Source organism: Pipistrellus kuhlii, unplaced genomic scaffold (genome assembly GCF_014108245.1).
Source record: "Pipistrellus kuhlii isolate mPipKuh1 unplaced genomic scaffold, mPipKuh1.p scaffold_m20_p_15, whole genome shotgun sequence".
Taxonomy (NCBI): domain Eukaryota; kingdom Metazoa; phylum Chordata; class Mammalia; order Chiroptera; family Vespertilionidae; genus Pipistrellus; species Pipistrellus kuhlii.
Window position 1 is genome coordinate 12,183,878 of NW_023425460.1, and position 57,971 is coordinate 12,241,848.

At 40.4% G+C, this 57,971-nt stretch overlaps 2 protein-coding genes across 6 annotated transcripts; both read left to right on the top strand.

Moving 5' to 3' along the window:
• Nucleotides 1-881: 881 nt before the first annotated feature.
• SLC25A16 (solute carrier family 25 member 16) lies at nt 882-21,800 on the top strand. 5 transcript variants are annotated; one of them, XM_036438324.2, is made up of 10 exons: nt 904-1,163; nt 5,834-5,926; nt 8,516-8,649; nt 10,184-10,247; nt 12,333-12,454; nt 13,493-13,559; nt 16,102-16,264; nt 19,304-19,372; nt 19,759-19,764; nt 20,226-21,800. In XM_036438324.2, exons 1-10 carry the CDS (start codon nt 1,034-1,036, stop codon nt 20,371-20,373), a joined length of 996 nt encoding a protein of 331 aa, XP_036294217.1. In that variant the 5' UTR covers nt 904-1,033; the 3' UTR covers nt 20,374-21,800. The 5 variants fall into 5 exon arrangements, with proteins under 5 accessions (XP_036294214.1, XP_036294217.1, XP_045437762.1 ...); XM_036438321.2 differs by lacking the exon at nt 19,759-19,764 and having other exon boundaries at nt 882-1,163; nt 20,248-21,800; XM_036438322.2 differs by lacking the exons at nt 5,834-5,926; nt 19,759-19,764 and having other exon boundaries at nt 906-1,163; nt 20,248-21,800.
• A 352-nt stretch (nt 21,801-22,152) lies between these two features.
• On the top strand, nt 22,153-57,082 carry DNA2 (DNA replication helicase/nuclease 2). The gene is made up of 21 exons (XM_036438328.2): nt 22,153-22,314; nt 23,860-24,030; nt 25,157-25,340; nt 27,908-28,053; nt 29,535-29,666; nt 30,634-30,853; nt 31,999-32,116; nt 33,707-33,872; nt 36,172-36,366; nt 36,953-37,183; nt 39,242-39,358; nt 39,436-39,545; nt 40,237-40,346; nt 41,341-41,565; nt 44,739-44,932; nt 45,018-45,107; nt 45,187-45,391; nt 49,191-49,280; nt 52,343-52,525; nt 54,572-54,718; nt 56,584-57,082. Exons 1-21 carry the CDS (start codon nt 22,241-22,243, stop codon nt 56,650-56,652), a joined length of 3,177 nt encoding a protein of 1,058 aa, XP_036294221.1. The 5' UTR covers nt 22,153-22,240; the 3' UTR covers nt 56,653-57,082.
• The last annotated feature ends 889 nt before the right edge of the window (nt 57,083-57,971 follow it).

Genomic DNA, 57,971 nt, shown 5'->3' on the forward strand with positions numbered 1-57,971 from the left:
GGACCCCCTCAGTCCGCAGACCAATGCTCCACCACTGAGCCAAACCGGTTTTGGCTGTTTTAATATATTTTTATTGATTTCAGAGAGGAAGTGAGAGGGAGAGAGATAGAAATAGCAATGATGAGAATCATCCATTGGCTGCCTCCTGCACGCCCCCTACTGGGGATCAGCCTGCAACTCCTGGCATGTGCCCTTGGTTGGAATCGAACCTGGGACCCTTCAGTCCGCAGGCTGATGCTCTATCCACTGAGCCAAACCAACTAGGGCTAGGAATGAATTTTGACCAGAGTGGAACCAATGAGATACTCAAGGTAAGAGAATTGTGCTCAAAGGGGTGGTTTAAAAACCCCACAGTGGGCCAGGGAGTAGAAGCTGGGGTTTTCTAAGAGTTTAGGGCAGAGATTGGTGGGGAGTAGCGCCCCGTGGAATTTGAGAGCTGAGATTCAGAAAGGCCTGACAAGGCATAAGCATTGGTGAAATGTGTAGGGCTCCGACGAAAGAATACGCTGCCTTAGCATTATTTCTTTGCAAGAGGTGGTGGGGGTGGAGTGAATGCTTCGTGGGGGTTAGACGGGGCAGAAAGCGAGGGTTACTGAGCTCTGCGAAGGCGGGGCTGACTTGGCGGGAGATGGCGCGATTGCAGAGGTTCCTAGAAAGAGTCCGGAAGCAAAGGCTGGCGCTGGACGGAGTCCATCGTAGGGAAGTCAGTAGACAGCCCGCTGGGCGGGTATAGGTCAAGGGTTCATATAAGTCAAAAGTACGGGTGGGGCAAAGTTGTCCGTTCCCGCCTCGCTTCTCGCCTTGCGCCAGAATAGAGGGGGAAAGCTACCAGTCGGGGCAACTCCACTTCCGGCCTAGGTCCCGCCCCCCACCGCGCCCGTTACGTCATCAGCCAGCGTCCGCCGGCGCCGCGGGGTGTTGATCTGCCCCGCCCTCGCGGCTGTCGGAGCCCAGTTAGTGCCGGCAATGGCTGTGGCTCTGGCCCTTGGATTGTAAATTGGCGACTACAGCTTCCGACGTGGCCCCGGTCCCGATGGCGGCGGCGGCGGCGGCGGCGGCCCTGCCTGCGGCCGACCCGCCTCCCGCGATCCCGCAGGCGGCCGGAGCCGCAGGGCCCACCGCCCGCCGGGACTTCTACTGGCTGCGCTCCTTCCTGGCCGGAGGTGGGTGTTCGTGGGGGAACCGGCCACCTCCGCGCGGGGAAGCAGGGGCAGCCGGGGGCTCGCGGCCGCCGTGACATTCTTGGACAATGGCTGCTGCAGTCAGTGCCCTAACAGATGCTGTCACCCTTTCCTAATAATCCCTTGACTCGTGGCAGCAGGGTCCTGGGGAGGAAGGGTCTGGCGCTGTCGTGGAGCGGCTGTCGTGCTCACACTGCTGGGGGGACGTGGAAGAGCAGACCCGGGCACCCGTTCTTGCGGGCGGGGTGGCACGGAAAAGAGGGGGAGTCTCTTACAAGGACCCCGGGATTCCAGGGACACATGCAGGGCACTGCTTTCTTGTAGAAAGACCAATAGGTGGCTGAGAGTAGAGGTGAATTTTACTGTTTAGCTTAAAAGAAAACAATAGCTCTTAAAACGTGGTTTTGGAATCTATGCAAAACAGTCTACAACCAAAACAGGTTCCAGTGATGCTGGTAAACTCTGCCGCTGCTACTTGGCAGGTAGCCGGTGCAGCCCTGCTGTAGGGCCAGAAGGTTCGTATTGTCTCTGAGAAATGCCTTCTGCCTTCCCATAAAGAGGTGCTTCAGTCCTTACCCTTTCTTAACTGATTGTTTGGGCTGTCATCGCATACTTGTTAAGGCTAAGAATTAAAAAAAAAAAATCAAATTATGATGACTTATAGGAAGATAAGATCTGTCTTCTGCAGTAATTTTTTTTCTTTTTTAAAAAACTATGTTTTATTGACTTTTTACAGAGAGGAAGGGAGAGGGAGAGGGAGTTAGAAACATCGATGAGAGAGAAACATCAACCAGCTGCCTCCTGCACACCCCCTCCTGGGCATGTGCCCGCAACCAAGGTACATGCTCTTGACCGGAATCGAACCTGAGACTCTTCAGTCCGCAGGCCGATGCTCTATCCACTGAGCCAAACCGGTCAGGGCTGCTGCAGTAATTTTAAGAATTTATTCTGCTGTTGGAAAGGACATTCACTTATTTATAAAAGGAACATTTGAGTGCCTGCTCCATGCTCATTGTACACCAGGGAGCAAAACAAAATCCTGGAGTTTACATTGGTTGAGGAGAAAGACAATAAGCAAAACGAAAAAATAAGTTCTATAGTATGTTAGCATGTGATGAATGCAATGGGAAGAAGTGAAAAGGAGAATGGAGCAAGGAAGTGGAGAGGTGCATCTGTGTACATAAAACCCTAATATGCAAATAGACCCAACCGTGGAACAACCACCGAACAACTAGTCACTATGACTTGTGCTGACCACCAGGGGGCACGTGGACAGAACATGGCAGGTGTTGGCAGCTGTGGCAGAGCATGGAGCATGGCATCAGCCTCGGTGGGATGGTGGAGCGCCAGACAAAGGCGGTGCACTGGTTTGTCTGGCGCCAGGTGATTGGGGGCGCCAGACAAAGGTGGTGCACTGGTTGTTGTCATCAGGGTGAGCCTCTGGTGGCTACTGAAAATTCTTTATATATATATATATATATATATGTATAAAATTGATTTTTTACAAAGAGGAAGGGAGAGGGATGGAGAGTTAGAAACATGGATGAGAGGGAAACATCAATCAGCCGCATCCTGCACCCCGCCTCCCCCCACTGGAGATGTGCCCGCAACCAAGTACATGCCCCTGACCGGAACCCGAACCTGGGACCCTTCAGTCCACAAGCCGATGCTCTATCCACTGACCCAAACCGGTTAGGGCTGAAAATTCTTTGCTTGCGTGTCTGGCGCTGAACCTGCTGTTGGCACTGAAGCTGCTTGCACCTGCTGCTGGCGCTGGAGCCACTGCTGGCACCTGCTGCCAGCGCCTGGCGCCAGTCCAGATCACTCGGCACCTCAGCCGGTGCAAGCGGTGGCTGCCGGTCCCGATCACCCCTCAGGGCTTCTCCACTTTCCCCTGCTTCTAAGGGCAACCAGGGCTGGCAGCCACCGCTTGCACCTGCAGCTGGCACTGGAGCTGCTGCTCTGCTGCTCGCACTGCTGGGCCGGCCCCAATCACTGCGCTGTCAGCGGGTGCGAGCCGGGCCAGCGCCATCAGCGAGTAGGAGTGGAGGCGGCAGAAGTGGGGCTGATGGCAGAGAGGGCACCAGGGGCTGTAGGCAGAAGGGGCTGGGTGGGGGTGTGGAGGATGGGCCGAGACCCACCTCTGTGCCCACTGCAGCCTCGTAGCCCACAATTCTTTTCAAGGGACACGAATTTGTGCACTGGGCCCTTGGAATTAAATAAGCTAGTCGAAATAAGTCTCCTTTGGAGGGTGACACGTGAGCAGACTTGAAGTGAGAGAGTTTAGCTAGTTGATGGCTAAGGAGGAGCATGTTGGGAGGAGAGAAAGTATTATTTAGATAAATAAATAAGTCCATATTATAGACTAATTTGCAATTGTAACAATTATAAAAGTATTAATTGACTATGAACAATGTTCATAATCTATTAGTTGAATGTGGAAATATTACAACATATTAGAATCATATTGCGTTTTATACAAATAAACGTGCTTAGACAAAAGGCCAGAAGGACAGCCCTAACTGGTTTGGCTCAGTGGATAGAGCGTTGGCCCGTGGACTGAAGGGTCCCGGGTTCGATTCTGGTCAAGGTGCACATCCCCAGTTGGGGAGTGTGCAGGAGGCACTTTGGTTGCAGGCACATCCGCAGCTGGGGGTGTGTGCAGGAGGCAGCTGATTGATGTTTCTCTCACATTGATGTTTCTAACTCTCTCTTTCCCTTCCTCTCTGTAATTCAGATGATGGATAGTGGCTTGGATCAGGTCAGTAACAGGAGAGGTGGTGAAAAATTGTGATAATCTGGATATAAATAGAACAAATAGGATTGTCTAACAGATTAGAAATGGGATAAGGAAGATAAGTCAAGAGTGACTTTTTTGGTTAGAGCAGCTGAAAGGTTGTGTTCATTGGCTGAAACGGAAGACTGGCTGGAGCAACTTTCATGATGGTTGTAGCAGGGAGATGAGGAGTTCAGTTTTAGACATGTTACGTTTTGTGATTTGATTAGACTCTGAAATAGAATCATGGTATGTGTAGGTGAGGATAGCTGCCAGGACTCTCTGTATAAATATATATGTTTTTAATATACTTTTATTGATTTCATAGAGGAAGAGAAAGGGAGAGAGAACTAGAAACATTAAAAATGAGAGGAAATAATTGATCCGTTGCCTCCTATACGCCCCCTCCCACAACCCAGGCATGTGCCCTTGATCAGAGTTAAACCCAGGACCCAATAGGTTTATCGGGATGTAACCCATTGTAAATCAGGAATCCTATGCACACGTAAGGTGTCTTAGTTCATTTGGGCTGCTCTAACAGTAATCTGGGAGGCTTGTAAACAACATTTATTTCTCATGGCTCTAGACTAGAGGCTGGGCAGTTCTAGATCATGGAGCCAGCGGATGGACATTCTGGTGAAGACTAGACAGCACCTTTCTTGCTGTGTTTTCACAAGGTGGAAGGGGCCAGGGGCGTCTGGGGCCTCATTTATAAGGGCACTGATCCCATGGTTAGTGCCCTAATAATGGTTGAATCATATTATGTGTTGTTGTTTTTTTTTTTATAAGTAATGTTTATTTATTTTATTTATTTAATTTTTTTAAATTTAACTTTGTATGTATTTTTTAAATATATATTTTATTGATTTTTTACAGAGAGGAGGAGAGAGGGATAGAGAGCTAGAAACGTCGATGAGAGAGAAACATCGACCAGCTGCCTCTTGCACACCCCTATCAGTCCGCAGACCGATGCTCTACCACTGAGCCAAACCGGTTTCGGCTCATATTATGTTTTATAAACATGTAGAACCCTTAGGTTTTAGGACCCATTCACCTCCTAAAACCCCACCTCTGAATGCCATCACATTGGGAATTAGTTTTCAACATATGAATTGGGGTTGGGGAGGCAGCACAAACAACATAGAAAAAGGTCTTTATACATTATCGCCTTAGAAGCTTTCCAAGCTAGTAGGGCTGTCCTGTATGCATGTTACTATCATCCAAATGACTGCACAGTGGCATATTGTAGGGGCCTAAATACATAATTGCTGAATGTATGAACGAATGATTGAACTTTATGGTAAAAGTTGTTTGTTTCAATGCAAAAGTTATACAAAAGAAGAGGAGGTTGCTTCAAATAGAGCCTTACAGTTGAGTAAATACCTTCAAGTGTCTCTATAACGACATGTAGCAAGATTCCCAGTGTTCTTCAGTTATTAGGAGACAGATTTACACCTTTTAAACTTAATTTTATTTATTTATTTAAATATATTTTTACTGGAATCAGAGAGGAAGAAAGAGGGAGATAGAAACATCAATGATGAGAGAGAATCACTGATCAGCTGCCTCCTGCTCGCCCCTTACTGGGGACTGAGCCCGAAACCCAGGCATGTGCTCTTGACTGGAATCGAACCTGGGACCCTTCAGTCTGCAGGCTGAGGCTCTATCCACTGAGCCAAACTGGCTAGGGCCAAACTTAGTTTTAAGTATATCATGTTTGTTTGGTAAGTTACAGAGAACAAGGGCTAATCATCTGCTAATCATCACTTCTACTGGGCAGTGGAAGATCAGAGGGTGTCTGTGGGCTGAACAAATAATGATTTCCATCTGGAAAGGAATGGTATGCAATTTCTCCTAACCTCTTACATTTTTTTAGGTATTGCAGGATGCTGTGCTAAAACAACAGTTGCTCCTTTGGATCGAGTAAAAGTTTTATTACAAGCTCACAATCGTCATTACAAACATTTAGGTGAGTTAATAGATGCTAAAGAAAAAGATGAATGAAAACATCCATCTGCACGCTTGGTTCCGTTTGTGAATTACAGTAGAAGATCCAAAAGGGAATTAAAGTTTGGTGCAATTAGTATATATGGGTAAATGTACATTATAAAAAAATATGAAGCCCCTAGTTGTTCTTTACAAACACAAAAATCCATTTAATTAACATGGACAGTAATAATATATCATTGCCCAGGCCAGTTTAGCTCAGTGGATAGAGCGTAGACCTGCAGACTGAAGGGTCCTGGATTCGATTCCGGTCAAGGGCATGTACCTTGGTTGCGGGCATATCCCCAGTTGTGGGGGGTGCAGGAGGCAGCTGATTGATGTTTCTCACTCATCGATGTTTCTGACTCTCTATCCTTCTCCCTTCCTCTCTATAAAAAATCAATAAAATGTATTTTTTTAAAAAGGCTAAAAGAATAAACATTAACATTAGTGGTTAATATTAAGTGGTGAGATTAGAGTAAATTTTTTTCTCTAAGCCTGTGATTTTCAAACTTTTTCATCTCATGGCACACATAAGCTAATTACTAAAATTCTGTGGCACACCAAAAAAAAAAAAAAAATTAAAAAGAATAATTTGCTGATCTGATGAAAATAGTATAATTTTGACCCATTCACACTGGACAGTTATTGTTGTGTTGGTTGTTGTAATTTAAAAAAAAATGTTTTTGTTAACTTAAGAGAGAAAGGAAGGGAGAAGAAGAGAGAAACATAGATTGGCTGCCTCCTACACGCCCCGCTACTGGGGATTGAACCTGCAACCCCAGCATGTGCCTTAACCAGGAAGTGAGCTGGCAATCTCCTGGTGCATGGGGCAACATTCTAAACCACTCTGACTTGACATTTTTTATTTGACAATTTAAGGCAGAAGAGGACAGTGCCCTGACTAAATAGTTAGGTATTAACTCAGACCACTCCATTGCTTTACAGTTTCATGCTTCAACTGATAGGAATGATGTATGCTCTGCTGTGCAGCATCCTATATAATAAAAGCCCAATATGCAAATCAATAGATTGGTGGAACAACCAGAATGACTGGTGTCTGTGACGACCACTGACCACCAGGGGGCAGACGCTCAGTGCAGGAGCTGCTGCCAGCCGCAGGCCCCAGGCCAGCCAAGGCGGGTGCTAGCAGGGCCCCCCCCAATTGCCCCAGCGGTCGCCCTACAGATTGGCCCTGATCGCTGGGCAGGCCTAGGGACCCTATCTGTGCACAAATTTTGTGCACTGGGCCTCTAGTGAGTGTATAACAGAGTAGATAAGAATCAATTATTATTTTTTGAAGATGCCACATACTTTAAAAAAATATATATATTTTATTGATTTTGTACAGAGAGGAAGGGAGAGAGATAGAGAGCTAGAAACATCGATGAGAGAGTCATCAATCAGCTGCCTCTTGCACACCCCACACCGGGGATATGCCCGCAACCAAGACACATGCCCTTGACCGGAATCGAACCCGGGACCTTTCAGTCCCCAAGCCGACGCTCTATCCATTGAGCCAAACCGGTTTCGGCTGAAGATGCCACATACTTTAAAAAATATATATATATTTCATTGATTTTTTACAGAGAGGAAGGGAGAGAAATAGAGAGTTAGAAATATGGATGAGAGAGAGACATTGACCAGCTGCCTCCTGCACACTCCCCACTGGGGATGTGCCTGCAACCAATGTACATGCCCTTGACTGGAATTGAACCTGGGACCTTTCAGTCCGCAGATCAACACTCTATCCAATGAGCCAAACTGGTTTTGGCGGGCTATCAGTATTCTTAATTAAAGTGTTCTAATGAAAATTTGCCCCCAAATTTAAATTGCTTTAATAGTTTATTTGTTTCTCTTATTTAGGAGTACTTTTAAAAATATATATTTTTTATTGATTTCAGAGAGGAAGGAAGAGGGATAGACAGGTAGAAACATCAGTGATGAGAGAGAATCATTGATTGGCTGTCACCCGTATGCCCCCTACTGGGGATCGAGCCCACAACCCGGGCATGTGCCCCTGACTGGAATCGAACCTGGGACCTTTCAGTCCACAGGCTGATGCTCTGTCCACTGAGCCAATCCAACGAGGGCTATTTAGCAGTAATCTCATGTAGACAAACCACACATGTATCTGGGCAGTCTGGGGAACTTTTTTCATCCTTCCAGATAGAGTTCATCCTCTGCACTGTGTGTATAGACCTTGAATGTATTTCTGCTGTTGATATTCTTTAGATTGCTATGGTTGAATATAATATGTGATAATTATAAATATGATTTGTAGCTGTTTTTGCTATTATGTGTTTTATATTTCTACATGCAGTATATTTATGTAATTTGAGCAAGTGAGGTATTTTAAGTAGTATTAACTTAAATACTACTTAGTATTTTAAGTAGTATTAACTTAAATACTACTTAAAATATAGAAATTACTATTCTATATAGAAATTACTATTCATATAATTCATCAAACAAAATTATATTATAAATGATGGCATGAGTGATCTATCTTTGTTTGTCATGAAAATTTGAATTTAGTTTTCTGTTTTAATATTTTTTCCCCTAAAAATAGGAGTATTTTCTACATTGCGTGCTGTTCCCCAAAAGGAGGGATACCTTGGATTGTATAAAGGGAATGGTGCAATGATGATTCGAATCTTCCCCTATGGTGCAATCCAGTTTATGGCATTTGAGCGCTACAAAACGGTGAAGTTTTGTTTTCTTTTGTTTCCTTAAATATCATGCTTTTGTTTTGGCCTATAAAGTTTCTGTGGAAGAATGGCTAAATTAATGCCTTTTTGAAGGAATAAGACTGTGATAGTTTAAAATTTGCAATATAACTTGGTTGTAAAGTTATCTATTCTAGAATGGTTAGTCATTTTTGAGAAAATTGTCTATATTCACACTTATGAAGAGCTTAAGAATCCTTCAAGTAATGTGCTTTTTGTGTCTCAGCTATAGGAGAGGAACATTGTGGCTTTAAAAAAATTTTTTTTACTGATTTTTTACAGAGAGGAAGGGAGAGAAGTATAGAGAGTTAGAAACATTGATCAGCTGCCTCCTGCACACCCCCCACTGGGGATGTGCCCGCAACCAAGGTACATGCCCCTGACCGGAATCGAACCCGGGACCCTTGAGTACGCAGACTGACGCTCTTTCCACTGAGCCAAACCAGTTTTGGCAACATTGTGGCTTTTGATTTTCTTATTAAAATGGCAAAATCATACTTTAAAAGTTTGTTTATAAATAATGATTTAAAAATATATATATATATTTTATTGATTTTACACAGAAAGGAATTGAGAGGGACAGAAAGTCAGAAACGTCGATGAGAGAGAAACACCAACCAGCTGCCTCTTACACCACCCCCACTGGGGATGTGCCCGCAACCAAGGTACATGCCCTTGACCGGAATCGAACCAGGGACCCTTCAGTCCGCAGGCCGACGCTCTATCCACTGAGCCAAACCGGTCCCGGCTATAAAAAATGATTTAATAAGTTAACAGCTTTTCCTGTCTTACTCATTGATCAAGTTTTTTTTTTTCTAGCTGACTGAAAGTTTATCTTCTCAAATATTCAAACTTCTTAACACAGAAGGGGGTTAAGTATGTTAAATTTCACAGTGTATCTTTTTTTAAATGACTCCATTAAATAAATTTATTTATTTATTTATTAGATAGAGAGGGAGAGAGAGAAACATCGATGGGTTGCTTGCCATAAGCATCCTTCCAGGAATGGAATGCACAACCTGGAATCAAACTTGCCACCTTTTGGTGTGTGGGATATGCTCCAACAACGAGCCACACCTGCCAGGGCTCACAGTGTATCTTAAAGTGAAAAGTAACCATTAGGAGTGGGACAACGTTCTAAGCTAGTCTGTCAGATAGAATGGCTGCCTCAGTAATTAAGACTGCATTATCTGTGGAAGCATTTTATTCCTACTGCTCCCGTTCACACTTTATTTGTGGCCATCAATGTGTAGTACACTCAGAAATTCTAAGGTAGATGCTCTGTAAAAGTACAAAGTTAGAGCAGAGGCTACAGAGGAAATATCTGACCTCTTTATGATGTGATAGAACACTGTCCAGCTTCCTGTAAGAGTGCTCATTTCACTCCCATTTAACACTGATTTTCTTTTTACTAGTTCTGTAACTCCTTTGAAGTAAGTCCTCATTATTAAACAGTGAAATGGGTAGCATTTTAGAAATGTCTAATTTAATTTGATGTGTTTGGTTTCTAGTTCATTACTACAAAGCTGGGAATTTCTGGCCATGTGCACAGATTAATGGCTGGATCCATGGCAGGTAAGAGGAGTGGGTATGCTTTATTTCTAACAAATTTAATTTGGTTTAGCTGATATGTGTGACATTGATTAAGTAGCATACATTTGTTAGCTTTCTATATTCAATTATGTAAGAAATCATTGATATTTCTACTCAAAACGAGCATTTTATATTAGAAGATGGTAAGGAATTGTCTAAACTTACAACAAAGGAAAAAACATACAGACTCTGACAATATCCTTCTGAAAATGTTTTTATTTTATTTTTCTTTTTAAAATATATTTTATTGCTTTTTTTACAGAGAGGAAGGGAGAGGGATAGAGAGTTAAAAACATCTATTAGAGAAACACCCATCAGCTGCCTCCTGCATACCTCCTACTAGGGATGTGCCCACAACCAAGGTACATGCCCTTGACCAGAATCGAACCTGGGAACCTTCAGTCCACAGGCCAATGCTCTATCTATTGAGCCAAACCGGTTAGGGCTTGTTTTGTTTTTCTAAAAAAAATTTAAAATTATAATGACTGTAGCAAGACCTACTCCTACATAATGAAAATAGTTTCACTCCCTAGAAGCAATCAGTATTAATAATTTCTTATGTATGCTTTTTTCCTAACCCTACTCTATGGGATAAGAACTTTTCTTTTAGTTATCTCAAGACTCTTTCTATATCAGTACATATATCTTATTACTTTTTTTAAGTATTGTGTTATATCCTTTTTTTTTTGAGAGGTCAAATTTCTTTCCTTTTATTTTTAGAACTGTGTTATATTCTAAGGAAATGTACTGTGATTTACTTAATCAATCCCCTATTGATTGACATTTGGGATATTTTCAGTTTCTGTTGTTACAAACAACACATTGTACTTGTGTGACTATATCTGTAGAATAAATTTTCAGAAGGGAAGTTGCTTTATCAGAGGATATGTATGCTTAAATTTTGATAGACATTGGCAAACTGCTCTCCATAATGCTTTCAATGGCCTTTTACATACCAAAACTGGGTTAAAAAAAAATTTTAATACATGGAAATTAATTATGAATAAGTTTGATCAGCATTTCAAACTTTAGTGACCATTTTTTATTTTTCTTAGTTGTTTCTATTCTTTAAATATTCATTTTTATAAGTTTTAGAATTAGGACATTTGTTTTCTTTTCTTTGAAATATTGCTAATATTTTATTTCCCAGTTTTAGATTTGTCTTTTGACCTTAACTTGTGTCTTAGAAAAGTTAATCTAAAAGTTGTTTTTAACCCCCTCATATAGAAGTTTTACATAACCAAATGTATTAGTCTTTTTCTCTGTGGCTTTAACATTTTGTGTTGTGCTTATAAATGCCTTTCCTTTTCTTTTTTTAAAAATATTTTTTATTGATTTCAGAAAGGAAGGAGAGGGAGAGAGACATAGAAAACATCAATGATGAGAGAGAATCACTGACCGGCTGCCTCCTGCACACCCCCTACTAGGGAGCCAGCCCACTTCCCCAGGCATGTGCCCTTGACCAGAACTGAACTCAAGACTCTTCAGTCCACAGGCCGACACTCTGTCCACTGAGCCGAACCGCCAGGGCAATGCCTTTCCCTTCCTAAGAGCAACAGCTATTTGCCAGGTGGCCAGCTGGTGTAGAAATATTTGAATATTTTATATTGGCATGAGTAATATTAGCCAACATGTATCGCTCAGTTGCTATGTGCTGTTCACAGACCTGAGCCTGTGACATGTCATCTTGCCCACTGGTATGGAGATAGTCAGTTTTTCCTTCTGCTATCTTACGATGAAATAGACAAGTAATAGAATTTACAAACTACTCGTGACCCATTTACGATGTACTATTTTAGGGCTAACAGTATATCTTTACAATGGGAAGAGCTTGAAAAGATTTTACAAACTGACCCTTTACTTAGTACAAAGTTGTTTTCAGCTGATGACATTATGATAAAATTGTATCAATATCACCTTTGATTTTATTGCTGTAATTTGAGAACACAACAAATGATAGGAAAGATGTGTATATCTTTCATGACTGACATATATGATGTGATGTAATGATAGGAGAGAGACAAGTGTCAAAATTTTATTCTACATTTAAGTTTCTGTTCTTTTCAGGCATGACAGCAGTTATCTGTACTTACCCTCTCGACATGGTTAGAGTTCGCCTAGCATTCCAGGTGAAAGGGGAACACACTTACACAGGAATTATTCATGCATTCAAAACAATTTATGCAAAGGTATATATTTACTTTCCTCATCTATGCCATGTCTTTTTACAATATATTTAGGAAAATACTTTGAATATGATCTAGATAATTATTCTGTTATTTATAAATAATTGATAATAATAATAATATTAGTGAAAACACATCTGTGTTTCAAGATGGGTCCCAGAATAATATTTTTGTTATGATGTATGCTTTTTCCCCCTACTAATCCTCACCTGAGGATTTTTTTTTTCTTTTTAATATATTTTTATTGATTTCAGAGAAGAAGAGAGAAGGAGGGATAGAAACATCCATGATGAGCCCTAACCAGTTTGGCTCAGTGGATAGAGCGTAGGCCTGCGGACTGAAGGGTCCCAGGTTTGATTCCCGTCAAGGGCATGTACCTTGGTTGCAGGCATATCCCCAATAGGGGGTGTGCAAGAGGCAGCTGATCGATGTTTCTCATCAATGTTTCTAACTCTCTATCCCTCTCCCTTCCTCTCTGTAAAAAAAATCAATGAAATGTATATAAAAAAAGAAAAGAAAAGAAAAGAAAAGAAACACCCATGATGAGAGAGAATCACTAATCGGCCGCCTCCAGCAAAACTCCCACTATGGATGGAGCCCACAACCCAGGCATGTACCATTGACCGGAATCAAACCCGGGACCCTTCAATCGCGGGCTGATGCTCTGTCCACTAAGCCAAAATCAAATCTGGGACCCTTCAGTCTGAGGGCCTGCACTCTATCCATTGAGCAAAACTGGCTAGGGTGATGTATGCTTTGTAAAAAATTTTTACTTACTGATTTTTTTTTTTTTAGAGGGAAAGAGGGAGAGAGGGTGAAAGAGAAAGCGAAACATTGATTTGTTGTTTCTTATTTATGCATTCATTGATCGCTTCTTGTATGTGTCCTGACTGGTGATCAAAGCCACAACCTTAGAGTATCAGGATGATGCTTTCATCAACGGAGCTATTAGGCCAGAAATGTAATGTATGTTTTTGTTCTTTGATGTGTATCATAATGAAAGAAATGTAATCTTACTTCTGTTGTTTCTTCATTCAAAAGGAAGGCGGTTTCCTTGGATTTTACAGAGGCCTGATGCCTACTATATTAGGAATGGCTCCATATGCAGGTATGTTTCAAATTTAGCAGAATCTTGGTTTTTATTTTCTTCTAAGAATTATTTTTTAAGTTTAGCATTTTATATTTAAGCCAGTAATCTGTCAGGATTATTTTTTTTTCCTTCTTAAGAGTAACCATTTGACCAGCACCACTTACTAAGTAGTCCCTCCTTTCCCCAGTGATCTTCAGTGCTACCTCTTAAAACAATAATAGCGTGCAGTTTCATAAATCTTTATAGGACAAGTCCCAGGACTATATCCCCCCCTCCCCCAAGGAATGTAAGAACTGTAGATATTTTGTTATTTCACACACTTTGAAATCAGTTTTTGAAGTTGCAAAGCACTCTTATTGGGATTTTGAATGAAATTTCATACAGTTTTTGGACATTTTTGCTAGATACAGTCATAGACACCTTATAAGCTTTGTCTTTTAGAAAATTACATTTTAAGTTTATTGCTTGATTTAATTTTTACATGATCTTATAACTTGCCATTATCCTACTTGCTGAGATGGCTCCTGCCATTGGTCCTATAGAAGAAGGAATCACTGAGTCTGAAACTCAGAGATTAAGGTCAAGTGATAAGCTTATTATTAAAGACCATGAAATATAGGAGAAGGCAAATAAATTTGTATATTTATAAAGAGTAGGGAAACTTTGGCTGGTGGGGCTCAGTTGGTTGGGCATTGTCCTGTGTCCTGGTCAGGGCATATGCTGGGTTCAGGGCTCAATCCCAAACAGGGGGCAGTGCAGGAGGCAGCTGATCTATATCTCATTCCTCATAGATGTTTCTCTCTCTCCCTCTCCCTTTCTCTCTTTCTAAAAATCTATTTTTTAAAAATCTTTAAATAAATAACTTAAGGAAGGTTAAAAAAAAAAAAAGAGTAAGGGGGTAAGGGTTTAAAAAATAAGCAAACAGCCGAGACCGGTTTGGCTCAGTGGATAGAGTGTTGGCCTGCGGACTGGAAGGTCCCAGGTTCGATTCCAGTCAAGGGCATGTACCTTGGTTGTGGGTACATCCCCGGTGGGGGGTGTGCAGGAGGCAGCTGATCGATGGTTCTCTCTCATCGATGTTTCTAACTTTCTATCCCTCTCTCTTCCTCTCTGTGAAAAATCAATAAAATATTAGGAAAAAAAATAAGCAAACAAGGTAAGAAAGGAGTTTTAAAAAGAAAAAGAAAAGCGACACATAGAAATCAAATAGCAAGGTATAGAAACAAGTCTAAATATATCAACAATCACAATAACGATTAAGTAGACTGACAAAATATTTTACAGACTGGATTAAATAAAATATCCAGCTACAAATGATTACAAAAGAAATACCTAAAACATAAAGACACGAAAAAGTAGAAAATAAAAAAGGAGAAAAAAATATATACCAGGCAAACATTAACTTGGATATGGCCAAAAAATAATTGTGAGATAGGTAGCAATTTGAACAATGATTAGATGCTACTCAGAATTTATTTTAAAGTTTCAAATGTTATAAGGTCATGCTTTTTTTTAAAAAAAGAATAAATGTATATATTGAGGTATTATCCTTGACAGAATTTTTGTAAATGCTTATTTGTTCTTAAGCATCAAGTATCTCTTGAAATATGTTTTTAAAATTTAGTAGATACCAAAATGTCTTGATCAATACTTAGGTGATAGGAATGCTTTAACTCTATTATTGATTTTTTTAATGTACAACTTTAATAGGTCTATTATAAAATTGTGTAAATTTTCAGCAACATCAACTTCATATTATCAATAACTTAATTCAATATTTATCAGATTTCATGTGCCTTGGGAGGCAATATGAACATTTGTCTCATGGTCACAACTCTTTCTTGACAAAATTAGATGCCAAGTTAAAATAAAAATGCTTTGTCACTTCTGAATTTTTTGCCTCTATTTTACGTTATCATCATTATTGTTATTATAAATAGAAGTTGTCATATTTACTTGTAATTATTAATTTTTTTAAGAAATATATTTAAAAAATATATATTTTATTGATTTTTCACAGAGAGGCAGGGAGAGAGATAGAGAACTAGAAATGTCTAGGAGAGAGAAACATCGACCAGCTGCCTCTTGCACACCCCCTACCGGGGATGTGCCCGCAACCAATGTACATGCCCCTGACTGTACATGCCCCTGACCGGAATCGAACCTGGGACCTTTCAGTCTGCAGACCGACGCTGTACCACTGAGCCAAACCGTCGACTACTTGTAATTATTTATCATGGATATAATATTTATTCATATAAAACCTTGGAAAAGAGTTCAATCACATTTCTATATAACGTGGCATTTAATCACCTTTGCCCTTATTCAGTGAACTGAAGTATATATTAGTGTGTGAAAATCAATGCTATAATTTTTTATAGGTGGTAATTTTGTTGTCTGTAGATTACTTACTTGTTTTTTTTAATCTTAGAGTAAGCCCAATATCAGGCAACAGGAAATGCATAGCTTCCTGAGTTAATTGGTTATTTTGTAAGAATGGTGTCTTTTCACAGCTCATGTTCTGTTAAGCATCGTGGTGAATTTATATTTTGTTTTTCAGGTGTTTCATTTTTTACTTTTGGTACCTTAAAGAGTGTTGGGCTTTCCCATGCTCCTACCCTTCTTGGCAGACCTTCATCAGACAATCCTAATGTCTTAGTTTTGAAAACTCACATAAACTTACTTTGTGGTGGTGTTGCTGGAGCAATAGCACAGACAATATCGTAAGTTTCTTCATCAACTTAATTCAGTCAAATTACAGTTTCCCAATCTTGATTTTTAGCATTGGTTAATCATTTTTTCTAACAGATTATTAAAACACATGATTCCCTTGCAAAAGATGTCTTAATTTAATACATTTCTTTTCAGACATGCCTGCACTTTTAGCATATTATAAATAATTTAGTGCCAATTGACCAAATTAGTTTTAACCCACCCAATTTCCTGTCGATTCATTTATAAGAAAGAAAGGTAGAAAAAAAAACCAGAGTATAGTCTTCATCCATATTTTCTCATGAATTCACCTAAATGAAGTTCTGGATTTTGAGCCATTTATGTGTTTGTGTGTGTAAGGCACAATTTCTCTTGCACTAAAATCTCGAAGGCCTGCTTTGTCAGTCTGTGTATGAGGCTTTGGAAGGTTCCCTGAAGGAAAAACACAGTTAGTGCCTCAGGAAGCGTATACTGTTATTGAGACAGTAGCAATACAATGGAGTTACTTGTTAATTTAAGTGCTAGTGGAAACATAAAGATATTATAAAGTACTTGGAAAGGTGGCTTCAAAGAATTTCTCTAGACCAGGAGTGATTGGGTAGATGAGATAAAAGAGGCTGGAATACTGAGAATTAGAAACTTTTTAGGAATAGGAAGAAGAAAAGCTGTCTGTGACTGAGGAGTATCCTGTAAAACAGGAAGTAGTAATATCAGACTCAAAACAGAGGATCCAATGGAAAAAGAAAAGTTAGACAAGTACTGAAAAGTAAGATGTTTATCAGATTTTGCAGTTGTTAACTTTTGTGAAAGCAAATCTGGTGAACTTGTGTGTGAGAACAGATCACACTAGATTGAAGGTGGAGAAGAAGACAGGTGTGTGGTTTACTTTTGGAAACCTTGCTGTGGGATCTTGTTCATGTGCAGAGATATGATCACCTCTGGCTGTTATTCTCTTCTTGCCTTTTTTCTATATTACTCACTTCCAACTTAGAGCCTTAAAATCTGTCTTCTCTTTCCCACTTCTCTTCTTAAACTACGTTCTATACCATTAATTCTTCACAGATTCAGTGGCTCCTTCTCAGGTCTTTTACTCTCCTTTCAGTTGTTCTAGTTCCTTGGTTGTTTTTAGCAGGGCCCTCTCTTGTCAGTCATGCTCCTTACCCTTCCCTTTCCCTTTTGCTGCTCACGTCCTCCTCTTCCTACCTATTGGTGTTGACCTTTGCTCTCCCCTTAAATATCTAGAATTAGCTTATCTGTCCTTATGGTTTCAATGGTCACTTCTCTACAGATAACCAGTTCTGTTTAAGCCTCCATTATTGACTCACTATTACTTCTCTGGCAAGCTCTTGGATATTTCTACTTGGACTTCTGCAGCCAGTGCCAACTCTGTAATTCAGGTATTCCTTTCTTTCCTCTTTGTATTGATTAACATTGACCTTATAGTCCTAGTAATACCTTGAGATCATTTTTCACATTACCTTGAAATAATTTTTTACATTTTACATATCTGTGTAGTCGTTAAGTCTTATCATTTTTCACTTCAGAACTTTGCCTACAGTGCTATTTTCTTTCTTCCCCAATGTTATTTCCCTAGTTCTGATCCTTGTACCTGTCCCCTTACATTCTCTCCTTTATACTAATCAGTTTCTTCTGCCCACTTCTTTTCCTGCTTGGAAACAGAATCATTCAGGTTGAGGTTTTGGTCCCTTTACCCTTATGAAGTTTTTTCCTCTCCCCAAACCTCATTAAAAAATCATTCCTGGAGATGCTGTTGAAGTACATAGGGAGTTTCACCTATTGGTACTCTTATTTCTTGAACTGCTTGGTTGGTGCATGTTTTTGTTGCGTTTTTTTTTTTTTAAACCTATTTCATAATAAATTTAAATGTATATAAAAGTATATGATTATTTTTCATCACATATCACTATGTATCTATTAGGTACCATGAAGAAGTTTGAGTAGGAAAGTAGAAAGCAGCTTTGTAACACTGGAAAGACTCAGTTTGTCAGAATTTTCTTACCTTAATGATAGGATAACAGTACGTATGTCATGCAGTTGTTGTGAAGATGAAATTGTCTAGCACAGGTCCTAATATAAGTAGTCAATATTAGCAAAATAAAAGTAATTAAAAAAATCTCCTGGAATCCTACTCTGAAAAGAGATTACTTTTGTATATTTCATTTCAAGCAATCTTTACATAGAATTTTCTCTGTCCTCTAAATGTAATTCACTATATTGTTAATTTTAGTCCTTAAAAGAAATTTTTTTGGTTGATCTATTGCACATGTGTCAAACACAAGGCCCTCGGGCCAAATCCCTCCCGCCAGGCCTTGCAATGTGGCCCGCACCGCGCTGTCATCACTGCACTCCGCTGCGTTTCCATCACAATGACAGTTTATGACTGTTCAGTAAACCATTCGGCCCGTGATTTAGGCTGGATTTTAGATTTTGGCCCCTTCTCTGATTGAGTTCGACACCCCTAAAATTCTATTGTATACAGGGGATGTGGTGACTGTTCTTAGAGTAAGGTTCTCAACTGGGTGATTGTGACTCCAGTGAACATTTATTAATGTCCGGAGACATTTGTGGTTGTCACAATGGGGCGAGTGCTCCTGGCATCTGGTGCGAAGAAGCCTGGGATGCACCCAAACATCCTACAGTGCACAGGCAGCCCTTCCCGGGAGGCATCCCCCCAATGCCAACAGTGCCACAGCTGAGAAGCCCCGTCCCAGGTTACAAACGTGAAAAGCACCCTGTTCGTTTCTGCAGGAAGTGGCATTTCTTTTGGACTTAAGGAATGAATAAAACTTGATATTGTGATGGGAGAGGAGAACCATCTAACCTGAGGGAACCGCATAAGCAAAGGCCAAGAGACCTCTGTATTGTTGATTTATTTTATTTATGTGCCTGTATCCCGACTCCCAAATTAGACAAAACAATAGGAGGATAGGAGCACATTATTTCTTAGCATATATAGGGCTTTGTATTCAATAATTGTTGAGCAGGAAACTAAAAACCATTTTTAAGTCTTGCTTTTTTTATCCTTTCAGCTATCCGTTTGATGTAACTCGTAGGCGAATGCAATTAGGAACTGTTCTTCCAGAATTTGAAAAGTGCCTGTAAGTTCTCCATTTGTTACTGTTTCTTTTCTTTAGGAAATGTAATGTTTAAAGTAAGTAGTGAGATAGTACTGCGTCTCACCGGTAGTCTAGAACTCCCAGTTTGTCTCCCATAGTTTAACTTGATTACCTTGTAAAATTTAAAAATATACATATATATTTTTATTGATTTCCGAGAGGAAGGGAGAGGGAGAGAGAGACAGAAATATTAATGACCAGAGAGAATCATTGATGTTATGTAATTTCAATTTTTCTGGTAGCCACATTAAAACTTGTATAAAAATAAACATGAAATTAAAAATATTTCTATTTAATCTAAAATAAAACTTCAGTTTATATCCCTTTTAAAAATATGCTTTTATTGATTTTTAGAGAGAGAGAGAAAGGGGGCAGGAGAGAGAAAAACATTTATATAGGAGTGAGATATAGATCCACTGCCTCTGGTGGGGATTGAGACCCCAACCCAGGCTTGCACCCTGACTAGGAATTGAACCAGTAACCCCATGTTTCTGTCTCTTCTCTCCCTTCCTCTATGACATCAATAAAAATATATTTTAAAATATATATTTATGAAATTAAAAAGACTACATCAGTATTTCAGATATTATTATAGAATAGTGTTGCCAGTAAATGTCATTAGCACAGACAAACAAAATATATCTAATTAATGAGCCTAGCAATTCTTTGCATAGTGCTTGTATGAGTTTGGGATTAATTGCAGCTTTATTGTGAATTTTTAGCTTGTTTTAGCACTTGTGTTCCAAAACCTATTAAAGATGTCATTTTGGCTTCTTTTTAAAATGCTATTATGGATCTTAAAATCGTCCCTTCATGAGTGGGCTAAAGGTGTCATCTTTTTAACCACTGTCTTTCAGTACCATGCGGGAGACGATGAAGTATGTCTATGGAAACCATGGCATTCGGAGAGGATTGTACCGTGGCTTATCTCTGAATTACATTCGCTGCATTCCCTCTCAAGCAGTGGCTTTCACAACATATGAACTCATGAAACAGTTCCTTCACCTCAACTGAAGAAAAAATCGTGATTTCCTCTCCTTAGTAAATCCTCAGAGGGAGAAATAAAATGTTACTTTAATTGGGGGGAGAACATTACTTGAAGGGGGACACTTACCCTCTCACAGGAACCACTGGTGTTTTAGTACTTGATTTTTTTATCATTACAAATCAAAAGTGCTTACTGTACCTTTTGATGCCAAAAGTTACCCTACAGAACATTGAAAACATTTCCTAAACTGATGCTGGCTAATCAGTTAGGATATTTGAAAGTGTTATTTGTAAGTAGAACTCACTTAAAACGGGACTCAAGAGGTTGTCATTAGTTTTATGCTGTTCCAAGCTTTCCATTGTAATCATGATTTTCAAAGACTCTAACATTGCTTATTATTATCACAACAAACAGGCTTTGCAGCAGAATATGAAAACTGAACTTTTAAGCTTAGAAGCCGGCATGGAAATATTATTCTTACTATTTCTCTTCTTACAATTCTCCACTGGATAAAAGGACAAATATTTTTCTCTTCACTTTTTCAAAAAGCAAACGTTGTATTTAAAAAGTAGCCATGTAGAGACTCAACAAGTGAAGAATTTTTCAGACATTGCTGAAATATTATTACCAGATACTATGACTGATTTAAATATTTTAAAAGTCAACATATTTCCCAAAGGTAGTAACAGTAAATACTGACTATCTGCTCTCTAAACAGATTATCATTATAGATTTGTTTGGTTAGATGATTCAGTGTATACTAGGACATTTATTTCGGTACACTATGAAATATCCATTAATATAGTTGTGAATGTCAAAGACTGTTTCTAAAATATTGTCATGATACATCAACTTGTTCTTCCATGTAAATAGTTTTAGTGTAATATAAACTTACGTAGAAATGTAAAAATCATTTGAATTGCTATTTTTTATGTTAAAATGGTTTAAAATGTAAGAATTCCATTTATTGTATGTAAAACACTTTTTATGTTTTATTATAAACATGACAGAAATGAGAGGGGAACAGTTACAGTGTTGTCCTCAGACATAGTGATTTGTAGAATTGATGTGATTTTAAAGACATTAGAAAACTAAGTTGAAAGTGTTATTTCTGCTTTAATTCTTACTTTTGCATTAAAGGTTTCTTGTCTGTCACACTTTGGTAAAATTTGGATGAACTGGTTTCATTTTCAAAGTGTATTTTAAAATAAATATGTATCTTTATATGATTTATAAGTGTACATGCAGGTATAAATACATGTGTTCCTAAAACCATTTTGTATATTTTCATTTCTGAATTACACTGTAGCTAAATATTGTTATCAAATCTCAAGATAATTTAAATATATATAAAATAAGTATTTCAGCGATGTTATCAATAAAAAGGATTGCAGGTATTTTTAAAATAAAAAATTGCATTGTTTTGTGTGTTTTTTTGCATTGAGAGGGAGGAAGGGAGACAGAAAAACATTGATGTGAGAGACACATGGATTGGCTGTCACACACACACACCCCGCCAGGGGATGAAACCCTCAACAGGGCATATGCCCTCACTGGGCATTGAACCCAGGACCTTCCCGTGCACCGGGAACAGGTTGGCTGGTCTAGACAGAAGGCGGGAGCACATATTATATTATAGTTTGGGCAGGATTTGTGCAGCCTCTGTTTTCCCCAACCGAAGGCCAGAGAACAAAGCTCCTTTCCCCCGGGGCCCTGGCCCAGGTGCGGTGCAGCGGGTGGGAGCGCCCGCTGGGGGCGCTGCAGGCGAGCGGCGCGTGCGCGGCGCTGGGCGGCGGGGCGCCCTCCTCTGCCTGCGGGTCCCCCGGTGGTGCCCGGCGGCCGTTTGCGGGGTCCGCGCCGGAATGGAGCCGCTGGAGGACCTGGAGCTGCTGATGGAGGAGACGTTCGCGGAGGAGGCCGAGCCGCCCGCGGAGCTGTGAGCGGGCCGGGGCGGGGCGGCCGGGGCGGCGGGAGATTTGAACGGGAGGCGCGGGAGGCGGCCCTCGCCGCGGCGTGTCCGGCGCGGGGGCCGCTGCCCGGGCCTCTGGGGCCCGCCGGCCGGAGCCTGGAGGCCTCCCCTGGGCCAGCGGCTCCTTCTCGCCCCCGGGTCACGTCATTCCCGGGTTGGGAGAGCCCCAGCCGCTCACAGGTCTTAGAAGGGAGCTGCGAGCTGCTTTTCTCCGTGTTTGCGTGGAGAGCTCCGCACCCGCCTCTCGGCTTATAGGGTCGGGGGTGGGGGGATGACCCACAGCCATGGGTTTGCACAGTTTGCACAAGTGGTGGAGTGTGTGGTTTAATTTTTTAAATTTCTCTCTTTAAAAAAAATATTTTATTGTTTAAAATATTACAAGTAGTAGTACACATGTCTCCCCCCTCCCCCATTGACCTTCCCCCGTCATTTTCTCTTTAATTCTTATAATCATGGGGCTTATATTTGGAAATATCCTTGTCATAAGTATGTTTTCCAACAGCAGTAACACTGGTGCTGACTACTGGTAACGGATCTTGGCGTTTGGGGTTTAGGGGATCCGGAAGGCGTCCCAGCAGCTGCCTCGGGAAATGTGTGGGTTAGTGCATGTGGGGGTTCCAAAATAATAGAACCTAGGGTGATGGCAAGGCGATTTTAGAGCAATGTTCAAAGCATTTGGTGTGACAATTGGAGAGATGATGACTTCGGCCCCTGTTGGAGTCTTACTGCAATCAGACCGGAAAGACTTAAGAGGAATTTAATATTTTCTAGAGGAGAGATTATTTTGCATGGTTTTCAGGCGGCTGGGGTCAGTGGATGAAAGGATTGTGATAGTGACTTGCCTATGATAGGAGAGATTTCTGAGTTACTCTGTGAAGGAACGAGCCACTGTATTAGGTGTGCTTTCTGTGCAATGCAGGGGCTGGCTGATTTCCAAAGAGATTTCATAGGATTTCCTGCATGAAATAGTATTGTACATTGGACTAGATGATTTCTATGTTTGCTCCTAAGTTAAAGATTAATGCAATTCTGTGGCTCACTGTTCCATAACAAACATCTCTTTAAAAAAAAAAAAAGTTTTTATTGCCCTGCCTAGCCTGTCGGCCTGTGGACTGAAGGGTCCGGGTTGGATTCTAGTCAAAGACACATGCCTCGATTGCATGTTGTTCCCCAATAGGGGGCGTGCAGGAGGTAGTCAACCAGTAATTCTCTTCAATAATGTTTCTCCTTTCCCTTCTTCTCTGAAATCAATACAAAAAATAATAATTTTAAATTGATTTTTAGAGCGAAAAAGGGAGAGAGAAACAGTGATGTGAGAGAGGAACATCGATTGCCCTCCACACACACCCCCGCAGGGTTTTGGACCGGAAACCTGGTATGTGCCCTGCCCAGGAATGGAACTGGCAACCTTTTGATGACTCTGAACCAACTGAACCACAGTAGGGCCAAGCATCTCTTTTATTTACAAAAAGGATAGTGTCCAAAGTGGTCCCTTTAATTTGTCTGCTTTAGATTTCAGAAGGTGGACGCTACGATAGTCCTGGGCCGCGGAGTGGATAACCGGTACCTAGTGCTGGCAGTCAGTGCTGTGCAGAAGGAAGACGGGAGCCACGAAAAGCACCTCGTCATCACGGCTTCCCAGTCTCGAGCCTGCAAAGAGCTGTGCATCCTCAGGAATGGCTGGTAACTTCTGTGCGGCTCCCGGCTCTGACCTGCAGGCTCTTCAGGGTCCCATCGCAAAGCCCGTCCCATTGGCTTGTGCTGCTGTCACTATCATTTAGATATTAACAGGGTTTTCAACCTGAACTAATTCCGCAGAAAAGTTACCCCAGCAGCATGTCAAGTCCCTTATCCCAAAAGTTGATTTTTATTGTCCGTTGAAATGACAAAGGGGCTTGTTAAATGATTACATCCTTTTCCCAGTACTTTGTGTTTTAAGATTACAGCTTTGCCGGGGCCAGTTTGGCTCAGTGGTAGAGTGTCGGCCTGCAGACTGAAAGGTCCCAGGTTCGATTCCGGTCAAGGGCATGTGCATTGGTTGCGGGCACATCCCCGGTAGGGGGTGTGCAGGAGGCAGCTGGTCGATGTTTCTCTCTCATCGACGTTTCTAGCTCTCTATCTCTCTCCCTTCCTCTCTGAAAAAAATCAATAAAATATATTAAAAAAAAAGAAAAAAGATTACAGCTTAGAACTCATATTCTCACAAAGAGCAAGATGAATCACAGCATAAGAACATGCTTTGACCTTACATTTCTGTACCCAAGTAAAGTGTGGTACGTAAAGTGTGGTACGTTTGGGTGACGGGGAGATGCAGTGAAGTCAGCTCTGATTTTGCCTAGATTTTCTGTCGAGGCTGCAGTAGGATGGTATGAACTAGATACATATGGTTTTATTTTTGCTACATTGCATTTGGCTCCATGCCTCATCGACGATGTAGATACTATGTAAGCCTTAAGAATGAGATAATTTTAAAAACTGAGACAATTAATTATTAAAACAAAATCATCCGTAATTGGAGCTCTGTGTTACCCCATTAAAGATTTGATAGCTTTGGATGCTGCTAACCCAGCTTTCCTCCCTGGGATTAAAGGAAAACCCACGCGTATTCTCAGGAGTGTTTCAAAGGTGGGAAAGGGTGGTGTGACCAAGAGCTGATTCAGAAGACTGCATCCTGGTATTGGATTTTTTTAAAAAGGATCCATAAGTTTAGAAATACTTCTTCCGACAAAAGATTTGTTTATTTTTGAAGCCAATTAATAAGCTTAAATGTAGGTACCGAAACGGTGTTGATACTTGGCTTTATTTGTAGGTGCTCTGTCCCAGTGGAGCCAGGGGACATCATTCACCTGGAGGGAGACTGCACGTCGGACACGTGGATAATAGATGAAGATTCTGGCTATTTGATTCTGTATCCGGACATGCTGATTTCTGGCACAAGCATAGCCAGCAGTATTCGATGTCTGAGAAGAGCCGTCCTCAGTGAAACTTTCAGGGTGAGTAATCTAACAGTTTCTGCAGGGGTTTAGAGTTTGTAGAGCACTTTTACACTTTCCTTTTTTTCTTTTCTTTGAGGCTGGAGGAGAGGGAGGGAAGGAAGTGTGGGATACTTGGGGTGCGGGTTCGGGGCAGCAAGGGAAAGCAGGGTGGGAGGAAAGGGGAAGGGGCAGGAGTCACTTTTACACTTTGGTTTTACTTAACCCTTCCAGTAACGCTGTGAGGAGATGGTATTAACCAGCTGCATGTTACAGATGAGGGAAATCAGGCTCAGAGACTTAAAGTGACTTGCTAAAGTCATGTAGCTAGTAAGTGGCAGTACTGGGACTCATGGCCACGAGCCCGACTCTTTTGAATTTTGTTAAACACTGATAAAATAATTCTAATGATAAGGAAATTAGTTTAGTGATAAAAAATTAGTACATCTAGCCAAAACCGGTTTGGCTTAGTGGATAGAGTGTCGGTCTGCGGAATGAAGGGTCCCAGGTTCGATTCCGGTCAAGGGCATGTTCATTGGTTGCGGGCAAGACCCCGGTAGGGGGTGTGCAGGAGGCAGCTGATCGATGTTTCTAGTTCTCTATCCCTCTCCCTTCCTCTATGTGGAAAATCAATAAAATATATATTTTTTAAAATTAGTAGATCTAGATATCTCCAAACATTGCTTCATGTGATTCCATTGCTTTTCAGAGAGAGTGGAAGGGAGGTTGGAGGGGTGGGAAAGAAAGAAAGAGAAACATCCATGTGAGAGATACACTTTGACCGGTTGCCTCCCGCACACGTTCCCCAACTGGGGCGGGGAGTGAACTTGCAATGCAGGTATGTGCCCTGGGCCAGGAATTGAACCCTTGAACCTTTGGTCCTCTGGTCAGCACTATAACCACGGAGCAGCTCCAGCCAGGGCAGACCCTGAGTGTTTATTTGTTAAACGTTTGCTCCCTGCTCTGGCCGATGGTTCAGTTGTTTGGAGCGTTGTCCCGTACATGGCAAGGCTGCAGGTTCAATTCCATATCAGGGCACATACCGAGGTTGTGGGTTCAGTCCCTGGTTGGGCTTGTAGAGAAGGCAACTGATTAATTGCTCTTTCTCTCTCTCTCTCTCTCTCTCTCTCTCTCTCGCTCTCTCGCTCTCTCGCTCTCTCTCGCTCTCTCTCGCTCTCGCTCTCTCGCTCTCTCGCTCTCTTGCTCTCTCGCTCTCTCTCTCAAAAAAAAAAAAATATATATATATATTCAGGTGAGGATTAAAAAGTTTCTTCCTCCCAGTGTGTTGTTTTATTTATACAATTAACCTACATGTATGTAGAAAACCAAAATTACAGCTGAGCAAGAAGAGCCAAAGAAGGCAAAATACTTATGTAGACTTTTTTCTAATAGTGTTAGTTGCTACTTATTTGTAGTTTAGTTTATCCACTTTTTTCCTTCAGTTGTGGGAGAGTATCAACTTCTCTCTTAATCATGTATTATAAGATGGACCTAAATATTACTCTATTAAAAACTTTTATTTTGAAATAATTCAGACTCAACATCAAATTTGCAAAAATAGTACAAAGAGTACCTCTGTAAGTTTTTTAAAATCCCTGATGGATGGTTTGGTGGACTTTATCTAGTTTTTGGTTAATAAAAGAGTTACTTGAAAAACACTTCCTTTTTGAGTAGAGAGAACTTTTCTTGCCAAAAATCTCTACTGTAAGTTAACATTTTATGTTTCAATAATATCTTTTGCTTTCAGTAATTTGTGAACTATGCCTTTATTGACCTTTTCTATTTGGATAAATTATAAAATGAAATTAGAAATGAATATATTAAATAGTTGAGAATATGTTGAACATTTTCACTTTGGTTAATTTTAAAAAATGTATATTTTATTTTTTACAGAGAGGAAGGGAGAGGGATAGAGAGATAGAAACATCGATGAGAGAGAAACATCGACCAGCTGCTTCCTGCATACCCCCTGAATGTGCCTGAAACATATGTATATGCCCTTGACTGGAATCGAACCCGGGACCTCTCAGTCCACAGGCCGACGCTCTATCCACTGAGCCAAACCGGTTTCGGCTACTTTGGTTAATTTTTAAAATAGAAATATAATGATTTAAAAAACAAACAAACACAACTCTCATAGAATAATTCAGGTCATTCTGAATAGAAGGGTAAGTCACACTGGGCAGTTTGGCTCAGTATATAGAGCGTGGGCCTGAGGACTGAAGGGTCCTGGGTTCAGTTCCTATTGAGGGCATATAACTTGGTTCCAGGCTGCTGTGTGCAGTTCTGGGTGTATGTGGGAGGCAAGCAATCAATGTGTCTCTCTCAAATTAATGTTTCTCTCTCTTTGTCTCTCCCTGTCCCTTCCCCTCTTTTTAAAAATCAATGGAAAATATCCTCTTGTGAGAATTAACAAGAAAAGAAAGGGGAAGTCACTTATAATTCCTCCCACCAGAAAAATGCATTGATTGATATTTTGATATTTGTCTTACTAGTACACTTTGGCCATGGTGGTTTAAAAGGTTAGGTAATAAGTATACATTCATTCCTGTTAATATGTTGTAAAATAAAATTTTTGTTCTTAATAGAGCTCTGATCCAGTCACACGCCAAATGCTGATTGGTACGGTTCTCCATGAAGTATTTCAGAAAGCAATAAGTGATAGCTTTGACCCAGAAAAGCTACAAGAACTTGCTTTGCAAACTGTTCAAGAGATAAGGCACCTGAAAGAAATGTAAGTAGTTACAAGAAGTTCAATTTTATTATATAACTTCTCCTAAATCTGTAAGGTACTCGGCCATTTTCCTAGTCAGTGTAAATTAGTGTAATACTGAAATGCAGATTCCAAAGTTGCAGTCTCCCCTTCCAGTTCTGCGGAGAGCTTCTATCATTGCACAGCAGGAACTCTTTGGCTAAGAATAACTGCACGTTCTGTCCAGCAGACTCAGAGAGTGTGCGGGACGTGTTGCCCCCCCTTTAGAAACTGATACGCTGAACATATGCGTTTGGAAGTCAGGCCTCCTTTGAAATTCTAGCTTTGCCAGTGAGATGGCCGCAGACGTCACTTAAACATTCTGAAAACGGCGATGATACCTGGTTTGCATTTTGTGACAATGGAAATACCGTGTATAAACCCACAGGAGGTTACTCCCTGGCGCTTTATGAGTGACTGATGGCCTTCAGAGGGATTAGCACGCCCTGCCGTCTGTTTCTGCCTCTCCTCCTCCTGCAGCCCATCTTCTCTCACAGGCATGCTTTCATTGGTGATGAGTTTGTTCTGACATTGGTCTGTTTTCCCAGATAGTAATTATATGTCTCACTGTTTGTGTGGGGAAAAATGTGTTCCAAAATTTCACACAAGTGACGTAGCGATGACGCGTAATCTAGTTGTAAAACATGTCCGGCCGCGGCCGTGCGCCGGCACTGTGTGTTCTCAGACTCGGATCCTGAGCCGTCCGACAGCAGCTCATTGTAAACGAGGAAACGTTTCATGACCATAAAGCACAGCATTCAGAATATAAAATAGATTTTATAAAGGTTTTGCTTTAAGAGTTCTATTTATAGCCTACTTGCCACTTTGCGTTTCAAAATTTTGAATTTTTTGGTCACAACCTAACCAGCAAATGATTACCTTATCTGTTGTATATTGGATTGATTATTGCCCAGTAGCCAGTCACATCACATTAGTGGCTTACGTGGCAAACGTCTAACCAGTTACCTCAGGGTCTCTGTAGAGTAGAAACTCAGGGTGGCTCAGCGGGTGGTTCTGGCCCCGGTCTCCATGTGGGCGGCTGTGAGCGAGGCTTGCCCAGGGCAGGAGGAGGAGGACTCACATGTCAGGGGGAATGTGGGACCGTTTGGGACACTGGTGTCAGCCGTGGCTCCCTGGCTTGAGGGACTTCGGCTTCTCTCTCGAGCTGAGGCTCAGTCTGCTCAGGAGATGCTCTCGGCAGAGCCGGCTGCTCATTCTGTCCTCTTTGCTGACCCTGCTCTTCAGAGACTGACAGGGCTCCCCAAGCCTACGCTCTATCCATTGAGCCAAACCGGTCCCGGCTGCTCTCTCCCTTTTTCAGGCTGAATCATAACGCTTTGTACGTGAGGTTCACATTTTGTTTATCTATTAGTCCATGGTACTTGGGTTGCTTAATTGGATGTTTTTGTCCTTTTTTACTATTTTCATATTTATGCTTTAACATGTATTCTTTTACTGCACAGGTACCGCTTAAATTTGAATCAAGATGAAGTAAAACAAGATGTAGAAGAGTATCTTCCCTCATTTTCTAAGTGGGCTGGAGATTTCATGCATAAACACTCTCCAGCTGACTCCCCGCAGATGCAGCTCTCTCTGTAAGAAACCTCTGTATTTATGTGGTTCATATGTTTAGACCGGGATTCTGCTCTGTGTTTTGAATTAAAGCTTTTTAACGATTGAGTTCTTGCAACTAGCCTTTTTGTTTGCTTATTTTACAAATTACAGTCCTGAATATCTTTCCAATCTGGCCAGGGTTTTTATACTTTTCTAAATATCAATTTTATATGATATAAAATGAAATGCTTTATTACTAGAAAATGTATTCTTTTCATATAAGATTTATATTTCTAGTTTTTTATATGGCTTTGAGACTCAAATAGGATTAATAGAAGTTGGCTCTTATCTGAATTTTCTTCTGCAGAATGACTTTCTGCTCTAAAAATAAGTAAAGCTTAGATAAGAAAAGTGTAAAAGGCTTTAAAAGTTATTTTTGTCTCTCCAGGATTGTCACAGGGGTGTAAGTGTTGGATGATCAAACTCATTCTTACCCACGTTGTAATGGTGTTACATGAAGGATCACATCACATGCAAGCATCAGTCTGTGTAATAGTTGTATATCAGAATATTCAGATTGGTATTGGTGGCTCCAGCAGTACAAGTAGCGAGGTTTGCAGTAATCTAGGCCTGAGGAAGGAAGGGCTGGGGTGGGAAGATTGTAGTAATAATGAACTGAAAGGGACAGATGAAAAAAACGAGGAAATGTATGTTACATGAGTTGGAGCCTATAGGACTGGTTCCTGAACTTGAGTGTGCGTCAGAATTGCTTGGAGAGTTTGCTAAACAGATTGCTGGGCCTCACCCGTTAATATTTCTGATGGAGTAGGTCTAGAGTGGAGCTTGAGAATTTGCATTGATCACAAGTTCCCAGATGATGCCAGTGCTGTAAGGTATATAGACCCTTTCCCCTCCCCACATTCTCCCCACATTCTCTGAAAAGTCAGTGGTAGCAGATGAGAATTGAGCCAAGTGTTCTAATTGTGTGTTTTTGTGTTTTGTTTTTAGGCCAAGTGATGGAGGTAACAATAATGCAGCATGTAATATTGAAGTCATAAAGGCATTGGATATTGAAGAAAGCATTTGGTCCCCTAGGTTTGGATTAAAGGGCAAGATAGATGTTACAGTTGGTGTGAAAATTCATCGAGGATGTAGAACCAAATATAAAGTAATGCCATTGGAACTTAAAACTGGCAAAGAGTCAAATTCTATCGAACACCGTAGTCAGGTATATAAATCTTCATAAGAAAACTGAATGTTTAATAAATTTAAAAATGTAGTCTGCTTTATATATTTTGGCTCAACTTAGGTAATGTTTGAGTTTCATATAATACTTTTCAGTTTGTGATACATTCAGAATACTCAAATTGTCTTATACATGTATATACATGGCCACAGCAGAAAATTTTCTCCAGCAAAAAATATATCAGCTGAACTTGTCAGACAATATTGGCAAGTTTATGTTGTCAAACTACCAGTTTAAACAGATGCTCCTATTAAAAAAAAAAAAAGAAAAGAAAAGAACACCTTGGTCATGTAAGTTGGGGAAACCAAGTACCGTATTTTTCGGACCATAAGACGCTCCGGACTATAAGACGCACCAGTTTTTAGAGAAGGGAAATGAAGAAAAAAAGATTCTGAAACAAATAGTGTCCTAAAATATTTTATGTGCATTAAAACCCAACATCACAGTCATAAACACATGTAATCAACCCTATAAAGTAAACGGCAGCATTTAGAACCATTTTAGAGCCGGGCAAGCACACAGAGACCACACAGAGCCAGGCAAGTAAAAAAACTTTTTTTTTAAAGTATATGTGTAGGCTATATTTGGACCATAAGACGCAGGGACTTCCCCCCCCCCCCCCCACTTCTGGGGGGAAAAAAGTGCGTCTTATGGTCCGAAAAATACGGTATATTTGTAGATATAATGATGCTCATTAGCCCATTAAAGTTTAGGAGAAGACTTAAAGTAATACGGTCTGTTTCAGCTTCATTTAACCTAATATTTCCTAAACCTAATTTTATATGGAGCCATTGTTTTTATGTAACATCTACACAGGACACTCTTTAGGAAACATCATTGTAGCCTGCTGGCATGACACAATGATTGAGCATTGACCTATGAACCAGGAGGTCAGGGTTCGATTCCCGGTGTAGGGTGTGCAGGAGGCAGCCGATCAGTGATTCTCTGTCATCATTGATGTTTCTGTCTCTTTCCTTCTCCTTTCCCCTCTAAAATCAGTGTAATTTTCAAAGTGGAAATAGCTTAATTGACCTTTTGATTTTAAAATTATAGTATTGATTGCAAACCACATACGGAAAAGCAGAAAGGTGAAGTTTCCTTTGACGAAATGTACGCTGTTCCCACAGCTGGTTCTGTACACGCTGCTGAGTCAGGAGAGAAGAGCCGACCCGGAGGCTGGCCTGCTCCTCTACCTCAGGACGGGCCGGATGTACCCTGTGCCGGCCAGACGTCTTGACAAAAGAGGTTGAGCTGCTTCCTCTCATCTTTACTTCTCTGGGTTTTGTTTGTTTCCCCTTCAACTGTCAGTGATGCATACAGCATACCTGGGGCACGGCAGGTTTGGTTCCAGATCACCGCAGTAGAGCGAATATCGCAGTGGAGCACATAAACATAATTTTTTTGGTTTCTTAGCGCATATAAAGGTTATGTTTACATGATCCTGTAGTCTATTAAGTGTGCAGTAGCATTATCCTCCTATATAATAAAGAGGTAATATGCAAATTAGCCCTCACACCTTCACAAGATGGCTGCCGACGAGCAGGCTGGCAGGGGGGTTAGTGAGGGATGTCTGAACAAACAGGCTGTGTGGAGCGACCAGGTCAGCAGGGGAGTTAGTGAGGGATGACCAAACGACTGAACAGGCTGCCTGCGGCAACCAGGCCAGCGTGGGGCAGTGAGGGGAGACCAGGCCGGCAGTTGGGGACCACCAGGCCGGCAGGGAGGTCAGTAAGGGATGACCCAGCTGGTGGTGGTGGGGCACAGTTGAGGGCGACCAGGCCGGCAGGGGCAGTTAGGAGCAGCTAGCCTGGAAGGGAGGGGCAGTTAGGGGTGACCAGACCAGCAGAGGGGCAGTTAGGGGAGATCAGGCTGGTATAGAGTCAGTGATGGGTGATCAGGCTGGTAGGTGGGGGCAGTTACAGGCAACCAGGCAGGCAGGTGAGCAATTAGGAGCCAGCAGTCCAGGATTATGAGAGGGATGTTCGACTGCTGGGGATCGTGCCTAAACTGGCAGTCAAACATCCCCCGAGGGGTCCCAGATTGGAGGGGTGCACGCTGTGCTGAGGGGATTTTGTGCAAATCTGTGAAGTGCAATAAAGTGAAGCACAATGAGACAAGGTGTCCCTGTATTTATACCTGACAGTAGCTCACTATACTTGCTAGGTCTAATACAGGTTTTAATTTATAGTTATGGTATTTTTTAGAAATAATTTTAACAATACACAGAATAGTTGAAAACATTAACTTATTAAAATTTTATCATATAAAACTTTAATTTCTTGCCCTATACTCTAGATAGTTGTATTTATCCTTAGCATTCAGCGAATAAAGCACCAACTTCAAAATTTGTACTAATTATGAGATACATGATTTAAAAAAAAATATTTTTGTTGATTTTCCACAGAGAGGAAGGGAGAGGGATAGAGAACTAGAAACATCAATGAGAGAGAAACATCGACCAGCTGCCTCCTGCACACCCCCCACTGGAGATGTGCCTACAACCAATGTACATGCCTTTGACCGGAATCAAACCTGGGACCTTTCAGTTTGCAGGTCGAAGCTCTATCCACTGAGCCAAACTGGTTTCAGCGAGATACATGATTGTTGAGAGAATTTATCAAGTGAACAAAAGTTGGAGGAATTATACCAAAGTGTTAACAGTGGTTATTCTAGAGTAGTGGGAAAAGTGAATGTTATTCTTTACTTTTTTAAATGTTTTTAAATCTGAAAGTTTTATTTATGCGATGGAAAAGGTATATAATAAACTTTAAAGACACCTGTCCTCCCCCCCTTAGAATTAATTAATTTTTTCTTTTTCTTCCTCTCCCCCCATAGAATTATTAAAACTAAGAAACCAGATGGCATTCTCTTTGTTTCACCGTATTAGCAAACCTGCTACTGGAAAGGAGAAGACAGAGCTTAATCCTTTGCCACAAGTAATTGAGGAACAGCAAACCTGTAAATATTGTTCACAAGCGGGTAACTGTGCTCTTTATAGCAGGTAAACACACTGTCTTCCAGAAATACCAGTTTCATTTAAGTATGCGCCCAACTTAAACTGATTTAACATTGCTGGCTAGTCTGGCATTGATGGTTTCATTTTAGCCATTTTTTTCTGTGTGTATTTGTAAAATGAAGGGACTAGGGGAAAAAGCACAGTTCTTATTTTTTTTTAATCCTCACTCGAGGATATTTTTTTCCATTGATTTTTAGAGAGAGTGGAAGGGAGAGGAAGAGATAGAGAGGAACACCGATGTGAGAGAGATGTATCGATTGGTTGTCTCCCACATGCCTTTGACCAGGGCCAAGAACCTGCAACCGAGATACATACCGTTGACTGGGATCAAACCTTGGACTCTTTATTGTGCATGCTGACACTCTGTCCGCTGAGCCAAACTGGCTAGGGCCACAGTACATCTACATACCGTATTTTCCGGCGTATAAGACGACTTTTGAAACGAAAAAAAGTCAACCGAAAATCGGGGGCAAAAGACCAAAATTGCACAAAAATTACCTGCCGATCTTGACGGCAAAGTAAGTCTTTTCTTTGAATTGAGGGGGTAGTCTTATACAGCGAATATAGGTCTAAACCTGTGTTTTAACTGTAAAATTAGGGGGTCGTCTTATACGCCGGAAAATACGGGTGTATAAAAGGCTAATATGCAAAGTGTTCTCTTGGGAGTTTGCTTGCTTGCTATGACATGCTATGACCACCAGGGGGTGGCACAGAACGAAGGAAGACCCCCACCGGCAGCTGGCAGCCAGGGAAGGAAGGCCCGGATCAGCCCTGATTGCTGGCCAGACCCAGGACCACCTGGCCTCTAGAATGTTACGAGAAGCCTGTTTCCTTGGGGAACAATAGAATGCTTTTTGAACTCTGGTTCAGAAAGATGTCATATGTATAATAGTATAGGCATTTCGAATGCAACTTAAATGGTGTTTTAAGAAGTCTTTCACTTCTTAGTTGCTATTTTATTTCAGGCCTTTTGTAGTTTAAAATAACAGGAAAATTGGCCGAAACCGGTTTGGCTCAGTGGATAGAGCGTCAGCCTGTGGAATAAAAGGTCCCGGGTTCGATTTCGGTCAGGGGCATGTGCCTTGGTTGCGGGCACATCCCCAGTAGGGGGTGTGCAAGAGGCAGCTGATCGATGATTCTCTCTCATCGATGTTTCTAACTCTCTATCCCTCTCTCTTCCTCTCTGTAAAAAATCAATAAAATATATAAAAAATAATAATAATAAAATGAAATAAAATAACAGGGAAATTGTTTCTTCCAGACACAAAGTTTGGTGTGATCCAGTGGCCTTGAATGTTATGTCTATAATATTTTATTACATGTGAGAAGTTTTTAGCTCTTATAAGCAGTCGTTTGTATTTATACCTTCACAGGCCAGCAAAAGGACACAAAAAAGTAGTTAGATGTAAATACAGACTAGACAAGATCAAATCAGAGCCAAAAATTCTAATTCAGCCTGAAAATTCACAGAAATAACTTTTTTAAATGATTTTTAAAAAATATTTTATGGATTTTTTATTTATTTATTTATTTTTTTTACAGAGAGTAAGAGAGAGGGCTAGAGAGATAGAAACATCTATGAGAGAGAATCATCGATCAGCTGCCTCTTGCACACCCCCAACTGGGGAAGTGCCCGCAACCAAGGTACATGCCCTTGATTAGAATCAAATCTGGGATCTTTCAGTTTGCTCTGTCCACTTAGCCAAACCAGTTTTGGCAGAAAGATCTTTTAAAACTATTGTATCAAAGGATCTCTTAATAGCAGAAGACTGAACCATGGGAAGCTGGGGCCTTTACTATCAGCACATTGTTTTGAAATCTTGTGTTTTATTCTCAATGTTTTGTAGGCTTTCCTGTGAGATACTTGTTTCTATATAAAAATTTAGAAAAATCTTATTTTAGAAATTAGCATTAAGCAAAATGAAATTCCAGATAATTCTCCTGTTTTTTTATGTTGACCTTCCCGTGGCACAGAGCTGGCTGTACAAATATTGTGACTTTGAGAAATGCAGTTGTACAAAAAGCCAAAACTTGCTTCCAATAGGAATGAAGACTAGAGTGTACCAAGTAGTTGTTAGGGGCCCAGTCGTTGAAGGCAAAACAATGCAGTATTGAGTTTCTTAAGCATTTTGTTTTGTAAAAAGCCACTTTACTTTTAAAGAAAATTAGGGGCTGTGGTGATAAGTTATGATGATCATCATTATATGTCCTTACTTTAGAAGTACCTCATTTATAGCCAGCAAAACGTTTTATACCCGTGTCTGACCTGGAGCTTTATCCTTAGAGCAGTGGAGCAGCACACGGATGACCGTTCAGCCGCCAGGGGCACGCTGCCCAGAATTAAAGAGGAAACCCAGCACCTCAAGGCCACACACTTGGAGTATTTCAGCCTGTGGTGTCTAATGTTAACGCTGGAGTCAAAATCAAAGGATAATAAAAAAAATAACCAAAATATATGGTTGATGCCTTCATCAGAAATGTAAGTACTGCATTTAATACAGTAAAACTTCAATAATTTGGATTAGTTAGTGGGATGGCATTTGGAATTCGTGACAAATATTGGTTATATTGAGTGAGAAAGACATGCAGTTTCATATATTCATGCTAACTCCGGATGGCTGCCAGTGAATTGTTTCTGAGGAGAGCACCATTGTTAGCTACTTTCAGTAGGAAAAATATGCCTCAGGAAGTCTAATTTTAAAATATATTCTTATTGATTTCAGAGAAGGAGACGGGGAGAGCGATAGATGCATCAGTGATGAGAGAGAATCGTTGATCAGCTGCCTCCTGCACACACTGGGGATCCAGCCCTCAGCCCAGGCGTGTGCCCTGACTGGGAATTGAACTGTGACTTCCTGGTTCACCAGGTCGACGCTCAATCACTGAGCCACACCGGCCAGGAGCATTTCTAAGATTTTAGTGCGGATTGTGGAATATGTGAAAATGACAGGCTCAATATTAGCATTAGAGTTTTTGGGGACCAGACAAACTAGAAAATTGGGGAAAACTGCCAACAGTATTTATATATGTGATATAAATGGGAGCTCTCTCTTTCTACTCCATAGGGAGCGAAGTGGCAACTGCATTGGAAACCTGATTAGAACAGAACATGTAAAGACAGTTTGCGACGGAGAGTATTTACACAATTTCCAGCGTAGAAATGGCGCCATGCCTGTCACAAACCTAATGGCAGGTGACAGAATTATTTTAAGTGGAGAAGAGAGAACCCTGTTTGCTTTATCTAGGGGATACGTGAGAGAGATTAACGTGACGACAATAACCTGTTTGCTAGACAGGTAATGAAGTGTTCCCTTTTTGGGGGGAGGGAGAACAGCTTTATGGTGATGTAATTCACATGCCACACAGGGTCATCCATTTTACATGTACAATTCAATGGTTTTTAGTGTATTCGGAGTTACACCCATCGCCAGGATCAGTTTTAGAACACTTCCATCTCCCCATGAAGAAACCCTGTGCCCTGTAGCAGTCCCTCCTCCAGCCCTGGACAACACAGCCACCGTTTCCTTTCTGACTCCATAGCTTTACCTGTTCTGGACATTTTATGTAATGAGAGCGCACAGTATGTGGTCTTTTGTGATTGGCTTTTGTCATTTACCCTAATGTTTGTGTTTGTTTTAGCCTATTATTTTTAAAAATATATTTTATTGATTTTTTTACAGAGAGGAAGGGAGAGGGATAGAGAGAAACATCGATGAGAGAGAAACATCAATCAACTGCCTCCTGCACCCCCCCCCCCCCCCCCACTAGGGATGTGTCCAAAACTAAGGTACATGCCCTTGACTGGAATCGAACCTGGGACCCTTCAGTCCTCAGGCTGATGCTCTATCCGCTGAGCCAAACCGGTCAGGGCTTAGCCTACTATTTTGAGATTCATTTTCTTGTACCAGTATATATCAGTACTACTTTTCTTTATTTAAACATTTGAGGTAAAACTCAGAAAACATAAAGTGGACCGTTAATGATTTTAAAATGCACAGTTCCGTGGCATGTGGCACAGCCACAGTATTGTGCAGCCAGCACCTCTGTCTGGTTACAAGACACTTGCATCACCCTGGAAGGAAACGTGCCCATGAAGCCTTCGCTTTCTGCCCTCCCTCCCTCTGGCCCCTGGCAACAGCTACTCTGCTTTCTGTCTCTATGGACGGACCTCTTTTAGCATGTCTCTGAGGTTCATCCATGTTTTAGCATTTATCAGTACCCTCATTTCTTTTTCTTTTTTCCTTTAGTACCTTATTTCTTTTTATGCCCGAGTAATACTCTGTTACATCAATAGACCACATTTGTTCATTTATTCACCAGCTGATAGACATCTGATTGTTTTTGGTGTTATGGCTATTGTTACTATAAATATTCACCTGCAGATTTTTAAAAATATATATTTTATTGATTTTCTTACAGAGAGGAAGGGAGAGCTCCACTGCTGAGCCAAACCAGTTTCAGCTGCAGATTAAAAAAAAAATAAAAAAAAAAAAAAAATATATATATATATATATATATATATATATATATATATATATATTATTATTGATTTTTCATAGAGAGGAAGGGAGAGGGATAGAGAGCCAGAAACATCGATGAGAGAAAAACATCGACCAGCTGCCTCCTGCACACCCCCCACCAGGGATGTGCCCGCAGCCGAAGTACATGCCCCTGACCAGAATCGAACCTGGGACCTTTCAGTCCGCAGACTGGTTTCGTCTCACCTGCAGATTTTTATGTGAACATATTTTTATTGCCCTTGTAGCTAAGTCCTAGTGGAACTGCTGGGTCGTCTGCTAATTTCCAGTTTGACATTTGAGGGACTTCCAAACGGCTGAACTTAGTGCATCATGACCCCTAGTTCTAATGTGGACATAGTCTTACCTCATTCTCACAACCACATGTCTGTGATAAATATGTAGCTTATTTTTCCTTCTTAGCATTCTGGCATTTACCATTTTGTTCTTTCCCTTAAATTTATTCATTAATAATTGTGATATAAAGTATATTTATCTCAGTTCAAATAAACAGGTTGATTTAAAGAAAAATATTAATAGTAGAACAGTTACTGTAAAATTTTGGGGCAGAGTCCAATCTCCATGTTCATCAATATTCATATCTTCTCCTTCCTTCCTATACTGCCTGCTTTCCCTGCTTTGAAGTGCAGGCATGTGTCACATGTGTCACCATTTCTTAATGGATGGAGTTACAATGACTTCTGGGTAACTCAATGGAAATGGTATCCATTTTAATAGCTATTTTGGCCCATTTGCTCTTTTAGCAGATAGTAATATCTGCTAAAACTTACCGTGTTAAGTGAAAAACATTCGTGTACACCTGTTTTGCTGTTTTAGGAACTTGTCGGTACTCCCAGAATCAACCTTGTTCCGATTGGACCAGGAAGAAAAGAATTGCGATATAGATACCCCATTAGGAAATCTTTCTAAGTTGATGAAGAATACTGATGCCAGGTTTGTAACAGTGAATGAATCTGAACTTTACCCCACTTCCCTGAGAAATATTACTAAAAGCATTTTTTTCTTCTCAGCCAAAAGCTCCGCGATTTAATCATTGACTTCCGTGAGCCTCAGTTTATACCCTACCTCAGCTCTATCCTTCCGCACGATGCGAAGGACACAGTTGCCTCTATTCTGAAAGGTATGCTCAGCATTCTGCTCCCAGTGTTTTTGTTCTATTTATAATTTAACCTACCATCTAGTGTTGTTGTTTTTTTTTTGCAAGAAAAAATATTTTTTATTTTTATTTATTCATTCATTTTTTACATTTTAAAAAAAATATATATATATTATTATTTTTTACAGAGAGGAAGGGAGAGGGAGAGAGAGCTAGAAATGTCGATGAGAGAGAAACATGGACCAGCTGCCTCCTGCACACCCCCCACTGGGGATATGCCAGCAACCAATGTACATGCCCTTGACTGGAATCGAACCTGGGACTCCTCAGTCCGCAGACCAACGCTTTACCACTGAGCCAAACCGGTTTCGGCTATTTTTTACATTTTTTAAATTAAATTATCTGTGTACATATTTTAACCTTGCCTCCTCCCTCCCATACATACCCTCCCTCCCCAAAGTTTTATGTCCATTGGTTGTACTTATATGCATGTACCTTCTAGTGTTTTAATGACGTATATGCAGTTATTATACAATTACTACACAAAGTCTGTTTGGAAGTAGTTTACATATATTTTTTAACATCACCATATTTTCTTGCTTTGCAAAGTTGTATTGGAGAAACTTGAATAGAGGCTGCTTTTCTTATAGAAATAGTGAATTTGTTCACTGAAATTCATTACGCTTTTTTCTGTTATTTTTACATTTAAATGCAGGTCTGAATAAACCTCAGAGGCAAGCCATGAAAAAGGTGCTTCTTTCCAAAGACTACACGCTCATCGTGGGCATGCCCGGGACAGGAAAGACCACCACAATATGTGCTCTCGTAAGCTCATTGTTCTTTCGCTTAGAAACTAAATACGTAAACCAGCTTCTTTGTTCAGAGAAGGTGATGTTTGAGATCAAAAGAGCTAGATATTGCCCAACTGGTTGAGCTTCAACCTGTGAACCAGGAGGTCACAGTTCAATTTCCAGTCAGGGCACATGCCTGGGTTGCAGGCTCAATCCCCAATGGAATCAATAAAATATATATTTTATAAAGAGCTGAATATTAACTCAAAATGCCTTTATTTCAAATTACCTTTTTAGAATGACTTGAGAAATAGAGAAGCTAAATGACCGATAGTTGTAATCATGTTGCAGATTCCTTGCATTTTGGACTGTCTAAGGTCTCTTCATGTTGATGGCATGTGTATCATTGTATGTTTTTCTTCCCTTTAAAAAACGATCAATTAGCCAAAACCGGTTTGGCTCAGCAGTAGAGCATTGGTCTGTGGACTGAAGGGTCCCAGGTTCGATTCTGGCCAGGGGCATGTACATTGGTTGCGGGCACATCCCCAGTGGGGGGTGTGCAGGAGGCAGCTGGTCGATGTTTCTCTTTCATCGATGTTTCTAGCTCTCTATCTCTCTCCCTCTCTGTGAAAAATCAATAAAATATATTTAAAAAAACAAAACAAAAAAAAAAAACAACGATCAATTATATAGAGGTGGTTCAAATAGATTTTTCTTTTTTTTTTTCTTTTCACATTGGCAAATTTCTGAGTGGTAATTTACTGATTAATGATAATGAAGGTAGCAAGTATTTATTGATTGATACTGTGTGCCAGGCACTATTGGAAGTTCATAAGTAGTCAGTTTTATCACTTTACATAATACTTTGATAACACATTTTGACCTTATAATTTTTAAAAAGTTATTTGGTTTAACTCTTAGATATGCTTCATATTAAGTTTTCTAATTTTATTAGAAAAACATAAGCATGTTAAAAATGGTCTGGAATTAAAAGTAATGCTGTTTTCTTTTCTCTTATTCATCCTTAGGTAAGAATTCTATATGCCTGTGGTTTTAGCGTTTTGTTGACCAGTTATACACATTCTGCTGTGGACAATATTCTTTTGAAGTTAGCGAAGTTTAAAATAGGGTTTTTGCGCTTGGGTCAGACTCAGAAGGTACATCCAGATATCCAGAAATTTACCGAGGAGGAAATTTGCAGATCGAAGGCCATTAAGTCCTTGGCACTTCTGGAAGAACTCTACAATAGTCACGTAAGTACAGTGTGGCCTAGGAATGCTGATATTCATGTCTGCAGCCAGAACGGGGAGAAACAGCACTCTGGGAATTTCGGTCACACTGACCACATGTTACATGATTAATCCAGGTAGTAAACTACAGGACCAGTTTACTAATTTATAGTTCGCTGGCTTGCTTCGGAACTGAAATGAGGTTTTTGGTTTATTATTCAGGGGTCTCCCCTAGTTTAAAATATCCTGCTTCTCTCACAACACTTCTGACACTTAGCCACCTGGAGTTAGTGTAGACCCCTCAGCTTCAGGGCTCCGTCCCACAAGACTGCCCCCCCAATTCAGTTCTGAATTGCAAGTCAGGGCCTCTTGTGCTTCTGAACAACTAGCTATAAATCGGGGCTCCCATGACCCCCTCCTTGGGTTCAGTAATTTTCTAGAATGGCTCATAGAACTCAGGAAGGCGCTTTTCTTACTGCTCTTGAGTACATCTTATAGGATGCAGCTCAGGAACAGCCAGGTGGAGAGCTGCACAGGGGAGGGTGTGTGGGAAGCACCGGTAGCTTCTGGGTCCTCTCCAGGGGAACCGCCCTCCCAGCTCCATGACGTGTTCACCAAACCCTGAGGTTTGGGGATTTATGGAGATTCCGTCATGTAGGTGTGATGGATCACTGGCCGTTGGAGGTTAGCTCAATCCTCAGCCCCTCTCCCCTTCATGGAGATGGAGGGATGGATGAAAGTCCTAACTCTATAATCACCTGGTTGGTTCCTCTGGCAATCAGCTCCAATACCAGTGTCAAATCTTCTTGTAATAAATGCTGGGTTGGGTGCAAGGGGCTTATTATGAATAACAAAAGATGTTCTTCTCACCCCTATCAGGAGCTCTCTGCCAAGAACCAGGAGGGAGACCAAGTGTATGTGTGTGTGTGTGTGTGTGTGTATTATTTATTATATCACACTGTCACACCTAGAAAACCATTCATCAGGATTTTTTAGTGAGTTTGAATTTAAAGGCAATAGCACACGAACAGTCTTGTGATTTTATTTTTCTATATAGAACCTAATTTACATTTTACTATTTAATGAAGTCTTAACTATATTTTTTTCTTTTAAGATAATCATCTAGCCCTAGCTGGTTTGGCTCATTGGATAGAGCGTCAGTCTGTGGACTGAAGGGTCCCAGGTTCGATTCCGATCAAGGGAACATGCCTGGGTTGCAGGCTCGGTCCCCAATAGGAGGTGTGCAGGAGGCAGCTGATCAATAATTCATGCTTCTATCTCTCTTCCTCACCCTTCCTCTCTGAAATCAATAAAAATAGATTTAAAAAATTCATCTAGCCCTGGCTCATGTGGCTCAGTTTGTTGAGCATCATCCTACAAAAAGGTTGCCAAGGCAGAAACCAGTTTGGCTCAGTGGATAGAGCATCGGCGTGCAGACTGAAAAGTCCCAGGTTCGATTCCAGTCAAGGGCATGTGCCTTGGTTATCGGCACATCCTCAATAGGGGTGTGCAGTGGCAGCTGATGGATGCTTCTCTCTCATCGATGTTTCTAACTCTCTATCCCTCTCCCTTCCTTTCTGTAAAAAATCAATAAAACATATTTTTTTTTAAAAAGGTTGCCAAGGTCACCTGTTTGATTCCTGATCAGGGCACATGCCAGAATTGCGGACTCAATCCCCAATAGGAGGCTGCAGGAGGCAGCCAAATAATGTTTCTTTCTCATACTGATCTCTCTTTCTCTTTCTCTCTCCCTTCCTCTCTCTCTTAAATCAATAAAAACATAAAGAAAAAGAAAAGAAACAGCTCTAGCCAGTGCGGCTCAGTTGGTTGGGCATTGTTCTGTGCAGCAAGAGATTGTGGGTTCGATTCCCAGTCAAGGGCATATGCCTGTGTTGCAGGCTTGGTCTGGCAGGGGATGTGCAGGAGCAGCTGATCGATTTTGAGCTCTTACATCAATGTTTCTCTCTCTCTCTCTCTCAAAATCAACAAACTATATATATACAAAAGAAACATTATTAAAAATAAAATTACAAATAATCTAAAATAAATTAGATTTAATAAGTTGTTCCTTCAACTCCTTTGTCTAATACCTATGGCAGTTATTTTAAAGTTTTTGAAAATTAACCTTTTTATTTTGAGATAATTATAGATTCACATGTAGCTGTAAGAAATAATACAGAGATCGTGTATATCTTTAGCCCATTGTTTACCATTTTACAAAACTGTAGTAAACTCACAACCAGAATGCTGACATTGACACAGAATAATTAGTCCATTACCACAAGGATCACTCATGTTGGCATTTTTATAACTACACCCATTTCTTTCCCACTCACCCCTGCTTAACCCCTGATAACCACTTAACTGTTGTCTGTTTCTAAAATTTGGTCAAGTCAAGAATAGGGAGCCTTATAAACTAGGGACAGTTGAAGTCTATACATACTCCCCTGCCCCCCAATTAGGCCTCTGCTAGCATCGGTGGGGGGATGAAGCCACAGTTTTGTTTTTTAAATATTTTTATTGATTTCAGAGAGGAAGGGAGAGGGAGAGAGATAGAAACATCAATGATGAGAATCACTGATCGGCTGCCTCCTACACACCCCACACTGGGGCTTGAGCATATATATATATGTATATATGTATATATAATTTTTAAAATTGATTTTAGAGAGGAAGGGAGTGGGAGAGTGAGACAGAAACATCAGTGATGAGAGAATATCATTGATCGGCTGCCTCCTGCCCACCCCCTGGGCATTGGGCCTGAAACTGAGCATGTGCCCTTGACCAGAATTGAACCCAGAACCTTCCAGTCTATAGTCCAGTATTCTAACCACTGAGCCAAACCAGCGAGGGGCACAGTTTTTTCTGTGGTGCTTGGCTAGAGCAGAGTGGTTATTGTATAAAAGCTTTCTCTACTTGGCTTCTCTTTCCTATTCCTTTGGCTTTTGCTGGAACCGTTTTTGATCTGTAAATCTGAGAACTGTTATAATGTTCGGGAAATTTACTTGATTTTTTAAAATTTGTAGTAAAAAAATTAAATATTTTTGCATGCCATGTCTCAGGATTAATTAATATTGGGGTGTTCCTGTGACTGGGGACAAAATCTTCTTAATATATTTTAATTTCAAAAACGGGGGGGAAAAGAAATTATATTTCTTGGACATAATAAATAATTGATTTGTTTTCTTTGTTTTTAGCTCATCGTGGCAACGACATGTATGGGAACAAACCACCCAATATTTGCTCGTAAGGTTTTCGATTTCTGCATCGTGGACGAAGCCTCTCAGATCAGCCAGCCCGTGTGCCTCGGGCCCCTCTTCTTCTCGCGGAGATTTGTGTTGGTGGGGGATCACCAGCAGCTGCCTCCCCTGGTGCTCAACCGCGAGGCCAGGTAAGCGGGCGCCGGAGTCCTGGCTTTAACCGGGTTCTGTGTGCGGGGCGGGCACGGCGCTGACACGCGGGGTCTCTGTCGGCAGGGCCCTGGGCATGAGCGAGAGCCTGTTCAAGAGGCTGGCGCGGAAGGAGGCCGCTGTGGTGCAGCTGACGGTGCAGTACCGGATGAACAGGTACCTGTGACCTGCCCGCTCCGATGCCGTGCGTGCCCGTCCTCACCGCCCAGGCTAACATCGCTTTGTCATCCCTCAGTAAGATCATGTCCCTCAGCAACACGCTGACCTACGGAGGGAAGCTGGAGTGTGGGTCAGACAGAGTGGCCGGCGCAGTGATAAACCTGCCCAACCTCAAAGACGTGACGCTGGAGCTGGAGTTTTATGCCGATTATTCTGAGAACCCTTGGCTGATGGGAGCATTTGAACCAAACAACCCTGTCTGTTTTCTTAATACAGACCAGGTAAGAAACCAAACTTTTTTTGTTTTTCCCTTTTAGTTTTTCTCTTTTTATCCTACTATTTAAATTCCTGTTTTCAGTGGCAAATGCTTCAGTTAAAAAAAAAAAAAAAGCTTCTTTAGCGCTTATCAGTTAAAACTAGTATACTCTTATATACTTTTGCAACACACACAATATTTTTTTGTAGATCCAGTATTGTTGGGGGAGGTTTTTCTGAGGATCAATACATTGTCAGAATTGACTTTTGAAATAGGAAAGCCTGAGAATGAACTCAAGTGTGTAATTACACTTTCTAGAAAAGAAATTGGTATTAATACTATCAAAGGCGCCGGGCCCAGAGCAGGCAGGCTGGGAGCGGCCAGGCCCGGAGTAGCCGGGTTGGGAGCAGCCAGGCCCGGAGCAGCAGCTGCCAGGTCCGGAGCGGCAGCGGCCAGACCCGGAGCAGCTGTTTATGGAGCTGACCAGAGCAACAGAGGCCAGGCCCGAAGCAGCCGGGCCAGAACATCTCCCTCCTCGTCTGCCCACGCCCCAGGGCTGCCTCTCAGACATGGCTGGAAACTTTTGGGGGAACTTGAGGGTCTGCTGAATCAAGTGATGAAGGCTTAGATCTGGATGTGTTGAGTTATTGTAGCGCTGGGGTGTTGATCTGTGAGTTCCTTGTGTGGAGTCTGGATGAGGTTGGTTGATCTATTTGGAAACGTCTTTTGTGTGAAGTGTATCCTTAGGCAGGTGGAGGTATTATTGATTTGAGAAAATACTAAGTAATTGATTTACTACCTGAAAAATTTAAAGTTCTGAAAGTTTAAGGTCTCTTGCCAAAAAGAGGTTTTAATAAAGCTAACACCTTAATTTTAATGGAGAAAGGGGAGGACAAGCCCTTCCCACCCAGAACAGGTAATCCAATTCCAACCAGCAGCTATGTTTAAACAATGTGTTCATTTACATTTGAATAGCTACACCTTTTGATAGCCTAAGGGCAAGTTTACATGTAAACAAGTTTGCTTCTCAGTTCCCAGGGCAGAAAAAACAAGGTTTAAAATTATTAGATTTAAAAATTTATTCTTGCCGAGACCGGTTTGGCTCAATGGATAGAGCGTCGGCTTGGGGACTGAAAGGTCCTGGGTTCGATTCTGGTCAAGGGCATGTACCTTGGTTGCGGGCATATCCCCAGTAGGGGGTGTGCAAGAGGCGGCTGATCTATAACTCTCTCTCATCGATGTTTCTAGCTCTCTATCTCTCTCCCTTCCTCTCTGTACAAAATCAATAAAATATATTAAAAAAATATTTTTAAAAAATTTATTCTTAAAAATATAAAAGTTTATTAATTAAAAAACAAAACAAAACACCTCATGAACAATATTAACTGTTGATTATAATAGAATCAGAGATACGGGAGGGGAGTGGACTGACAATTCTCGGGGGGGGGGGGGGGGGGGGACGGGGAGAGAAGGGGAGTGGGGGATGCGGGAAGAGACTGAACATAGACTGTGTACCTATGGATGAGGTCAATGGGGGGTGGGGAAAGGGCAGAGGGAGGGGTGGGAACCTGGTGGAGGGGGGAAGAAATGAGGAACCTTTGTAATAATGTGAACAATAAAGATTGATATAAAAAAAAAATGAGTAACCAGTTAAAAAAAAAAAAAAAAAAATATATATATATATATATATATATATATATATATATATATATAAATTAAAAAAAAATACTATCAAAGGCTAGGTTGATTTACCAATAAAGAGAAGTTAGGATAAATTTTTGTCCTTTTAAAGACTTTGAAGAAAATAGACTTTATTTTTCTAGGATAGTTTCAGTTTCTCGGCACAATTGAGCTGAAAGTGAGGAGGATTCCTATGTACTTCCCGACCTCACATATGCACATAAAATCCTCTTTACAAACTTGGCATTAAACAAAAATCTTCACAAGGTCTTAAATGACTTAATATTTCTAGTTCTTAATTAGAACAAAGTTTTGACCCTGTATCCCTATAATTTGTTTTATATACTGTAGTGCTTCTCAGCATTGATTTGGAAATCTTTACATAAGTTCAAATAAAAATATAGTGGCTACTTATATGTATGCACATGTGTCAAACACAAGGCCCGCGGGCCAAATCCGTCCAGCCAGGCCTTGCAATGTGGCCCGCACCGCGCTGTCATCACTGCACTCCGCTGCGTTTCCATCACAATGACAGTTTATGACTGTTCAGTAAACCATTCGGCCCGCGATTTAGGCTGGATTTTAGATCTTGGCCCCTTCTCTGATTGAGTTCGACACCCCTACCTCTAAAATGTATCACTTGTTATTAAGATGGATGGAGTTAGCTGATTGTTAAAAATAGGTTTCACTGTAAAAAAAAAAAAAAAAGAAAGAAAAAGAAAAAAAAGGTGTCACTGTGCAGTGTGCAGACCCTGCTGGGATTTTTCTTTTCTTGAATAACGGCCAGAGTCTTTCAGGTTCAAGAATTAACAACTAAGGGCAGGCAGATTCTGGAAAGTGTATTCAGATAAGCTAATATCACGAAGGACTGCTTTTATAAATCACAACTCCAATTTATTACTTATAATTTACTATTGTTTACCTAACCAATAATGACTCAAGTTCTTTTTTTTGCTACTCAGGTTTTTTCTTTCTTAGCATCAGGATTCCAAATAAGTTGTATTGAAAGTAATCAAGGTTAGCCCTGGCCGGTATGGCTCAGTTGGCTGAAGCATCATTCCTTGCACCAGAAGGTTGCAGGGTTTTGTTTTTATATATATTTTTTTATTGATTTCAAAAGAAAGGGAGAAGGAGAGAGAGAGGTAGAAACATCAATGATGAGAGAGTCATTGATCAGCTGCCCCCTGCGTGCTCCACACTCGGGATTGTCCCAAACCTGGGCATGTGACCGGGAATCAGACCATGACTTCCTTTCATAGGTCGCTGCTCAAGGTCACAGATTTGATTCTCATCAGGGTGACCAAGGTTCAATCCCAGTTTGTCTCTCGCATCACTGATTCTGTCTTTCTCTCTCTCTCTTTTCCTCCCTCTCTCAAGTAAAATATAATAAATAAATTAAAAATAATAATGAAGGTTAATTAGGGATGTGTAGAAGCAGAATGGTCCTTGGAGAGTTTTACCAGGTATTGGAGAACCTGGGGAACTTTATCTGCTCCATTGTTTGTATAAAAGGCAACAGGAAAATGAAAAGAGCACAGATATTAGAGTCAAACCTAAATTTTTGTTTTATTTTTTAAGATTTTTAAATTAAATTTAACAATCAGTGAGAGAGAGGAAGAGAGAGAGGGAGGTGTGAGAGAGAAACCTTGATCGACTGTCTTCTACACATCCCTTCCTGGGAATGAGTGTGCAACCCAGGCTTGTGCCCCAGCCAGGAATTGAACCAGCAGTTTTTCGGTGCATGTGATTGTACCCAACCATCCGACTGAGCAGCACCGGGCCAGGGTCAGATCTCTGTTTTGATTCCTAGTGCCATGATTTATTGTGAGACCTTGAGCAAGTTCCTCTTCTTTTCTGGCCTTTGATTCCTTAAAATAGGGGATTGCGAAATAAAGCAGGTGAAGCCCAATGTATGGTCCCATTCATGGAAATTTCAGCCTGAACTGTGGTATGTTTAAGATGGTTGCTTCTGGATGGCTTTCTGAAAAACGAACAACCGCATTCATTTTTGTTAATTCTTTTACCTTCAGCTTTTAGGATGAAGAAATTCTCAGCTGTCTCCACAACTGCAGTGCAGTCTCTATAACTACCTCTGTCCTCTTTAGAGATTGTTTAATGATCAGGATGCATATTTTTCTCTTTAGGTTCCAGCACCAGAACAAGTTGAAAAGAGTGGTGTGAGCAATATAACAGAAGCCAAACTCATAGTTTTCCTGACCTCAATTTTTATTAAGGTAATTCAGAATTTTCATTTCATTTCATTTCATTAATATTTGCAGTGTAATAGGATGTTAGAATGCAAGGAGCTTAAGATATAGTAGCATTTGCACTTGTTTATTAAGACAAGAGGATGGAAGCCTGATTGATTTTGAGAAAATTTATCTCAGACGTATAAATTTTTTCCAGTTTTTTTTTTTTAATTTCAAGAAAAACTATTTTAAACATAACAATGTTCCATACAATAAACCTTAATATTTCAAGAAAAACGATCTTAAATATAAAAGGTTACATGCAAGCCAAAACCGGTTTGGCTCACTGGATAGAGTGTTTTAAATATATTTTTTTAAAATATATTTTATTGATTTTTTTACAGAGAGGAAGGGAGAGGGAGAGAGAGTTAGAAACATCGATGAGAGAGAATCATTGATCAGCTGCCTCCTGCGCACCCCCCACTGGGGATGTGCCCGCAACCAAGGTAGATGCCCTTGACCGGAATCGAACCTGGGACCTTCCAGTTCGCAGGCCAATGCTCTATCCACCTAGCCAAACCGGTTTCGTCAATAAAATATATTTTTAAAAAATAAAAAATAAAAATTTTATAATTATTTAAAAAATGTTACATGCAATAAATATTAATATCTCAAGAAAAACGATTTTAAATATGATAATGTTATATGCAGTAAACAATTATTCAAGAAAATGATCTTACATATAATATTACATGCAATAAACATTAATATTTCAAGAATAAAAGGATTTTAAGTATACTAATATTACGAAACTACTAATATAGTATGATATCACAAAAGTTATAGGAAATATTAAAAATCTGCAAATAACAGGATTGCTTCATATATATATATATATATATATATATATATAATATATAATATATTTTCCCCCTCTGGCTCTGTTTTTGTTCATCAGTTTATGTTATTCATTATATTCCACAAATGATCATATGATATTTATCTTTCTCCAACTGGCTTATTTCACTTAGCATGATGCCTTTAAAGTCTATTTTGTCAGATATGAGTATTGCTACTCCAGCTTTTTTTCTTTTCCATTTGCATGGAATTTCCATCCCTTCACTTTCATCCTGTGAGCGTCTTTTGTTTTGAGGTGGGTCTCTTGTAGGCAGCATATAGTTGGGTCATGTTTTTGTATCCATTCTGCTACCCTATAGCAGAATTGATTGGAGCGTTTAGTCCATTTACATTTAGGGTTATTATTGAGAAGTACTTACATATAATCATTTTAATTCCATATGGCTAGGTTTCTGTTTCTTCTCAGCAATCCCTTCCTGCAATCCCTTTAGTATTTCTTGCAATGCTGGCTTGGTGGTGATGAACTCCTTTAGCCTTTTTTTGTCGGGGATGCTCTATTTTGAATGATAGCTTTGCTGGATATAGTGATCTTGGCCTCAGCTCCTTGCTTTCCATTACCTTGAGTGCTTCATGCCATTTCCTTCTGGCCTGTAGAGTTTCTGATGAGAAATCATGTGCCAGCCTTATGGGAACTCCTTTGTAGGTAACAATTTTCTTTTCTCTTGCTGCCTTTAAGATTCTCTCTTTGTCTTTAATTGTTGGGATTTTAATTATGATGTGTCTTGGCATGGGTCTGTTTGAGTTCTTCTTGCTTGGGGTTCTCTCTACCTGCTGAACTTGTGTGACTTTTCTTTTACCAGGTTAGGGAAGTTTTCTACCTTAATTTCTTCAAACACCTTCTTTATTCGTTTCTCCCTTTCTGCCTCTTCTGGCATGTCTACTATTCTAATATTGTTACATTTCACATCGTCCCACAGCTTCCTTAAGCAGTCCTATTTTTAAAATTTTTTTTCCTTTTTGAATCTTTGAGTGATATTTTCTTTTTTCTTTTTTAAAATATATTTTATTGATTTTTTTTACAGAGAGGAAGAGAGAGGGATAGAGAGTTAGAAACATCTATGAGAGAGAACCATTGATCAGCTGCCTCTTGCACACCCCCGACTGAGGATGTGCCCGCAACCAAGGTACATGCCCTTGACCGGAATCGAACCCGGGACCCTTCAGTCCGCAGGCCGACGCTCTATCCACTGAGCCAAACCGGTTTTGGCTAATTGAGTGATATTTTCAACTCTTTCTTCTAACTCAGTGATTCAATCAATCCTCAGTTTCCCCTAATCTGTTGTGTATTTCTTCCAACGTGTTCTTTGTTTTATGTCATTCTTTATCTCAGACTGTTCTTTTTTTAATATATTTTATTGATTTTTTTTTTTTTTTACAGAGGAAAGAAGAGGGATAGAGAGTTAGAAACATTGATCAGCTGCCTCCTTCACACTCCCTAATGGAGATGTGCACGCAACCAAAGTACATGCCCTTGACCGGAATCAAACCTGGGACCCTTCAGTCCGCAGGCCGATGCTCTATCCACTGAGCCAAACTGACCAGGGCAGACTGTTCTTTTTTCATAGTTACTGTATCTTTTTTCATACTGTTGAGCATTTTTAACGTCATTACTCTGAACTCTGTTTCAGATAAATTTCTTATCTCTGCTTCATTTATCTCTTGGTTCTTTCCTTTGGGGGTTGTTTCTTTGTTTCCTCATTTTGGTTGTTTAGGTTTGTGATTATGTTTTAGGTAGATCCTCTATCTCATGTAATTTTTATAATGGCATTTTGGGTTTCCTTTTAGGACAACTTTTTGTAACATCAAATAATTCTGATTGTGTCAATATTGTGCTGCAGTCAGTATGATTGGGGGATTGGAAACTTCAGTGTAAAGGATGGCAGGAAGTGAAATGTATTCTTTATACTCTGTATGGCAGCACTGTTCTATTAGCGTGCAAACCGTTATACTGCCAGGAACTTCTAAACATCAAGGGAGTGATGTTTGAGGAAATTATTTCATCTCAGGTAATGTGAATGTTGATTTAGAACAAATTCAATAATTGTATTTACTCCTTGTGATAGTTATATCTATTATAAACATCAGTTTGGCACATTATGTAGTAAACATTTAAGTAAATTTAGTACTAGTAAAGCTTAAATTACAAAAATTAAGAGTATAAATTTTGAACTGTTTCCTTTTCTGTTTAGGCTGGATGTAATCCCTCTGATATTGGTATCATTGCACCATACAGGCAGCAGTTAAAGATCATCAATGATTTATTGGCACATTCTTCTGTTGGGATGGTTGAAGTTAACACAGTAGACAAATACCAAGGAAGAGACAAAAGTATCGTTCTAGTATCATTTGTTAGAAGTAATAAAGATGGAACTGTGAGTTAATTGTTTTTTTATTTTCTGCTGATTTGTCTGGGATACTTTCTCCCCCCACCCCCTCTTTTTTTTTTTTTTTTTTTTTAGGAAATTGTATTTAAAACACAGAACATAAAATTCACCACCCTAACTACTGTTAAGTGTATCATTCAGTAGTATTAAGTATGTTCACACAGTTGTTCAACAGATCTCCACAATGTGTTTTTGCAAACTGAAACTCTGTCCCCATGAATAACAAATAACTCCTTAATTCCTTCTCCTCCAGCCCCTGACAACCATCATTCTAATTTCTGTCTCTATGAATTTAACTGCTCTAGGTATTTTATATATGTGGAATCATATAATATTTGTTATTTCACAAGTGGCTTATTTCACTTAGAATAATGTACTCATGGCTCATTAGCATGCTGCAGAATTTCCTTCCCTTTAAAGGCTGAATAATACTCCTTTACATACATATATCACAATTTACTGATCCATTTATCCATGAACACACATTGAGTTGCTCCCACTTCGTGGCTGTTGCATTTGGTGCATTTTAACTATAAAGGCTTCCGTAGACATACTTTTAGATTTATAGATAATTCCAGTTTTTGTTGTATTGCATTTTTACCTCTTCTTTTTAAAAAAATTAATTTCTTTATTGATTTAGGAATCACATATTTGTCCTTAACCCCCCATTCCAACTCCCCACCCCCCCACTCATGCCCCCACCCCCCTGTTGTTCTTGACCACTGGTTGGGCTCATATGTGTGCACATAAGTCCTTTGGTTGATCTCTCCCTTTTATCCCCACCCTCCTTCTGCGGTCCAACAGTCTGACCCATGGCTCCTTATCTCTGGGTCTGTTCTTGTTCATCAGTCTATGTTGTTCACCATTTCCCCTAGATGAGATCATGTCCTACTGGAAATATACTTATAAGAATAAAAAATGAGACCAGCAATAATCGTTATGCTGAAAGGCATATGAATTAGTCTGTAGTAAGCTTCTTTCTGGGCCACCAGTTCTTTTGAGACCCAATTTCAATGTCAAACAGTTCTTTATGTGTACATGTCAGCAATGATATTTCAGTTCTGGATGGTGGGCAAATGGTGGTTTTACCTCTTCTTGATTAATTTTTCTTGACCATATGATAACTCCATATGGCTTTTTTTTAAAAAAAATATTTTATTGATTTTTAAAAATATATATATTTTATTGATTTTTTTACAGAGAGGAGGAGAGAGGGATAGAGAGTTAGAAACATTGATGAGAGAGAATCATCGATTAGCTGCCTCTTGCACACCCCCCACCGGGGATGTGCCCACAACCACGGTACATGACCCTGACCGGAATCGAACGCGGGACCTTTCAGTCCGTATACCCCACGCTCTACCACTGAGCCAAACCGGTTTCGGCCCATATGACTTTTTAAATGTATGTCTCCCTTCTACCCTGTTCCTCATGTACTCAGTTCTTATCCTCCCAGATTGTTGCGTTTCCGCGGCCTTTACAAGCAGATGTGGGTCAGTATTCTTAGTTCCCTCCTTTTCACACAAAAGTTACTACGTGTACTATTCAGGACTTTGCTTTTCCACTTAATAAAATAGCTTGGAGATCTTTTCAAGTCAATACTATATAGAAAGAGGTTCACTCTGTCCTGATTGTTGTGTAGATTTCCATTACATATACGTGTCATGGTCTCTTTATCCCCTCCGCTGGGTCTTCTGCTTTTCTTACTGTTACAGACAATGCAACCGTGAGGGGGATAGCTCTACTTTGAAATTTTTATTGTATCTATTTTATATTTTTAAATTATAGCTAGGATCTCACACTCAAGATAAAATATTTGAAATTGACATTGTGGGCTGTCACCTGTCAAGATTTTTTAACGTGTTGAATCTTTTTTGAAATAAATATATATTTTTTAATAACAAAATAACCTTCCCTAGTGGTCTAATGTTTAGGATTAAAAGTAATAAAATAGTTCAAGACAAATTATGTTCCTTGCCAGAACATACTCAAATATATGAAAACTTAAATAATGAAAAATTCTATGTCTTTCAGCTCGGTGAACTCTTGAAAGATTGGCGACGTCTTAATGTTGCAATAACCAGAGCCAAACATAAGCTGATTCTCCTGGGAAGTGTGTCCTCACTGAACCGCTATCCGCCTTTGGAGAAGCTGCTTTGTCATCTGAACTCAGAAAAATTAATATCCTTTTCGTTTTCTGCATGGTCACGTTTGATTGTGCTATTTTGAGTACTTGACTAGGTATTGTGTAAATTAAAACTCAGTGTCTTGTTTTTTCCATGTGCATATTTCAAAGGTCTGATTCTACAAAGGGGAGAGAGAAAATTCATAGGAAGTAATTTTAAGCCAAAGTGAAGTAATGAAGAAGATGGAGAAAGATAGTTTGTGAAGTGAGAAAGGGGAAGAAAAGGACTTAATCTGTTGCCTAATGAACAGGGTGAATGGTTCCTAGACAGAGCTAGGAAAACTGGGTATCTCTTCTGGGTCCTCTCACACCAATTTATAAACTTAAAAAAAAAAAATCCAGGGCAAAGCATTATATCAAAAAATGGAGCCCTGGGTGGTGTGGCTCAGTTGGTTGGAACATCCATCCACCTGTACACCAAAAGGTGGTGGGTTCGATTCCTGCTCAGGGCACATTTGGGAGGCAACTGATCGGTTTCTCATTGATATTTCTCTCTCTCTCTTCTCTCTAAATCCATGAGAAACATATCTTTGGGAGAGGGAAAGAAAAAGGAGAAGTATTTCATGTCATATTTTAGTAAAAACAAATCTTTTTTAAAATCCTCACCCAAGGATATGTTTTATTGATTTTAGAGAGAGGAATGGGGCAGGAGGGAGGAGTGGGAGAAAGAAACAATAGATGTGAGAGAGAAACATGGACTGGTTGCCTTCTGCATGTGTCTGGACTGAGGGCCAGGCATTGAACCTGCAAGAGGTATGAGCCCTTAACCAGGAATTGAAGCCTCAGCCTTTAGGCCGAGGACCGATACCCTAACCATTGAGCAAATAGGCCATTTTGTTGTATGGGAGAATGCTCCAATCAAATGAGTCTCCCGGCCAGGCCAAAAATAGATAATCTTTTTTTTAAAAAATCGTATGAATACTCCTTGGTTGGGTTTTCTCAGTGGTCAGAGTGTCAGCTTGTGGGCCAAAGGGTTGAAGGTTTGATCCCTGCCCTGGTTGTGGTGCAGGCGGAGGCAGCCAATTGATGTGTTTCTCTCACATCCATGCTTCTCTCTCCCCTCCCCCCTCCACTCTGTCTGAAAACCAATGGAAAAAATATCCTCAGGTGAGGATTAAAAAAGAAGAAGAATAACAATATATAAAATATGGTAGGCCAGTGGTCGGCAAACTCATTAGTCAACAGAGCCAAATATCAACAGTACGATTGAAATTTCTTTTGAGAGCCAAAATTTTTAAACTTAAACTATATAGATAGGTACCTTGTTATTAACTTAATTAGGATACGTGGTATTTTGTGGAAGGGCCACACTCAAGGGGCCAAAGAGCCGCATGTGGCTCATGAGCCACAGTTTGCCGACCACTGTGTTAGGCTAAGATACATAAACCATATTGCTTAAGTAAATTATTATCCATAGAATGCCATAAAAATCTTTGTAATTAGCAGTCCTGTAAATTAACTATAAAATATTAAAGTTATAAATCTTTTTATCCTATATAATAAAAGGGTAATGTGCAAATCGAACGGTAGAATGACCGGTTGCTATGATGCACACTGACCACCAGGGGGCAGATGCTCAATACAGGAACTGTCCCCAGCCTGCAGGCCCCAATCACCTAATTGGGGCCTGCCGACCAACCTCTCAGTCCCTTCCTATGGCTGGCAGACTCTGATCACCTGATGAAGAACAGGGCACCGGGGGTGAGTGACGGTGAGGGGCGGGACCAGATGCCGGCAGCTGGGGAAGATGGCCCTGATTGCAGGTCAGGCCTAGGGACTATACCCGCACATGAATTTTGTGTGCCGGGCCTCTAGCATAATTATATAGTGTGTTAAATTTATCTTCCTTAATTTATTTTACATCATTGATCTTCCATCAGGAGAACATGAAAGTCTTTGTCACATATTGGGTGATTTTCAAAGAAGATGAAGCACTGTTTCCCTTGCATTTTTCATACTAGCATAGTGATCTCTCGCAATTGCCTATTGTTCATAATTTGGGCGTGCTGTAAAATCAGTGCCTGGTTAGGTGATAGAGATAATTTTTATCCCAAGGGTATAAAATGGTGTAAATGTACCTTGTTCAAAGTTCCAGGGTTTTTGTGTGTTTTATTTTTGTATGATGTTGTTAAACCAAGTTTTATCACCATCCTATTTATTTAGCACTATTTATTTTTTCAGTATAGGTGTACTCAAAACTGAATTTATATACTATATAGGTGTTTTTGTATGACCTACAAAGAATGTGCTGCCCTAGCAGGTTTGGCTTAGTGGATAGAACCTCAGCCTGTGGACTGGAGGGTCCCAGGTTTGATTCCCATCAAGGGCACATGCTCAGGTTGTGGGCTCAATCCTCAGTAAGGATCATGTAAGAGGCAGCTCATCAATGATTGTCATCATTGATGTTTCTGTCTCTCTTCTCCCTCTCCTCTCCCTCCCTCTCTGAAATCAACAACAACAAAAATTAAAAAAAAAAAAAAAAAAGGATGTGCTAAATGTTCACCTGCTTTAGAAGTGGATTCTTTTGGGATATGATGCCTAAAATTTCAAGATTAACTTGATTTTATACATTTTTATTATATTTTGTTTATTTAAAATATAGGTAAAGAAAATTGATTTCTTTTTCATTTAAGCACAATCTTGTGACTAGAACATAGGTGAAATTTTATATTTATAATTTTGATTCTTTAAAAAAAAATCAAAGATACATTACTTTTTATAGAGAGAGAAGAGGGATAGAAACATTGATGAGAGAGAAAAACATTGTTGGCGGCCTCCTACACGTCCCTTACAGGGGATGGAGCCTGCAATCTGTGCCTTGATGGGGGAATCAAACCCATGACCTCCTGGTTTCTGGGTCGACTCTCAACCACTGAGCCACACAGGCCAGGCTGGTTTTTGTTTTGTTTTGTTTTCTGGTATTTTGAGGTCCCTGATTGAAAGGCCATTTTGCTGTTTTTCCCTCCATTTCTTTTGCTTTCTGGTGCCAGACATGTTTTGTTTTTGTTTTGTTTTTACTGATTTCAGAGAAGAAGGAAGAGGGAGAAACATCAATGATGAGAGAATCATTGATTGGCTGCCTCCTGCACACCCCCTACTGGGGATTGAGCCTGCAACCCAGGCATGTGCCCTTGACTGGAATCGGACCTGGGACCCTTCAGTCCGAAGGCGGTCACTCTAAAGTCTAACGATTTTAGAAAAAGTTGGGTCCTATACATGGAAAACTACGGTAGTTTCTGATTCTGTCTT

Coding starts and splice junctions, on each gene's coding strand:
- SLC25A16 (XM_036438321.2), top strand. CDS start 1,034: ATGGCGGCGGCGGCGGCGGCGGCGGCCCTGCCTGCGGCCGACCCGCCT. Junction 13,560..16,101: donor AGGAATGGCTCCATATGCAG/GTATGTTTCAAA, acceptor TTTGTTTTTCAG/GTGTTTCATTTTTTACTTTT. Junction 19,373..20,247: donor CCAGAATTTGAAAAGTGCCT/GTAAGTTCTCCA, acceptor ACTGTCTTTCAG/TACCATGCGGGAGACGATGA.
- DNA2 (XM_036438328.2), top strand. CDS start 22,241: ATGGAGCCGCTGGAGGACCTGGAGCTGCTGATGGAGGAGACGTTCGCG. Junction 40,347..41,340: donor CCACCACAATATGTGCTCTC/GTAAGCTCATTG, acceptor ATTCATCCTTAG/GTAAGAATTCTATATGCCTG. Junction 45,392..49,190: donor GTTTTCTTAATACAGACCAG/GTAAGAAACCAA, acceptor TTTTCTCTTTAG/GTTCCAGCACCAGAACAAGT.